We start from the raw sequence: 72,089 nt of genomic DNA on the forward strand, positions 1-72,089 counted from the left end.
AATATTAATCAGTACAAATTGTAATTTACCTTTTACGACAGAAGGTGCCTCTTAGCACAGGTATTTGATACTTAAAATAAAAAGAGGTGCCAACCATTGTAAAACATTGTACTTTTTGCAACCTTAATAAATAATTTTGAAATTTTGCGTTTTTTTTTAAATATTGAAGTATTAATAAATTTTGGACACCTTATTTTTTCTTTTGTCAATTACTTAAACAAAAAATGATGAAGATACGGCCAGTTACAGTTCCGTGTGACGTCACATCGTGCGTCTGTCTGTCGCAGAAACTCTGGCAGAGTGCCCAGTCGCACAAGGCGTTCTTATTAGTGGCGTTAGCATAAACGCTTTTTTAGCGCTATTTGGAAGGCTAAATTGACTCTTAATTGCCTTTATCTTTAATTAGGGATGCAGATTATAGTGGTGGCGCTTGGCAGTTAAGTAAGTTCGCTAGGTTCAGTGCTGAACTTATAGCTATAGCTGTAGTTAAACTATCGTATATCTAAAATCTAAAATACAGGGATAGGAAAACGTAAGCAGATCCTATCCGTTCTTCGGTATTGTATATCGGTATTGTAAAGGTTGCCTGGATGAGATCGCTCTTAAGCGATAAGGCCGCCTATTGCTTACCTTGTAATTTTCTCCCTGTGTACCTATTTGTTTTCTGCATCGCTTAGTACTTCTGGTGTATAATAAAGAATCTTTGTGTTGTATTGTCTTGTCATGAATGCAAGTAATTAAATTTATTGTCCTTGTTCACTTCTTGTCTATTGTTGTTTTCTTTTTGTCTTATTTGTTCTTATCCTTATTGTTTCCAGTTAAGTAACATCTGCGCCGATTCCGCAGACAGATAAATTCAAATTTGAAGGTTTACTAATGTTTCGGCGAATAACGTTTGGCAACCTGTTTCATTTCGCAACTTTTCATTTCCCAACTGTTTAATATTTCTGAAACTGTAAATAATTCAGATTTTTTATAAAACTAACCTAACCTAACCTAAAGGGTTCTACACGATGGCCCTGAAATCATTCATTTGAATTCGTTAAAAAAAGTTTTACTCGTTTTTATATTAATCCCTCATAGATATACAGTGGGTAAACAACATAAAACTATGAATTTTATTTTGTGGTACCGCCAACTGCTTCAACTTTGCCCTCTGGCTGGGGCCAGAGGGCAAAGTTGGGACAATGCCTTATTCGATTTAGTCGATAACTTAGCACTCTTATAGGTTTTAAACTTTAATCTACACGGGAATTATTATTACGGGGGAATAAAAGTTTAAAAACCTAGAAGGGTCCTGGTTATGGAATCTAAATCGAATCAGGCAATGTTGGGGCCAGAGGGCAAAGTTGAAGCAGTTTACGGTAGCACATCTAGAATTCGCGGGGCCTGGGAAAGGGGTAATGTCATTTTTCCGCAAACCACGTCAAATCAAACGACATTTTATTCATAAACGCTTTATTTCTGCTTATCAACAATTCATTAAAAAAACATTACCTATCATAATCGCAAAGCACAATATTAACTAATTCATTATTATGAAATATAATATAAAATCTCCTATAATATAGGGACTCTCCCGCACATTATTCACCGAGTTTTAATTTAACAAAGAGATCTTACAGACGTGTGGAAATCACGAAATGCTTTGATGGCAGTGAAAGTTATGAGGAATACCCGAAAAAGATTGCGATAAAACATTGTAGACATTTCATATTTCGAATTAGAAGTATTTTTGAAGGATTGGTTTTTTGAATCTTTTGATTTTATTTCAATTCCAAATTTTCTTTTACGTCATCCCGTAAAACCGAATATTGTTTTCTACAATTTTTTTACCGTACAACGGAAAAAAGACCATCACTGGACACTGGCAAAATCCGTCCGATGGACAGAGCCTATTTTTTATTTTGAAGGTTGGAATACTGCTTGATGGTGTGAGATCCATTTGACATTTGTCACGTAGTGGATTAGTTTATAACAAACTAGCTTTTATCCGCGCCTTCGTTTGCAACGAATTTGTTTTTCACTATCACGCTATGCAATTTTCTGGGATAAAAACTATCCTATGTCCTTCCAGGGTTTCACACTATCTTACCAAATTTTATCTAAATCGGTTTAGCGGTTGAAGCGTGAAGAGATAAGAGACAAACAGACAAACATACATTATAAAAACTTTTGCATTTATATATTTGTAAGTAGTAAGAGCTGTTTCCCACTTGTCTGATGTCGGGCCCGGATTTCAAGATGTTTCAGTGGCGGAACATTTTTAACCCCCAACGCAAAAAGAGGGGTTATAAGTTTGACCGCTGCGTGTGTCTGTCTGTGGCACCTGTCGCTTAAACGGATAGAACGATTTGAATGCGATTTTTTTATTTGAAATCAGGTTTTCTAGCCATGCTTCTTAGACATGTTTCATCAAAATTGGTTTAGCCGTTTTTGATATATAGAACTTTGAAGTGACAAAAGTCGGGGGGCTTCCAACTTTTTGTTGGTTAGGTTATATATGAAGCTATTAACACTTGCCCGACCCCGATTTTCTACATAAATGACTGACATCCGACACGAAACGGATCCGACACCCGACAAGTGGGAACGGGTTCAAAAGCCGAGTTTAGACATGCAAGAAAAATCTTGCAAGTTGCATTACATTGCGAGGCCGTAAGGCCAACGAGTTAGTTAGTAGTGGTCAATCGAGCACTGCAATGTAGTGCAACTTGCACGACTTTTCTTGTCTAAACTCGCCTTAAGGATTGAGCCAATTGTAAGCAGACTGTAACCTCAAACGTACCTCACGATACTATAGGTAGTCATTCACGATGACGCGTGCCGTGGTTCTTATTGCAATGTCATTAATGTCCAATTTTGTCAAAATCACGCGTCTTCGTGGATGGCACTAGGTATTACGCCATCATAGCGCTATTCCACCTGTCAGTCATTAATTATACTCGTGCATATAAGACATCTTAGTGTGCGTGGCTGGAGGTACCGACCGCGACTAAAGACGCATTCATAATACACACACATAAACGTTCGTCTACAACTCCATTCGTAATTTATGGAGAGCGCATCTTCAAGTCAACAGATCTATACCTTGATGCTTATTCGTAACTAATTCGCGCACGCGGCTTTCTGTCTTACAAAACAAGGGCTACTGTGCGACATAATAATATCAACACATTTCTTCGCTAAACTAAAACCCATTAGTGACATTTTGATTGTGGAATAGTCACCCTAAATGTCATTCAACTTCGATTCGGTGCAATATCAATACTTTTAATTCAATATCGATAACACTAGTGAGGTCATTCGTTCGTTTATTTCATCAATAATTAATATAAAGGTCCACAATAGCAAGCAATGCGAAGGACTTAAGACTTCCTTATCTACTTGCAGAAACTCTTATCTCAAATCGATATTAAACCTTAACTAAACCTTATAACATACTAGATAAAGTTCACTTAGTAAGATCAGCTATTTTGAGATAAGAGCTTCTTACGAAGTACTAACAACATTTTAGAAAGAATTGAAATACTCAAAGTATAGCTAAAGAATAAGCTCGCATTGCTTGGTACGTGCGAATGTACTAAAACTCCAAATTATCTGAACCTTTTTAGTACTATGTCGCAGTAAACAACGATAGCTTTGATCGGGGTGCGCTCAAAACTGACATGACTTTACCGGCCGGACAATGCCGACCTGATATTTGCCCAAATGGCTTCGAAACAACAGCACAGTAATTTCAATCCGTTATGAACAAATACCGCCCTAACATTCCTAACCTTATAAACACCGGCATGATAAATACAGACACGTTTTTACCGTCCAAGTAGTGATAGGTACAATTGCGACCAAAATTCGACTCGAGCGAGCTTAAATAAAATGTACTGTCGTTAAACGAAGAAAATATCTTATATATAATAAAAACAAAGAACTAGATTACTCTTGAGCACAAACAATAAGCACCCTGTTATAATATTACGTACGAGACGAGACTGTCCGAAGAATGACTCTTTCCAGGGATCCTGGTTTTTCGCCGGAAATCATTTGTGAAAAATATTTTCGGCGTAAAATTACAGAACCCTCTTTTTACTTATACAGGCAGAATATAACTAGCAATACTGTGTTATATTTGGGTTTGTGGCAACACTGTAATATGTCTTACGGCGTACAAAATAATCATACAATACTTATAGCGATGGCAACTATGAGATTAAACATTTTCAAGCTCCAAACTATGAAACAGCTAGATATATTCTGTAAATTGCCAATAGCTATATTCATTGAACTAGGTATTATTAGACAAGAGGATGTCTTACATTTTATTCGTACAAAAATATCGATACAAGTTCGATTTTAACCTGGTGATCGCCAAGCGTAGGCAGCCATTTTCTTTTTCGCTCACTAATACCAAAGAAACCTCGTTGGGTGAATGCAAAAGTGGCATAACAATTATTTTCTTAATAACTAGTATCTAAATCGAGTTTAGCTCGACATGTTTCAATCCGTAGTAAAATGTTGACTTATGCCACTTTTGCATTCACTCGCGAACTGATTGTCGCTCAAGCCATCTAGAGAGAGGGCCATAACGGCTCGCTGGTGGATTGAGTTTTCATTTTGAAATTTTCCAGCCAGTTAACACTAAGATCGTATTTTATGATTTAAATTAGAGTTTTGCTCCGCGGACATTGATTTTAGAGAAGCTCGATATTTGCGCACAGTTGCATTCGCCATGATCATCAGACGACTAAAGCTACTGCCAAAATATCGAGCTTCTCTAAAATCAAGATACGCGGAACAAAACCAGAATTTAAATCATAAAATTAGTAATAGTCTAAAACTACTAACTAGTCTAAAACAGTGTGAAGATTGTATTTAATTACACTGCAAACAGAACACGTTAAAAAACCTGATAATAAAGGCCGGGAATCGAACCCGAGTCCTCGTCCATTATATCCGTGTCACCTGCTTTTATTTTTCAATGTATTCTACAGTAGAATTAAGTAAACTAATTCTTAACGGGAAATCCGAAGCGAAAGATAAAAGTAAAATACAATTTTGAAGATTTCTGATTATTTTACTAGATGTTATGAGATTTTGATCAAGTAGCTTTGGTATTTTTGATCGAAGGTTTTCTTACTCAATATTTTTATGGACATTGCAATTTGAACTTATAATCTAAAGAACATTAGATAATATATAAAGTAAGTAACCGCACAATGCTTTAAGACTGGGGTTCTCAACTGCTGGTCCGTGCGTAAGTCTGCCTTTACGAACAAACGATAACAGAAACGCCTTCAGAATACGTAAGAGCGTTTAAAACCAGTGCAGATAAGACAAATTTGCTCATTTTTAACCCCCGACGCAAAAAGAGGGGTGTTATAAGTTTGACCGCGATGTGCGTCTGTCTGTCTGTGTGTCTATCTGTGGCATTGTAGCTCTTAAACAGGTGGACCGATTTGAATGCGGTATTTTTTTATTTTAAATCTGGTTTTCTAGTCTAAAGTCTGAGTTTTGAGACATAGGAAGGAAAACCAGCATCCTTCGCCTTGATGTTTGATAAGATCACCGCCATTCACGAGAACCACCCCAAGTGAATCTCCAGTCCGTTGGCAATCTTCAAAGAAAACGCACACTTTTTCAAGTTTGTGCGAAGTTTTGCTAGCTCACTAATGGCAATGACATCTCGAAAATTAATTGCTTTTTTCTTCATTTTTTTTTTGTAAACGTTACCAACTGACGTGCCCGCTAAATGCCTCGTCTAGTGCTATGTTTGCTTACAATTATACCCCGTTATCAAGCGGGCAGTTTGGTGGCTACCTAACATTAGTGATGCGCAATGTCAATAAAAAACTTTTTTAATTGAGTGATCAGATAAATTTTGGAGTTCCCACACATAGCTACAATGTTACTTGGATAGTTTGTATTGCACATAGGTAGAGCCACCAAACTGCCCGCTTGGTAACGGGGTATACTTACAAATAATTCATAGACACGTCGGCACCATTAGGAAGTAATCCTATGTTCCGAATTTTCACGATGGGATATCATCATACCATATATATATATACCAATATCCGACACAACGAAGCGTGCATAAATAACATGAGTTTATTTCTAGTGCCGATAGGATATGTCAGACATTTAGCACGCTCCGCTGTGGCAGATATTAAGCACGGTTTCCACCGCGAACGGAGCCGACTCATTAATGACTTAGTTTAGCCACAAAACACAGATAGTTCAGAAGTCAATCTCCTGTATGTACTTCACTTTTCAAACCTACGCTCGGCGGTCGCTCTAAGGTTGTCAACTATAGCTTATCTGCACCAAAAACCTAGCGTAGTAGTGGCACTCGTATCTAGTTGTTTGATTTATTGTTGAGAATGAAACGGGAGGAATGGAAATATAAATTAATAACTAAAATATTTTAATTTTAATGTCATTGTTATATTATAAATTTGTCAGAGAAAATATCTTGCGATGATTTCGTTATTGGCGAAATACACGATTATTTAATTTAAACAACCATCCACTGAACAGTTATAATAACTTTTTTTTGTTGCTCCATTATTGCACAAAAAAGTTCAGAGACGCGTGTCTCAAGCAGATGGCACTCGCGCTCGCACTGGTCCCAACCGGTCCGAGATATCGTGTCCGTGAGCAGTGTCTATGTGTGAGTTGCTCGAGCGCACTTGTATGGAGATTGATTTCTGAACTATCTGTGTTTTGTGGTTTGGCTTTCATCGACCAACTTCATAGAGATTCGGTGTAAATACTCTCATGCAGCCGATCGTTGAACGTTAAACTGAGTCCGTACGGAGTCCGCTCCACGCGCTGTGCAAATTGGACTTCAGTGCTACTGTACGGTCTAGGACTTTTAATTCATGAACCACCACAACCATTTCACAGTAAACGTCATAGTGACATCGCATTAATTAACATGGAAAATCGTAATGAGTTTTCCTTTGAAAAGGTTCCATGGTGGCTCATGAATAGTCCTTGACCGTACACCACAGTTCCGCCGACAAACTAAAGAAGCTTACATTGCGAAGGTGATGCTGCTTCAGGTGGACTTAGAACGGTCTGTACTGCGGATACTTGAAGGCAGCTAGAGATTGGTGTACACCACAGTTCCGTCGGCAAACTATAAAAGCTTACATCGCGAAGGCCGGTTAATGCTGTGGAGTTAGAAGGGTCTGTACTGGGCCGGATACTTGATGGGCAGCTGGAGAGTGGTGGCGCGCGCCAGGTAGCCCCAGCCCAGCTGGGTGTAGGCCTGCACGAGACGCTCGTCCAGCTCGCGCGAGGGGCGCTCCTCTTGCAGCCGCGTTAGCAGCTTGACGGCGCGGCCCCAGTGCTTCAGTGTAAAGCAGTGCCAGATGCCATAGTGGATCGCCTGTGCCAATATAAATATCTAAATATCTTTTTCACTTCTCATGCTCGTAAAGTTCGTGTTTATGCTGTATCTGGGGCGACATAAAATGACTTTTTATGCTCTAGTGCATAAAATAAAATCTTCGTCTAAGGCCAAGGTAATCAAGTGCCAACAGTTACAAACAAAAATGTTTCTACATATATTTTTTAATAATTTTTAATTTATATAAAACTAAAAAACAATTAAATCAATCAAAGTAAATCAGTAAAATAAAAAAAATTAAATTATATAATAATTCATAAAAAATAAAAGGTAGGTACATAGATAGTGAATAATTGTTTCCATTGTTGCTATTTCATTTCCTCGCAATCTAAGTGAAAAGCAGAGTGTAAAATTCGAGCATTAAATCATTTTCCCCTCGAAGTGTCTCCGTACCGGCTCAGATGGCTATATGAACGTCTTGGGTAAAATGGCTCGTTTTATGCTCTTGTTGTACAATCTACTATTTTGTGCGTTAAAATGCCGAAGATTATCCATAGCTTTGGAAGCAAAATAATTCACAATGTATAAAAGTATTTGTCATAGAAAAAGTCTGAGGGATTAGAAAATATTCCTTTAAATAACATCACCGACACCATTGTCAATACGACTGAACTGATAGGTATCGTATAGGAAGTGTAAAGAATGATGCAATATAAAACGTAGAAGCGCTGCCCTCGCGTCAGGTTTTTTACATCAAGACTTAGAAGAGTATATCGGGTACCTTAGCGTCAGTGAGGTCAGTGAACTTGAGCAGGTCTGTCATGTTGGCAGCGAGTTGTCCCAGCAGCTTGTCTTTGGCGGCGGGCGTGTGCGCCAGCGCCTTCAGGCGGCAGAGCGCGGCGCCGCGCCGGCACAGCGCGTCGATCAGGTAGCCGCGCTGTTTCTCGTGCTCCCTGCCGACACAGAAGCATCATCATGTCGGCCTGTGTATGTCCCACTCAGCGGTATTGCGGATATTCGCATCCGCATCCGCAAAAGCGTAGCTACTGCATTAAATTTAACATACTTGTAGGCACAGTTTAGCGACGTCAGCTCATATTGTAGTGCAAATGCACCGACATATGAGCTGACGTGGCTCAGGTGCGCTCCCGGGTGCGGGACGCGCCTTGTAGAGTCAGTCGTTGTGGGAACGTGTTTGTAACCTGTGCTCATTACATTATATAAAAGTGTTAAAGACTTTGGTATTCCATTCACGATGACTCATCCCACCAAAAATCCTACATCCGCATCCGCATAAAATCAATGCTAAGCTGATGCGGATGCGGGTGTCGATCAAGTCGGTACAGGAACGACTTAGCGGCGGCGCGTGTGTACCAATAGGAATTTCGTTACGTTTTTGTGATTCGTCGATCGAGCGCTTACACCTGTTTTGTAGTAATGCGATTAAAGAGTGAAAGATACAAATCGCAAATGTGCGTCATTGCGGGTGTTTCGCTTCGCGTGATTAAAAACAAGGGCACCGCCAACACAGTGTGTTTTTTTTTATGTAATAAATCTTACCGCCTTGTAATGGGTGTGTAATGATTGGTATAACAACTTTTTATATATTTTCACTGGATATAACAACATTTAATATAATTTCATTGTGATATAATCACTGAAGGGACATAATAAACTTTTGGTATAACAAAAATCAGTATAATTTCATGGCGTATAATGTTCAAATAGTATAATACATTTTTGGTATAACGTTTAATGGATATAATGTATTAGTGGTATAATGTTTTGTAAGATATAATGAACAAAGTTATATCTCAAGTATGTTATACGTTATGACTGTTAGATAATATATCTGTTGATAATTATATTACATGAGAATATATCAAATGTTGTTATATCAAAAGTCCATTATATCCTTTAATCGTTATATCCAGTGAAAATATATCAAAACTCTTTATATCGATCGTTACGCACCCCCTTGTAATATCTGTATTCGCATCCGCGGATGTCAAAAATTCAGCATCCGCAACATCCCTGATAATGACTCACTGTTTGATCTTGGTGGCATCTGTGCGCGAATCGTTCTTCATGCCGAGATACGCCAGCAGCTTGTCCTGGTCGATCTGTTTGATCACTTTGTCGGCGACGGCCACGAGCTGCTCGCACCACGCCGCCGTCACGTCCAACTCTTCGTCAGCGTTCGGTAGCCTGACAAAGTATATATTTTAAATATGAATAAGCTCTGTGAGATGTAAGCCTCTTTCATCATCATCGTCACGAGATTTGAGGACACTCTCATCCCTCTCTTTCATCACTTTTGTATTTTCCCCATAAGATCAATGTTGCTACGTCTTTTTATCTCTAAAGGTAATGAGGCTGCTCCTGGATGCGGCGCGATAGAAGGGATCAAGGGAAGAAAGAGACAGCAGTCTTGCTTCTCTTTCTGCTCTAAATACTTGTGTTAGGTTGCTGCATCGCGAGACAACTACGGAAGATAGCCTCTTTGGATAACTTAAAACTGAATAAATTTTGAAGTTTCCAAAAAGAGAATCTATAGAAAATAACCATATAAATTATCGAACCTGTCACAAAATTTTACGAGACAGTTGAGATATGCGACCTGTAACCGAGGACAGCCGGACATATTAATTGTCTCGTTTGTATTCTTAGGGTCAAGGACTTAATGTGTACAAGTTTATACATAGTCACCTATGGTACCTAAATATTTTTTTGCAGAATTAACATGGGCTCGTAATTGATTAAACCTTACTTTAGTTTTTAATTATTTTTAAAGTTTCGAAAAAAAAAAACTGCGACCGACGGACTAACAGACACGCGAGTGATCCTATCTAATAAGACTTGGTTTTTTCACTTTTGAAGCACAAACCCCTGAAAACGAGATTTCTTTTCAACTTATGCACTTACTTTTTGGGATCCGTGGGGGGATCAATACCGTGCAGGTAAGCAATATGCGCGCCCAAGTAACCAGGGAACTTCTCCAACAGCTCCTCATACAGCTGCTCTGATTTGTCGCCCTCTGAAATACAAGTTCATTAGGTCAGTAATATTAAGATGCTTGCCTAAGCCAAATCTCATGATACTAATATATTACACAGGGAGTCTCTGCCCCATGGGGCTATAAATTCAAGGTTCGATTATACTCACAAAATTAAGCTACTTTTGTTTTGTAACAAATATTGATCCACAAAATTTAATTGTTAAATCAGTGTATGGCATGGCGGTGTTATCGCTGTCTCTTGGTACGGGGGCCTTGAAATATTTTCTGACATTTATTTGACTTTTCTAAGATAAACATTCATCAATGTGCCATCAATTTAGTATTGTATTGCATACATTGAAAATTACATGAATTTACATAAAAAAAAATTAACAGTGGTCATATTTTTGAAAAGTATCAGAACAAAAGTAGCTCAGCTATGCGAGTAGAATCAAACCTCCAATTCAAGGCCCCGTGGTCAGAGACATCCCGTATAATATCATATTCTTCGAGCCGCGTCGGTGACTTTAGTTCTTCGGTTAATTTCTTTTTGTATTCAACTATGTGTTCTAGTACCTATCGATATAATTTTGAAAAATAGCAAACGCGTAATTTATTGAATCAGGCTTTGCGAAGGTCCATATCAATGATGTCGCGGGTGAACAAAGAAATTATTTTAGTTCAAATAACAGAAGCGTAGCAAAATGATTTTAAGCAGGTTAGACAACTTACCTAGTTTAGTCAGCCAGTTGGTCATAAACTCTTTGCTAGCTTCCATGTAGTCTTCGTGGGGTTTCGTCTTCTCTTTCTCTCTGTTGTTGTTGGCTCGCTTCGGCGGCTCGCAGACCACGTACTGGAGATCGTAGGAATCAACCTTACGGCCCAGCTCGTCTTTGGCGAAAGTCACTGTGCCAGTCAGCGTGTGCCCTATCGTGAGGTTAGAACGGCTTATTCTGCGAAAGAAACGCAATCATTGGCTTAGGCCAAGGCTTGTGAAAACCACTTTCCCGAATTGTGCAGCGAAAAGTATAATTCCTAAGGCTCAAACCACGCAGAAGAGACGTGGAAAGGGGGCGCGTCGCGGTCGCGACGCACCTTTAATCAGTTTTCATACTAAATGTATAGAAACGTCGTAATCTAAAGCAAACAGAAGAGACGAGAGTATTTCTCAAAAAGTTGTCCAGTCACGAAATTGACAAGAAATCAGTTTTGTCAAGAAATTATTAACACTAAGGGCGAGATCATAAAGCATAAACTGCATAAAACATCCAAAATTTCTTGACGTCAGGAACGTCATGAAATTTTGTGAGAAAAAAATCGCAATTTTGTAACTACATCGAAACTTTCTATTGGAAACTTTATATTGAATACCAAAGATTATCTGACTTTTTATCACCTTTACCACTCTGTTTTTGTATACATTTAAACACAATATTACTTGAGTGCGCGTGTTGCAGCAGCCGCTGAGTCGCGTTGCTCCGAAGACGAATTCGAAGATCGATTTAAGACGTGAGTTATCCGGGTCATTATATTTAATACAATATTACTTATTTTTTGTGTTGAAATAGCGTCAGGGAATATATATAATAATCAAGCCTTATAGGATTGTCAATTGACTATTACAATATCGAGACGGCGGCGAACGCCGTGTGACGTAACTACCGGTTGCGGTGTACGTGGACGGGGTCGTTGGCCAGAGCGTCATTCTACTTCGGGCTGTAGGGACGACAACACCTGGCTAATAATTCTGTCAGTTCGTCTGTCGATTAGCTCTGTACATACTATGATTGCTCTTGTAATTTAATTATTATCGGCTGGTGAAATAATGAAGCTCTCACTCTTGAGTACCTACATCATCAACGCATCCTGACGGCGAGGCGGAAGTACCCTCATTCCATCCATCATCATCATCTCCTCACCAGCGTTTCTCCGAAATATATAAATTTTAATAAGTGGACAACTGAAAATTGAAAATGGACAACTTTTTGTGACATAGTCACGAGGCGGAGACCCAGCGCGGACGTGCGTCTCTCCACCCCTTCCGTGTGTCTTTTCTGTGTGGCTTGCGCCTGAAACAGAGTCCTGTGCTTTTGTGTTGTCAAACGATCAATATTTGTACATAGACATTGCGTCGTCTAAAGTATCAGACCTCGCAACTCTTTTCAAGAAAATCTCGTAACTCCTTTTTATAATACAATTGCCACTTATTATATATTATTTTTTACATTATTCCTAATACTTAATTGTATTAATGTAAAAAACCAAAACAAGAAAAAAAACCTTCATACAAAATTTACCGTGGTGAAGTTCTTTGTGCTTCCTGTAAAATTTGATCTGATAGACTTACGAGGTTTGACACTTTAGTCGACGAATTTGACTTCCATGAGTCGTAGTAATGTTGACTTACTTGTCGGAAGGTACGGGAGCGAAGTAGACGGGCAGAATGCTGCCGCTCGCCACAGGCGCGGAGCTGAACTTCTTGCCACCCGTCAGAGCCTGATAATGCAAGTGTTGAATGATTACGGTCACGAAGTAGCAAAAACAATAATGAATGACACATACACTCATCTTTTTCCTTATTCTTACTGATATAAATGCGAAATTATGTCTGTCTGTTACCTTTTCACACTCAAACCAATTTAGATTAAAGGTATGGAGATAGTTTCAAACGTTGGGAAGAAGGATCCCGGACAATTACATTGTTCCCAGGGATAGCAATAAACGAATAGGGATGTTCACACCACCAATCAATGAGGGCTATCGTTTATTGTCTCACTAGATGGCGCACTGTTGCGTGAGGTTTTTAAGTATGGCTTTCAAAGTCTGTTATTACGGGCGTGAAAACAAAGTTTAGAATAAAATCATATTTAATACACGCTTTTAACCGTACCATAAAAATATCGAGCATGCCACAGTGTTGCATAGTCCCCGTTTTGTTCTTTTTTTTTTATTCCACTGGATGGCAAACGAGCAAGTGGGTCTCCTGATGGTAAGAGATCACCACCGCCCATAAACATCTACAACACCAGGGGTTTTGCAGATGCGTTGCCAACCTAGAGGGCTGAGATGGGATAGTGAGGTGCCAGTAATTTCACCGGCTGTCTTACTCTCCACGCCGAAACACAACAGTGCAAGCACTGCTGATTCACGGCAGGATTTTTTTTTTATTCGACTGGATGGCAAACGAGCAAGTGGGTCTCCTGATGGTAAGAGATCACCACCGCCCATAAACATCTGCAACACCAGGGGTATTAGCGAGCAAGATGGTGGTAGCAATCCGGGCGGACCTTGCACAAGGTCCTACCACCTGCTCTGTTCGCTGTTCGGAAAAAAGGGAGGACACAGGTTTCCGAAAGACAAAACTGTCTCAAGACACAGACATTCATTGCCCCGGAACGCATATTTGCCATAATTAATTCCAGATATTGCAAAATATTCACAAAATTATTCTAATTATAAATAAACCCGCGTAGCTCACCCAAAAACTATGAGATTTGACATTTCGGAGACCTCACGCTACACTAGCGCCTCTAGTGGCGAATTCATACGCGATAGCCCTCATTCTCCCATAGAGGGTGAATGGAAATAGCAACTTATGACGTCACTTGCACACTCAATCAACAAACTATTTATTTGTTTTAAAGCAACAAAAAATCTAATTTTGCAGTTAATCGAAAATTAATCTGGTTTTCAGGGCTAAAATAAAGCGTTTTTTACTGGAGTCGTGTCTTCGAATTATTTCTTAATGGTGTCAACATCCCTATTATACGCAGAGATAGTCGCGAGCTTGTTAGATTATAAAAACACACGTTCGTTTTATTTGGTTAAAACAGTGTGCTCGGGTTAGCATAGACTTTGATATTGAACTTGTAGAGAGTTCGGAATGCGTCAGTATTTTATCTAAAGTTTGTGATATTTGAGCCTGTATGACATAATGCCGGTACAGGATTTATATAAAGGTAAAATATTTAATTGCTAGTTCATTGATTGACCTTCGCTAAATAACCCCTGGATCAATCACTTATTGACCGTCTGACCTGAGCCCTGGTGCAGTAAGCGTCAAGCGTGATCGGCTGAGGCAGCCGCTGCTGTATAGTAACAGGTAATTCCTGCATCTTCTCGAGCAGCGCGCGATTCTCGTGACGCACGTTCAAACGGAGCACGTAGTCGCCTTTCTCCAGCTTCACTGAGTACTGGAACAATAGAGAAAGAAAGAAGATAGATATCATAGTCTTCATTCTTCAAAACAAAGACATGCTTTAGTAACTAAAGAGTAATAAAATTAACAAATCAATACTTAAAATTATTTAAGAAGACATTTATTCACCGTCACAAAGGCACACAAATACAACAGAATTATGGACAAACAACTTTTTCTTGTTTGTTTATTCTGTAACAGAATCTGTTGTCCAAGAGACACTAGTGACAAAGTTTCTTGAAAAAAACTGTTAGTGTGCTTAGGAAATATAGTTCATAAAATAATGGGCTTGTACCAGAGTTGTCCGGGGGACGTAACCATGGCAACGAGATACAATGAAAAAATTTATTGAATATTTCTCGGGACTTAACCACCAACTTTTTATTGTTAAAATTATGTCGACGTTCCGACCACCACGCACTGATGTGAAGTGTAGGATTTCAAAATCATGAACATCACATCGTTCATGACATGAATTCATGTCATGAACGCACTCACCCTTGAAAATGATCTTCCGAAAAGATCGAAACTGGTCGACCCGTTTAATTTCGTAACTTCATAAACCAGCCAGTTTACCTTAGAAGGGTAAGCGTCTCCAACGAACATGAGCTGCTTACAGCTGTTGTACAGCATCCACATCTGCGCTTCGAACTCGGACTCGTACAGCATGTCGCATAGTTGCGAAACGATTGGCGACACCTGACAAAAAACAACGTAAGCTAAGCGAGATAAAGTAAGGGCAATAGACAACAATATTACTAGTTCCAAATTAGAGGGAAAAAATAGAGGGGGAGAGAGGGAGAAGCGGGGTGAGATAGACACTGAGAGAGTCAGACCGAGAAAGAGAGATAGAGATTTTGTAATTCACTCATTCAATGAGGGCTATCGCGAATGAATTCGCCGCTAGAGGCGCCAGTGTAGCGTGAGGTCTCCGAAATGTCAAATCTCATAGTTTTTGGGTGAGCTACGCGGGTTTATTTATAATTAGAATTTTTTTGTGAATATTTTGCATTACCTGAAATTAATTATGGCAAATATGCGTTACGGGGCAATGAATGTCTGTGTTTTGAGACAGTTTTGTCTTTCGGAAACTTTTGTCCTCCCTTTTTTTCCGAACAAAACGGGACTAAGCAACACTGTGGTGGCTGGATATTTTTATGGTACGGTTTTAAGGTGTTTTAAATATGATTTTAATCTAAACTTTGTTTTAACGCCCGTAATAACAGACTCCGAAAGCCACACTTGAAAACCTCACGCAACAGTGCGCCATCTAGTGAGACAAAAAACGATAGCCCTCATTATTTCGTGCCAGCTCTTGTGAATCCATTTTTAAAGTCGAGGGCATAAATATCTATACAGCCATAGTTTCAAATATAGTATGTCCACATCAAATATGGTTAGTGACATAAAGGTGTATAGATATTTAGACGTCTTAGTAACATCCATATATTTATGACGTTGACTGTACCAACAGTCGCTATTCCGAGACTTTATCATTATTCTTAAAAGTGGCACTTCACTTGGTGTTGTGTATTCCCGTTGCGCTATTGACATCTCCATCGCTCATGCTAGAAATGAAATAGTACATCTCTTTCGTACACGCAAATATTTCGGTGAACATGCCAAGTGAAGTGAACATAAAGAAGTGGTGAAACCGATTACGAACGTTAAACAATAATGCCTCGGGTCAACTCCGGTTACAGTACCTGGCCATAAAGATTGCACATCGGTCTTTGGAAAGAGACTCGGCTAATTTCAGCTTCGTAGAGCGTTGTCACACACTACTTATGTGACTTTTGTCAGTCGTTGTACAGGTGCAATAGAGTACGGAGTTACGGACGCATTTAGATGAAAATATATAATAAAGTGTTGTTGAAACCACCCACAACTTTAAATTGTATGATGGCATCTTTAGAAAAAAGAGGGAACTATCCTTTTTCTAGTAGTTGCAACAGCTTTCTATAGATATCCAAAGTTTACTTACATGCCATTAATTTCACGTAAGCTAATGAAGTCCATGAAGGTGCAGTATTTATTTGATATAAAACGTCACTTAATAAATACCATGATTGATGGACGGTCGCCCGGAAATCGTCGTGAACAGCCAACATAGGCTACCCAACGAAGGAAAATCAGGGGAAAAAACTCGTGTATAAGCGAATTTTGGCATAGTTGTAGGGAATGATGTTTTAAACTACATACTGAAAGTACTGATGGGTGGGGGTGGAGCTAACTTGTAAAGGTCCCATTTTTTCCCCCATCACTACTATGTTGTTTAAAACACCATTCCCTACAACTATGCCAAAATTCGCTTACACACGAGTTTTTTCCCCTGAGAGGCAGTTTTTGGTCTTCGTTGGGTAGGCTTGTAGGAGCAGAACATACCTCTGTGGCCTTCGCGACGTGGAAGTTGTACGTGTTGATCAGCTGGTAAATCTGCCGGCTTGGCGGAACCACGTCGCGCGACGTCAGCGGTGACAGCTTCGATTCTGATGGCCTGCGAATTGAAGTTAAGATACACTTCGGTAAAGTCGTTGACCAAGAAATAGAAAAAACAATCTTTATGATCTTTTTTTAAGGAAACAGGTATCCTAAACCCTGGCGTCGCTTTATGTTTTTGAAATAATCATGTATGTAAGGAAGAACATATGTGATTGATCTATCGAAAGCTACTCGAATAGAGAACAAGCAAGCATCTTTTTTTATATTTATAAAAATATATTTTATTGTTGAACAAAGCGAATTATGAATGAATTTTTGATTACCTTAAAAAAACAACGAAAATATGGACGTTTTAAACTGTCCATTAGACAAAGAGATCCGTCATGGAATGACGTTTTAAGCTATGACTACCATAGAAAGTCCATACTAAACGTCATCTTCCTAGAAAGTGATGGAATGCGAGGTTCATTCGCTCATATCTTGCTTATTTTTCAACAAACAATGTTGTAATTTACGTCATTCGCTGCTCAGTTCAAGTTATTCCGATCAGCCTGTCTCATCGACACACCATCTGTTGTTTCCCGCTCCCATAACGTACCTCACAACAGGCTCGCTGTACTTGAGAGTGGCGCTGGGCTGGGCGTCCTGCAGCCTCAGCGCAGTGAGAGTGGTCCCGCGCGGGCCGTCCGACGCGAGCAGGCGCAGCCGCGGCCCGCAGCTGGGCTTGAGGCCGTGCAGCTCTATGCTGTACTCGGTCTCTAGGGAGCCTATGTTGGCCCAGTATTTAGCTATCACTACTTCTAGGGTCACGCCGCCCTGGAAAAATGGAAAAGTTGATAAACAGTGTCTGCCGTTTGCGAGTCGACGGTCCAGTGTCATTTTCTGCCATGCGTTTCACCATAGATGTGCGAGGATGTGTCGCGAGGATATGTTTTCCACGAACCAATAGAAACCGAAGAATTGCGAAACTGAAGTGGCAGAGGGCGGGGCACATTGCTCGCAGGACTGATGGCCGATGGGGTCAGAAGGTTCTCGAATGGCGTCCGCGGACCGGGAGACGAGCTGTCGGTAGGCCTCCAACGAGATGGAGCGACGACTAGGTTAAGATCGCGGGACCGCGGTGGATGCGGAAAGCACACGACCGGTCTGAGTGGTGAGCCTTGGGGAAGGAATATGTCCAGCAGTGGACGTCTTTCGGATGACATGATGATGATGAATAGGAACGCATCATTTACCTATCCTCGCACAGCACATCTCTAGTGGAATCAGGTGAGCGGGGCGAGGCGAGGTAATGAAGCGTTTCTATTGGTTCATGAAAAACACTTTCCTCGCACATCTCTGGTGGACACGGAGCCTAAGAACGGACCTGGTGACAATTTCACTCATTACTTGTAAATTTTAGAATTGCCAGCTGTGCAAATGCGTGAAATAAAAAACAAGACTCGCACTGCAGTTCTTCTACAAGAAAGTCAGATCTCATGTAAAACAGAGTCATTTATTTTTGTTGTTACCTACGTACGTAAGAATTAAAGGTCATGTTGTAAAATTCACAATTTTGACGAATGCCATTTTCATGAGTTCGTGACACATTTAAGAGACATCAAAAAATACACTTGTATATTTAACCTTTTTTGCTAAATTTGTGTGATTTATTTAACACGTCGTAAATTAAGGGTCTGGAAACTTTACATTTTCTGGACACTTCCTGATGGCCGAATATTCTGATACAGTTTTTATAGTTATCTGATAGAAATACAGGATCTCTTAACAAAATAATCGAAAACGACATCAAAATCTACAGCCAATTCATAAAAAAAGTGACCAGAAAAATGAGACGGCCAAAACGCTCAAACAATCGCCCTGTCACGAATAAATAGTAGATTATTGTTCGTGGCCTGGAATAGGCAATTGCTGGCTGAGTATAAAGCCAGCAACGGTGCTATTCTGCCAGACTAGATAATTTTTCTCAAAAATGGTGAATAATTCTGAGAATAGAATAAACTTTTTCTCAAAATTATTGTAAAATTTAATTTTATACCATATTTTCTTATGCTTTCCCGGTTTTTCGTTTTAAAAATAAACTGCAGGTGTATTTTTCCAGAAAACACCACAATCTATCAGAAACAATAGAAAAAGTCCGGAGTTCCAAAAAAATATCTGAATACCGCGGCCATTAGACTGACTGTATACGACTTGTGCCAACATTATGGCCTTTTTAAGTTTTAAAAAAATGGACTGATTGCAGGTCGCGCTAATTATTATTGTCGAGCTACGCGCCGCAATCTTTTTTAACTTTTTAATTTTCGCGGGATCGATAAAAACTAATGCACTCCCTTCTGATATTGTAAAGATAATGTCAACTTTTACGGACTTTTGAGAAAATATATTTCCTTTCATATTTTCTAAAGTTAACAGTAATAAATAAAATAAATAAATAAGATATCTATGGGAACTTGAACCAATTGACCTAGTCCCAAACTAAAAAAGCTTGTCTATTCAAAACTGGCAATAAGGATAAACAACTTATATCAACAACAAGGCGTATGCACTCACCACGACAGCGAACGGGTGCACGGCAGGCCCTTCTGCCGTGACGGAGATCATTTTCTGCGTCTCATGACATCGGCAGCTCTCATGGGGCAGTATCTGCATCGTGTGTATGAGGAAACGGCCGGTCTGCTCCTTGTCTTTAGTTGATAGTTTCAGCACGCCCCATGTGGCTTCCGTTGGCGCTGTCAAGGTATTTGGAGGGTTAACGGATATAGGCTGGGCCGGATTAACCATTAAGCTGCGTCCACATTTGTATCATTTTGTCGTATCGTACTTCCGTCGCGTTGCACCGCCGCGTATCAAGATCGCTAGTGTGGACGCAAAAACAGCGCGAACATGCGGCGCGCCGTACCTGATCGCCCGGGATCGATGTTGATACGCGTATATTATATACCCCGCACACTCGCGATCGGATAAGCGTATTAAGATCGGTAAGTATGGACGAGTTTTGATACTGTATCACGATACGAAGTTATTTGATACGCGATACGCCGTGATCGCTCTCAAGGCGATTTTTCCCCGATCACCAAAGGGGATACGGATAGGGTCAACACTTAATGATACGGCGTTATGATACGATGGTAGTGATACAGTGGACACAGGATACGCGAGCTCGATACGATACGCGTGATCGTGATCGGCAAAACGATACAAATGTTGTTAAAAATAAATACATCTCGTAGAGTTTCTAGCCGGATTCTTCTAAACAGAGGTTTTTCCTCACCGGTAGATTTTCTTTGACACTGATAAGTGCTTGTCATAGCCTAAATTGAATAAAGATATTTTGACTTTGACTTTTATCTGGCACTTCAAGAAACCACCAGGCTGCCACGACTAAAAATTGATATTTCAAACTTACGTATAATAAAATGCCTCTTGATGGTGTGTGGCGCGAACACTGCAGTCTCTGATAGCAGCAGCCCCTTGGAGTCAGGTTGCGCTGTTTCAGCTTGTAGCACCGTGATAGGTATCCTGAACACGGGACCCTTCTCCACGCAGTTGGTGTCGTATGCGTCGATGCTGGAACATGGATGGTGAAAGGTAAATAACCGGCCGAGACGGGGAGTCGAACTCGTGCACATTTAAAACCCAGTATAGTAACCACCAACCCAACTTGGTATAGTGACTGGTACCGACATGATAGTGATTGATACCGTGTACCGACCTCGTAGCGACTGGTACCGACCTCGTAGGATTGTACCGACGGGTGCAGTGACTGGTACCGACCTCGTATGATGGTACGACGTGTACAGTGACTGGTACAGACCTCGTAGTGATTGGTACCGACTTGGTACAGTGACTGGTACCGATCTCGTAGTGATTGGTACCGGACGTGGTACAGTGTCTGGTACCGACCTCGTAGTGATTGGTTCCGAATTGGTACAGTGACTGGTACAGACCTCGTAGTGATTGGTACCGACTTGGTACAGTGACTGGTACCGACCTCGTAGTGATTGGTACCGACGTGGTACAGTGACTGGTACCGACCTCGTAGTGATTGGTACCGACGTGGTACAGTGACTGGTACTGGGTGGTGGGTGGTGTGTGGTACCGACCTGGTGTAGTGCGGCTGCGGCGGCAGCGCGGCGGTGTGCAGGCGCACGGAGACGGGGCGCGGCGTGTTGGCGAGCGACAGGAAGCTCGGCGCCGACACCCACTCGGCGTTGCAGGCGAGAGCGAGGCGCATCCCGAACGAGATCTGGCGCGGGATCAGCGACTTGTCTGCAACGTGCGCCCTATATAGCTTATGGTGTATCTGTTTGTTACATAGCTGCTGGTACATTTGCACTACCGGACTCAAATTTACAGCCAAAGGGCCTCTGATATGATGCAGTCTCTGTTTGTTTGGACAAAACAAACAGAGATGGCATGATGATTGATGAGTGGTGCCAGAGGCTTTAGTTTGCCATCGCAAGTTGCCTAAGCAGAGTAAGGTTGCCTGGAAGAGATCGCTCTTAAGTGATAAGGCCGCCTATTGCTTACCTTGTAATTTTCTCTGTGTATCTGTTTTCTGTATCGCTTACTATTTCTGGTGTACAATAAAGAGTAATTGTATTGTATTGTAAGTTTCTACTATTATTTGTTTTTAAATACAAGTACTTTTTTCCTGGCTGTACTTGCATTGTCTACGTATACCAACCACGTACCACTATATACTTATAACTACTGTATTTTTTTTCAGTTAGGTATATAAATAAGTCTGTTCTCTATGACACTACATTTTGCAAATTTTTCATTATGCTTTACTCCAAATGCAATAGTTGATAAATAAATCATAGTATCAAAAATATGACTAGGTTTAGTTCTACTACCGTCAAATGAGGCTTTCTGTAACAGTCTAGTTGGCGCTACTATCGTTACGTCCGTTTGTCAACTTTGACAATTGCGTCACGCCGTCACGTTTTTGACACCCAATTTCAAGCAAGACTAAAGGTGGGGCCACATGAAATCGCTCGAAGCTCGTCTCCAGTGTCAAATCTGGTCAGGTGACATATAGCGATAAAGCTGAAAATGTTGAGCTTCATCGCTGGAAAAAAAAAACCTCTTCAATTTCGGCAAAAACACTATTTTTTTTTTCATTCACTCCAATTTATTTTATTTGTACCACTGCCACGACTGCAACTAAATGAGATTAAGAAATCAGCTTCCAAGGCCAAGATAATTCCTCCAAGAAGCCAAGAAACGCTACTTATTTTTCACTTTGAAATAGTCGCTTTATCGCTGCAATCGAGCGACGAGCGACTGCATAACCTTTAGGCTTGTTTTACTTAAAGAATGTAAAGCCATGAAATCGCTCGAAGCTCGTCTCCAGGGCAGGTGACGGCGATAAAGCTGAAACGTGAGCCTTTTTATCGCTGCAATCGAGCGACGAAATCAGCCAAGATCAATTGTAGTCGCTGCTGCTCGACGCGGGACTTAACGTTTTGGGGGACCCAATTTTATCGGCCCGTTTTAGGCCCGTTTGTCAACTTTGACACTTGCGTCACGCCGTCGTCACGTTTTTGACAACCAATTGGAAGCAAGACTGACGTCAAACGGAGCTCTCGTACTAACGCCATCTAGCGATATTTCGCCTGTCAAGATCGAAACCCTCATTCTGCTACCGATTATACGCAGAAATGTTGCGAGTTTTTTTTCAATATGTATAGAAAGCTACTATTTACGAATTACGAGTACGTATAGTCAAACTAAGTGTTTAAGATAAAGGAAACATACCATCGAAAACTTTTTGTAAAGCAAAAACAGCGCTTTCCGTACAACTATAAGGTTTCTTTTGCGAACCTATGGATTGAAAATTAAAAATAAACACATGCACAAAAAAACAAACCAATACTTATATTCTGATATTATAATTAAAGACTAAGGGGCTGTTTCACCGTCCACTGATTAGCGTTAACCGACGGTTAAATGTGATGCCGTCTCCGTCTATTAGAACAAAACAAATATATTTTTCAGGTGGTAGGACCTTGTGCAAGGTCCGCCCGGATTGCTACCACCATCTTACTCGCTAATCCTGCCGTGAAGCAGCAGTGCTTGCACTGTTGTGTTTCGGCGTGGAGAGTAAGACAGCCGGTGAAATTACTGGCACTTGAGGTATCCCATCTTAGGCCTCTAGGTTGGCAACGCATCTGCAATACCCCTGGTGTTGCAGATGTTTATGGGCGATGGTGATTTCTTACCATCAGGAGACCCACTTGCTCGTTTGCTATCCAGTCGAATAAAAAAATAAAAAAAATAAAAAACACACCTAACCGCCAATTAACACTTATCAATGGATGATGAAACAGCCCCTATTTTTTTTATAATATTAGTGTATTAAATAAATTGATTAAGTGACTATCTTGCCGACAAACCTAAACTTTTGTAATGTCCATAGTAAAAAAATATTTTTATTATAGTCAACAGCCGTTATGAAGTAAATCCTGACACATTGCAAAACTATGAAGTTTCTGAATATAAACGAAAAATCATAGACAAAGTGCAATGCTTTCTTGTCGCGTGCGACAGAGTAAACTCCAATTCAATAGAATCTGACAATCCTGTAGACACTTCCAGCCTACTAATATAAACACCGGGCTGCCTAAGGCTTTGTGATGCGACTATTATTCTTTTTTGATTCCTTTTAGATGATAATTGCAACAACAGGGACATATATAATCAAGTGTGCCCACGATAGGGTGTCTTAAATATGTAGAAAATTGACAGATTCTATTGAATTGTACTTTAGTAAGTACAGCATTTTTTGCATTGACATTAACAATAATCAGGAACTTGATATTTGTGCAATGTGTCAGGTTTGACTTGTTAGCAGCCGGGCACTATAGTGTTACTGTACTCGTAAAACTTGAAATACTCTCACCTATTAATACTTACTCTCCATGTCGAGATGGTTCTGCAGGAACTGGGGCTGTATGGTGATGCCGATGTCTTTGGGCGTGTCGTTTAGTTTGGGCCGCAGCAGTATTCCCTTGCCGTTGCCAGGCCCGCACTGCACGCTGAATGTGACGTCGCGCTCCGGCTCCTCAGAGTATGTCGTTAGGTGGTCGAATGTCTGGGTAAAAGTAAGCAGCTACTTAATATACTTTTTTTTTTAAAGTAATGAGGGCTATCGCGTATGAATTCGCCACTAGAGGCGCTAGTGTAGCGTGAGGTCTCCGAAATGTCAAATCTCATAGTTTTGGGTGAGCTACGCGGGTTTATTTATAATTATAATAATTTTGTGAATATTTTGCAATATCTGAAATTAATTATGGCAAATATGCGTTCCGGGACAATGAATGTCTGTGTTTTGAGACAGTTTTGTCTTTCGGAAACCTTTGTCCTCCCTTTTTCCGAACAAAACGGGGACTATGCAACACTGTGGCATGCTCGATAATTTTATGGTACGGTTTTAAGGTGTATTAAATATGATTTTAATCTAAACTTTGTTTTCACGCCCGTAATAACAGACTTTGAAAGCCATACTCATTGGGTCAATCAAATTTTTCATGTTTTTTATTCTGCCTCGTTGTCCAAGAGACAACAGTGACAGTTTTAAAAAGACTTTTATAATATATGCTACCTGCTTGTATCTGCGACAAAAATGTAAGCTCAATACATTTTTACTACAGAAAACATGGAAAAGAAACTCATGGTTTTAAACAGTTGTACAGGGGACGTAACCATGGCAACGAGGTACAAGAAAAACTTGATTGGCTCATTAACATCGAAACTTCGTACCTAATCAATCATACATACAAAATTGTAGGTAAAACCAATTAATATTGTCAATAGTCAATAACCGTAGTTCGAGCACTACATTCGTTATATTAATTCGTACCAGCCCTTGTGAATGGACTTATAATAAAGGTACCTTTTCAATGTTTATCAAGCCGCAGCCCTGCGCCCAAGGTTCGACGGTGCTGAGGTAGGTCGCCGAGTTTTCAATAGCCCGCTTTATGGAGTACGGCGAATAGGGCAACTGTTTCGCTTTCAGACCAGATATAAGGGCCGCTGTAAATAAACGGGTTGATATGAGGAAAGAAGCAGTGCAACTTTTGTATCACACCATCACACCAATAAAAAAACGTTTTGTATAGTTTTTTGCCGACTGTACTTTTCTGTTAAATATGTTTGGAGATTGAATGACTCACCCACTATGCCGGCAACGTGAGGGGCGGCCATTGACGTTCCGTTCATAAGCTGTGAGTTTTTCAATGTAAATCTGTAAAGAATAGTTTTTTTACTTTGTCATAAACACAAATGTTACCTGTTATTTTAACAGATATTTGCCTACTCCGTGTCTTATATTATCGCCCTATAGCTGGATACGCGAGCTTTACATTGAAGGAAAATATCGTAAGGAAACCTGTGAAATAATTCTATAGTGAGTGTGAAGTTTCCAACTCGTACAGAACCCGTGTGGGAATCACAGCTCATGTCATCTTATTCTGAGAGGTCTCTATCAGTGCGTATCTAGTCGCATTTTCGCAAATTATAATGCTTGTCAGAATTTTTGTTAGTCATAATTTTGTACCCGCTGAAACTGTAATTTTTCTGAAATTTTTAATGGTCATCCTACAGAAAACTGTTGGTTCGGTTAGTTTTATAACAATTCTGACCAATTAATGTATTCCGAGCATGTATATAGAGCAGTTATAAGCACCTAGTCAAAATCCACGTATTATACTTTATTGAAAATAAGAACTTTTATCGAGAACAGTAGATAGTTAGTAGGGAGGTAAAAAAACCAGGGGGGGGCAGCTGCCCCTCTTTGCTCCCCCCTGGGTACGCCCATGATTCCGAGATTAAAGAGTTATGACAAATAATTCATTACGATTTTCAACAATTATGCAAGCCAATAATGGACCTCTTTAACCACAGGCTAGCATCGGATGCGGGTCGCTTCCAACCGGAACAACTGGAGGTCTATGGGAGACACAGATATAGATAACACTAGATAACGCAAATACCTCAATCTGTATGAAAACCAACCGTATCACTTTTTTAAATCTACTGTGACGTCTCAAGAGCGGATTAGCGATGTGAATTCCCCGATGTCCGCGCAAAATCGATTCAAATGCGCCGCCCGCCCGCGCGGTGGGGCTCGAGTCAGTCACTAGTCATGATTAGACAGTTAGCGGTCAGTCTTTGTATGGGGCCAACCCCGACGTTTGGTCGGGGTACGGACACGCGAAGTAGATGCATTTGCGTAATCTAGTGTAATCTATATCTATGATGGGAGAGGTCATGTCCAACATTGGTCGTCCCCCGACTGATATGATGATGGATGATAAACAAAAGCTTATACCCTAATCATAAGAAAATGTGCACACAACAGCGAGACAGTCGAAACACTCCAATAAGGCTGCGTTTCCACGAAAGATGTGCGAAGAACCTATACCAATGGAAACGCTTCATTTACCTACCCTCGCTTCCTCGCACAGCACATCTCTGGTGGAAACACCCGAGCGGAGCGAGGCGAGGTAAATGAATACTAATCCTGTCTCTTTCACGCAACGCTCAATTACGACATTACTAAAGGGAAAGCTTTATAAAAAGCGCTAAATGATAAGGGTAACCCTTATTAAGGGATCGCAAGGCATATAGGATAGCGGTAAGCAATTGCAAAGGGCTAGGTTATTTTTTGCTAAGTTTTTCGGTAAGGGGTAGTCAAATGAATGGGCTAGCAGTTAAAACTGGAAATTCTTTCAATGGGCTAGCCAGGTTAAAGGGATGCCCATTGAAAGGCTTTTCCCGCGGAAAGCGGTGTCCGGTCCCTGGTGTAAACGGGCTAGCGACTCTTCTGTCTGCGTACCGACCTGGCGACCGAGGCGACGGCGCCGCCGGGCGCGCACGTGGTGACGCCGGGCGCGCCGTCGGCCGCGGGCCCGCGCGAGCTCCAACTGAAGGCGCCGCCCGCCACCTTGGCGCGCATGGAATACGCCGCCGATGTCATGTCCGGGGACACGTAGGCTCCCACACCTGGCAACATGGAACGTTACAGGGGACTGAAGAGATGGGTTGCTCGCACAGATATAGATTACACTAGATAACGCAAACACCTCAATCTGTATTTAAACCAACCGTTTCACTTTTTTATATCTACTGTGACGTCTCAAGAGCGGATTAGCGATGTGAACTCCCCGATGTCCGCGCAAAATCGATTCAAATGCGCCGCCCGGCCTTGCCGTGGAGCTCGAGTCAGTAACTAGTCATGATAAGTCAGTTAGCGGTCAGTCTTTGTATGGGGCCAACCCCGACGTTTGGTCGGGGTTCGGACACGCGAAGTAGATGCATTTGCGTAATCTAGTGTAATCTATATCTGTGGTTGCTCGGAAAAATAATAAACAACTTATTCCCCCCTAGACTTCCTTTTGTCTTTGACTATAATGACAACCGCATGGTCAAGTGGTTAGAGAACCTGACTACGAAGCTTGAGGTCCTGGGTTTGATTCCCAGCTGGGGCAGATATTTGTATGCATAATACAAATGTTTGTTCTTGGGTCTTGGAAGTTTAATATGGTATTTAAGTATGTATTTATCTATATATAAGTATGTTTATCCGTTGCCTAGTATCCATAGTACAAGCTTTGCTTAGTTTGGGACTAGGTCAATTGGTGTTAAGTGTCCCATGATATTTTTTTATTTAATTCATAATGTTCCCATATATCAAATTGCTCACCCTCAACCATTGGCTGGCGGCGCCTTTTGGGAGCGCTGTGAGCATCTTCGTCTTTTTAGTTTAGGGTTACAAAACAAAAACAAAAAACTTTTAGGTCCTTTTTACCACTCTTAATCTTCTTCTATGTACCATCAGCCAAATAAGTGGTCTATAAATTTTTAAACAAGTTCCTATCAAACGAATATGTCGCTAAAGTCGAACTTTCAAGTTGACAGACACGTCTATTGGCATTATTGTTTTATGACATGCAAACGATTATCAACTTTAGGGTGGTAGACCACATATTTGGCTGATGGTACATATACTAGTAAAACTTCATATTCAAGTTGTTATTCTTAAGTTATTGTAATTCTACTTGTCATTTCAAGTGTCTCAAAAACGGCGGAACCGCAACGCAACTCCCTTTCACCTAATCTACCATATCTTTCACCTAATCACCTATCTTCTTGCGGACCGCGACTGTTTTGTAAAATCACTTATTGTGATAGATATCTACCTACAATAGGTACAAAATTATCTTATCTTACAAGGTGCGGCGGCCCGCCTTTATCCATTTTTTGACTATGTGGCCCATGTCTGCCGAACGGTTGCAGACTCCTGCTCCTGATATAAGGTATTTACCGATAAGCACGGGTTGCGCGATGTCGGGCGGCGCGCCGACGGTGCAGAGCGCGGGTCCGTGGTTCCCGGCCGACACCACCCACGACACGCCGTAGCGGTTCACCACCGAGCAGATTATGTCGCCCACGCGGCTGCAATCAACGGGAATATGATCCAACAAATCCCTGGTATGATATCTAATTGAGCCGAAATTTTTGGCATAGGTCGTTTGAATTTGGTGGTCCGGCCAGGAGCGTCTTTGTAGGATTCTCTTCAACAGTCAATGAATTTCATTGACTTAAAACATGGAACAGATAGGTACATAATTTGGATGGCAGTGTATATACAGTAAACCAATATACAGAGAGCGCGCGAGTTGAATGCAGTCGGGGCCCGAGGTGAAGAGCGGGATTTGTTACTTTTACGGGTTTCGAAAAGAGTCTCTCGACGAAACATAGATGTCGCTAGTGCTGCTGCTTAAGTAGCATTGAAGAAATAAGCAACCTGAGATATGTATGCATAGGAAAACTTCGTGTCTAGATTCCTGTCCAGCAGTGGTGGAGGGGTTATAGCACGCAGCACGGATTAATGAGGACCTGGGTTCGATTTCCAGTGCTGGTCTCTTTTTCTGGTTTTTCTGTGCATCCATGTCTGTTTGTATTTTCAATATCATTAATTCTAATAAGGTCGCAACACTATCGCATTTCTGAGCTCTGCATTCAACCCGCGCGCTATCTGCAGTACAGTTAGCAAAAAAATCTTGTATTAAAAATTATACTTAACCAACTCGACTCACCCAGTATTACACCAGTGCGCATGCTCCCCGTAGCTCATATTGATAACATCCACTTTCATCCGTTTGCTGAGCTCCATAACCTTGATGCAGGCGCGTATGAGCGCGGTGCCCGTCTCCATGGAGACCAGGCGGCTGTCCCCAATAGTGAGGGACACTATCTTGGCGCCGGGGGCCACGCCGTTCTTGTCCGGAGCATCGGGGAAGTAGCCGCTCGCTATGGCCGCTACATGAGTTCCGTGAGTTGCTGGGAAGTTTATCGTCATTGATTTATCAAAAAACTGGCTTTTAGCGACAAGCAAAGTGACAAAGTTAAGTACTGAGTAGGTTAACATAAATATGTCTTCAAAAATTAATACGGTATATTAGCATCGAGTTAGTCAGTACTAAATAGTCAGAATTTTGAGTGTCGTCGGTTATATAATTAAAGTCACTTTTATTGTCAACTTAGGTTCTGGAAAATTATGTACGACGGCGAGCAAAGCAAGGTGTTAGCTCAGAACGCGCGAGCCGAGCGAGCGAAGTGACCGCGCGGCAGCAGCGGCCGATTAACTGCCATAACTAAGACCAATTAATAAGGGAGAGATTTATGTTGCTATGCTGAAACATAGAATGCAATTTATAATTTATTGATATGGACCTTCATTGATAGGGCCATATTATAAATAGTCATACATAGGTGGGGGTGGTAATTTTTATAGTAATAATGGTGTGAAGTCTAAAAACTTTCAAAATCGGTGTGCCGTAACTTGTAGCCCTAAAATACCAACTGAACCAATTGATTACTCACAACACATTCCAACAACTTCCAGCGTGCGTCCTTCGTCATGCACATTGATGCTGACAGTCATCTCGTCTATAGGGGTTAGGTGGGAGTGCTCGTGTGTCACACTGTACTCCCCGAGACAGGGCCCCGAGGCCAGGTCCCCAGTCTCCGATGTGTCGATGCATGCTCTGTGGATAGCGTGAAATTGCATGCATGCATAATAATAAATGGAGAAGGAAAATGAAAGTTTTATATACAAACTAACAACTATTAAATAAAAATCTTTCTTAGGGATCCATATTTTATTAAAAGGAAACCTTTAGGATACAGTGATTAAAAAACATATTTTCAACGAATTGCGGTAACCAAAAAACCTGGTATTCAATTTGAGGTTCTTTTATTTTTTATTCGACTGGATGGCAAAGAAACAATTGGGTCTCCTGATGGTAAGAGATCACCACCGCCGATAAACATCTGCAACACCAGGGGTATTGCTGGTGCGTTGCCAACCTAGAGGCCAAAGATGGAATACCTCAAGTGCCAGTAATTTCACCAGTTATCTTACTCTCCATGCCGAAACACAACAATGCAAGCACTGCTGCTGCTGCTTCATGGCAGGATTAGCAAGCAAGATGGTGGTAGCAATCCGGGCGGACCTTGCACAAGGTCCTACCACCTGCAAAAGTTGTCCTAGATACTTGGGTAATTTGGTAATAGCTCTTATAGCACAACCAATAAGAAGAGTATGAAAATTTACAACCATATCTTATTACCTCCACACAGTTCCATCATGGAACAGCACACAGTCATAGGTAGGTCCAAGGTCATTGTACTTCTTCTCGGCTGATTGCAGCACCTCTACCCTGGACTCCAGTTCCTCCTTGAGCAGTTTGTCCTCCAGACTGAGGGTGGGGTTCTTTGATACTGTTGGAAAAATTGTTCATGAGAAAAGGTTTCATGTGGGCTCCTACAAGTTGAATTGAGCACCAGGCCAGACATCTAACGCAGACATGCTTTGTCACAATTGAAACAGTTTGGTGATTGGTGACCATTTAGTGTTACATTTTGAAGCCATTTTCTGGCCTATTGATACAAAAAACAACACGGGAAATGTGCAATGTCATGTTGCATCACAATTCTGTGTCAATATTAATTTGCAAGAACTTAACTTTTTTTTTCAATACTCAAACATCGCATGATAAATGGACTCAAATGTAATAATGCGACAACAGTGCTTTACAGAGGTGCTTATCATTGCTTATCATTATATGGAATAATAATTATCTTTCATATTAATGGATAAAGTTAGTAAGATGGCCAAGAATGGTTAAACCTTAACCCTTTATAAGGCAGAGACGATTTAGCGACCACATGAATTGATTTGGAAATTCTACCTTATTCTTTTAGTAATAAGTTACAATAGTCCTCAGACTCAGAATTCTGTAAAATAATTTTTCCATCCTATCTTCAGATTGTTAAACGTTTTAAAGACTGGCATCACTTTATTCTGAGGAAAAAATACCTATAAAATAAACAGCCTTATTTGATCAGTTTTCAAGGCATGAGGATAAAGGAAAAAACTATTTTAAATTGTTTAAAGTGCAAGTAATGCTCGTTATTTGCATAAAATACCTACCGACATCACTCTCAAAGTCTTGTAATTGTTTGTTAGCTTCAGCATAAGCTGGCTTGTGGCCAATGTCCCATAAATGCTCTTTCCTGTGCTCCTGAATTCGCTCCTTCAGTTTTGAAGGATACAAACTAAAGGGATAGAGTATACCCACTCTCCACTCCCCAGTTGGGTTCTTCCAAGTCTCTGGAATCTAAAGCAGAATAACAATTTAATTGTATGTTATCAAGTTTAAGAACTTGTTTCTAACTGGTTAGCTCATGAACAAGTAAGTAATTAATACGTATTTATAGCAGTTTGTTGCGTCATGAGTGAATACTTGCCTTCAGTTTACGGCCTGTGAGGCCGGTAATGCAACCGTCAACAACTTTCCTAATAACCGTACTAGTGTCCACATCACCGCAACCGCTGCAGTCGAACCTCTCTATAACCTTTGTCTCACCCGTACTAGTCACCTAAAAACCAAAACAACCCTTAAAATTAATAAAAACCGATTTAAAATAGCAACGAAACAAACATGACAAGACAACTTTCTTACCTCGAGGCCGGATGCTGCCGGGTCGACTCCGGAGTCAAAAATCGCAATAACGGTATCTCGGCCATCGTAGGCAGGATTTTTATTTAGAAAAGAGACAACCCCTGTCTCTTTTTTCGGCAATAATCCCCAAACAGGGAATTCACAGTCGATCGGTACGTCTGCCATTTTTGATGACCCGATATCTAGTGTTGCCATGTAAATTAAAAAGCCAAATTAGAAGTAAAGTATGATGCTCACTGTAATAAAATATTTTTTTGGTCTTTTGCAAGCGTGCTATAAAGTTTAGGAGAGCTTTGTAATGGTTGTAATATAACTGGCTGGAAAATTTAAAAACTCATTTCATTGCAATGACTTTTCAACGTCAATATTGTCATACAGTAAGCAAACTATAATACAAAACATTGAATTATTGCTGTACAAGATTTAACTGTAATAATTATGTGGTTTAATATTCTTCCGGCTTACACCATTATAACGGCCTGCATGGGCCTCCCGGGGTTGGGCCTTTGGTGGGCTCATTATTTAGTTTTGGGAAACGTAAGCTGAACAAAATTATTTTCAATCGTCAACTTTTGTCCTTTGAGTAGTTTCCTTTTTAGTCTTTAACATAAACTACTACAACGAACCAAGATGCAATTTGTAGCAAAATTCGATTGATAAAGTTATACATGATATAAAAATACAAGATTGTACTTACTTTTTTCTTGAACACAGTCTTTAACTTCTAATATATTAACGGGTAACACACAGTCTACTGTCACTTTGCGAACGAAAAATACATTAGTACATCTACAATAATTCGTTCGAGTATTTGTTAAAATGTGGTACGAAATTCTACCAAGTTTCTGCATCATTACAGCAGCTCTAGGCTTGCCTGGATGGGGGCTCTATCATTGTCACAATTTAATCTTAGGCAACGTAAGTTCACAACATAAACAACCTATTAGGTAACACTCCGACTCCACATTTTGCACAGATAAACGATAAAAGCTATGAAACCTCTTTAGTTTATATTGTAATTAATTAAAAATCATAATCGGAAGTTTATGAATCAATTCGCACGTTTATAATTTAAGTTTGTCACAGATTTCCCTATTACCAGAAGTTAGGACTGTGTATAACTAGATTATGGGTAAAGACTGACTAGACTAAAGCAGGGCAGGAGGGGGAGGGAAAAGTATAACAGCAGTAGCACAGTGTATTATTATTAGTTAGGTTAACTCATTTGAAAATGGAAGAGCAGTTTATTTCTTCTAAAATTAAGGAGACAGGAATTTGGAGCATATTGCCATATTTTTAAAATATAGTTGACCAAATAAGTGCTTTACATAATAAGGCTTATTATCACATTGACTTGTAAGTGAAGGGTATTTTTAGGCCAACTATTTAATTTTATCTCATTTATCTTTTTCATTTCAGCATTACAGACGCTCCATGATTGATAGGTGGGACCGCCACAACTACCAGCGTGACATGAGGCTTACTGGAAACCCTTACAAAGTTAATGTAAGTTACTTATCAAGGTAAGGAGTTAAGTATTGTAAGGTTGAGGTACTCTGTCCGAATAAAAGGTAACTTTAGTTGATATGAAAACCACATAATGGAAGGGTCTATACTTTGTTTCATTTAACAATAAAAATTTGATGTTTATGTTTTAATAAAACAAAATGTTACTGAACATTATGTTTTCTACTTTTTTTTTAAATCATGTATGTACAAGCCACATGGAAAACTCTTCTATGAGCCCTATGTCCCTAGTGAGGGATAACAGGATCACATCATCATCATCATCGTCATGTATGTACAAATGAATAAACAGCGGGTGACACTATTTACTGGCATGGATAATACCGACATGGAAATACCAACCCATTAATTTGTCTACACGCCCATACAAACTGAGAAGGGTTTGTATGGGCGTGTACACAAAATATAATGTTGGTATTCCATATCAGTATTGTACGTCCGGTAAATAGTGTCACCATAAGCAGCTGCTCCCGATGGAGTAGATACAGCCCTTTATGTGTGTGTGGTGAGTTTTTATGCTGGACATCCTGACCAAAAATGTTTTGTCTCTTTTTTAACCTTTTAACCGCCAATACGTTTTGAATGAATGAATGAATGAATGAATGCCCGTATCACCACCTAAACCGAAACTAAATGACATTTTGTCTTAATTATGAGACTGCGGCGAAATGAGCTGGATAATTTTTGTCTTATAATTATAATTCAGACAATGGCAGTTAAAGGGTTAACTGACAGTAATTTCTCATATGGTTAGTTCTGTGTTTGATTATTTTGGATTCATTTGTTAGTAAAAATACTCTGTAGAGTCAGCCTTGTAAATCAATTGATCGGAATAAAACAGAGGTCTAGATAATTATTCTGTAGTGACAAAATTATGACATGCCAATTATTTTTCAGTTTTAAGCATAGTCTGCATGGACAATTAGCTGTTTTGCAACAAACCTGTAATTTATGATAACTATTATTTTTGTTTTTATTGCAGGGACTGGAATCAATCCCAGACACGGACAAGTAAATTATTGCACTGAATTCACAGTACAACTGTAGTGTAAAATATTTAATTGAATTATGCTAAATAAATTCAGTCTTTAAGTAGATATTTTCTTAATTTAATCAACTAGACCCCTGTATATGCCCATGATGATCCATGGGTGTTACAAATAACATTAATTTAAACATGCATTAAATACTGGGAAGCAGCTGATAACATCTGATATAGACTAAAGGTTCAAAATACGGAGACGGTACGGAATCGCAGTGACGTGCCGTTAGCGTCACGATTTTGCTGCATGACCTCCACAGACCACTAGACTTATTTTCTTCCTTTTAGTTTTTAAGGCAGTCGGGGTTTTTGATTTTTAAATTTTTATCGCATGCTCTCCCCTCCCCATCCGTGCTTAAAATACGGAATCGCAGTGACGTGCCGTAAATGTCAGCAGCAAGGCTACTACGAAACTCGAAACTCGAAGTTCGTGTCATGCGGTCCCTCTGACACTTATACTATTTAATACAAGAGCGAGAGGGACCGCACGACACGAACTTCGAGTTTACCGAACAAAAGTCGTGATGTTTATGGCGAGTCACTGCGATTCCGCAGCGCACAGACTACTAAGAGATACTAACGTATCCGCAACGTTTGCGTATTTTAAGCAGCGGTGTGGAAAGCATGCAAAAAAACCGGTGCGCATACGAGATTGGTCGCACCTTTATTCTTCAACATACTTATCACATTGTTTTCTTTGTAAGTATTTAATGTTTTGCCCATAGGGGCTAATGTGACAAATTTGTACGATGCCCGTTTCAAAATAAAAATAACATAAGGTAAGGAGTGCAGAGGTAAGAAGCGCAAACTCTGTGTTGGTAGGTAAGTATGCAAAAGAGTCCGTCGAAGTGTAATAGTCGTGAAATACAACAGCGCTACACAGTACAGTTATTATTACTGCGTAGAACGAAACGCGTTATTTGTCAGTTGACCGACATTGACAGTGAAGTGACAAATAAAGTCAGTAAATTTTAGCGCGAATCGGACAAAATACTTGAAAATACTACTAAAATAAACAAAAACAAACGTAACGTACATTACACAAAAGTCAAAAATAATGGGTTGTGAGTAATAAATATTTATGAATAATTTTAATGATCGCACACTACTATTACTATGACCGACAATTGCTTCGTCGACATCACCATTGAATTCCTGACCGTCGCTTTCCACAACATCTTATACTATGCTTCAGTGTACCCCGAAAGCGTTTTTGAAACAAGAAGAAAGTACAGCGTTGTTGTATATCGTTGTACGCATCCCGAGATCAACCAGTACATCGATCTTTGTCTCAAAAGCATAGCGGAATGTTTGAAAAACGAACAGCTGAGTCGGACCGAGTTTTTGGTTACAGATAACAAGTATGAACCTCTCATCAAGTTTGTTTTTAATTTCGACAAACGGCCACAGTTTGATGAGACTTTGGACGCCTATTTAATACAGGCTGAGCAAAACTTGCGGGCATTCTGCTTAAGCTTAGCCAGTAATAGAAGTAAGTTTGTTGTCCCTGATGACTGTAGTTTCAAAATCCATATTCATACAAATGAATCAAATGCCATTGCAATGGCAAATAATCCTGATTTAGAAGACTTTCCGCTTGTTGAAGTGAAAGAAGGGTTTGAGGACACAAATCATATTATTCCACTACGAAGGTTTGATGTCAGGTGTTTTAATATTGATACTTATATTGAATTAAAATAGAATGTTTGCTTTATAAAAATATTATAAAATATGTGTTTAATATTGTAATAATTATTTTTTTATATGAATAAAATAACCATACACCAAGCAGTGATTTATAATAAACTTAATATTTCTGCATATTTTTTTTTATAATTAATTTAATTTATTACCAAGGCATTCAAGCCACTTAATATTAAATATTTTAAAAGTTAGCAATACTAACTTGATGCTGAAAGTGACCTATCGTTTTTTGTTTTATAAAAATCTTAGCTTGAGTGTTTTTCCTTCCGTTTCTACTTAAACACCATCCATGTTTTCCAGTTTAACTTTCAAGCACCTCCACCTTGAATATACCTCATCCCAATCAACATAAGCCCCAATCAGCTTCCTTCTGTTAATGGAAGTGTCTTCATATGCATTTCGTCCATGCAGCAACCTTATGTTGTCAAAGGTTAAAATATCCCCAGCCTTCGTTTTGAATTTGGCAGAGAACTTGTGATTCAAATTTAAAAATAATGCCCATGCTTCATACCAAGGCTCTACTTGCTCTATGGGTCCTGGGAAATAGTTCCCCTTTGCGGTACAGAGAAATTTACTCTGATAATTTCTCCATGTCTATCTAAAACTAGTACCGGAGATCTGTACAGTTTGTAGAACTCATTTCCGTGTTCCGTACCAATGTCGCTCCATTCTATTTCTATGTTGGTTAATAATTTAAACTCCTTTGGATGGTTCTCTTTCATGTATAATGCAACGTAATGACTGTCACTAAGCAGATTCTCTCCTCCCTTACTCTGAGTTTGCTCCAAACAATGCAGCATATTCACCCCAGGACAGTATTCATAGTATGGCAAGTCCGTATGCATTTGCAGGTTGGTGGAGAGATATGCCACATTACTTGTGTTCGCAACGTTTTGTACTATGAATTTAACACCATAATGTGTTCTCCTTGTGAATCCTATAGTGTCTATTATCTTGTTGATGGTTTCAGTGGTGTTTGGTGTATTTCGAATCAATGCAACTCCATAAACAGATAGATTGTGCAACCAGTTGTAAAGAGCTTTATCAGAGTTGAGGATTTCTTTATAGTCATGTTTAGTACAGATTTCTTGAAAGTCTTTACCATCCCATGTGCTTTTCATAGGCTTAAAAATTGCATCGTTATATAACTTCTTGTTTTCAGCTGTAAAATTTCTAAATTTTAACCAGTTCAGATCGAATTCTGAGGTATGACCGTCGTCCCATGTGAGCTTCACTGATTTTTCGTTTGCATTTACATCTTTTACCTTCACTTTTAAATTGAAGTTGCTCCAATCCACTGTTCTGCTTTTGGCTGACCGGTGGAAGCAAGATTTGCACTGACAATTATCTCTTAACCAAACATAAGGATACTGCAGAGTTTGACCACTGACTACCAGTTTAAGTGTGTCTTTGAACAACACATTGTGTGTGTGTATTTTAACACTTTGACTTTTTATTACTTTTAATAATACCGGTTGGAGGTTTTTCAAAGCGAACATTTTGCGCTTGTACTCAATGTTAGAGTGATAACAGGAGATAAGTTGGCAGTAATGTTTGAGTACTTTGAGTTATCTTAATTAAACTGTATACATTCATAACGAAGGTTGGCTTGTAATTGGTGTAAGTTGACCTTTGATTATTATTGTTAGATGTTTATATTCAACACAGCTGACAAAAAATATTTTTATTTTCGTGTTACAACAAGGTCATCGTTACAACGATCTTCATTTTCTAAAGTGATTATGACGAGTCACATTCCCTTATTATAACTGTATGGATTAAATAAAATAAAATAGTGTTTAGAATTTTACAGTCATTTATTTACATGTCAACAAGAAAATATAACGATAAAAATGTACTTCTTTACAACAACCATTTAAAAACAGAGTCGTGCTGTTCTACAGAATAAATAAATGAAATCACGATTGAGGTACTTATTTGCATTAGGTATGATTACATAACATAGTTTTTGAACAACAGCAAGTATTTACGGTACAGTCCACCAATTTCATTCCTAGGAACCTAGAACCGTGTTGAAATATCATTTTAAGTCATTCGATAAACTTTGTTATCAACAGCTAAAATTATTTACTAAGGTAACGTTTCATGGTTGCCCTGGAATCAAATTAGTTAACTGTACCTATGGATAATCAAGGAATTGCTTATGTTTAAAACTTTTACGATCTCCATTCAATTCCTAACAAACTTAAGCCTTCTTATTGCTAAAATTACGTCTTAAGTTTCGGCCACATTGTAGCGGCTGTGGTCACAAGTAGATTAGATACATATAATATGGCCGAAACGCTATACTCTTATAAAAGGCTCATGTTTTTTGCATTCAAAGTGCCTTTGGCTCGCTGGCCCGATCCTTTCAAAGAACTAATTATATTAAACTATTTCGATCGACTATTACGTTTTATAACTACAGGCGTCATAGGCAGCGATTAAACAAAGCTTTATTATAATTTTTTCTTCAACTTTTTTATCGCTTTTTTTATTGGATTCTTGAAATTTACTCCATTCGTCAGCTATTCAGTAAATAACAAGCACATAATCTTACAAAAATAATAACTATCACCTCGTAAGCTATGCTTTTCAAAGTTTTCACTTAATTCTAGTATGTATAAGTATTTGATCTAATATAAACTCGCGATTTTTCATACTGACAAACACAATATCGCTAGATGGCGCCTCCGACGAGAGATTCGTTTGACGTCAAAGTCTCGCTTGGGCCTGCAGGGCTACTATGAAACTAGAAACTCGCAGTTCGTATCGTACCGTCCCTCTCGCTCTCGTATTAAATAGTATAAGTGTCAGAGGGACCGCACGACACGAACTTGGAGTTTCCAGTTTCGTAGTAGCCCTGCTGGCTCGTTACGTATCAATCAATGAGCAACTACTCAGAGAAAGCAAAAGAAAATAAGATCAAACGCGGGTAGTAGAAAAAATCGCGCGGTTAACGAACATACTACAATCCTGCAATGCAATTCTACAAAATAGCCCGACATGTCGAGCTTAACTCGATTTAAGACGTGAGTTGTCCGTTACAATATCATTTAATACATAGGGGCTGTTTCACCACCCATTGATTAATTTTATTTGACGGATAAATGTGATGCCGTCTCCGTCTGTTTGAAGAAAACAAACAGAGACGGCATCACGTGTATCCGTCAAATAAATTTAATCAATGGATGGTGAAACAGGGGGATAGTCTAATTGGCGCTAGTATCGTAAGCTCTGTTAGACAACTTTAAAGTTTACGTCACTTTTGTGCTTGGTTAAATAAGTAAATGAGCCAATCGTAAGAACTGTAAAATGAAAGAAAAGGACCTCTCGATACGATACTAACGCCATCTAGCGATATTTCGAATAACAAGAAACTAATTTTAACAATATACAGTTTGTGATTAAGTCCCAGATGTGGTATTAAATATTTGACCTAAGTAACATTTATTTTAATCTTATGGTACGCATTGCTGAGTATTCCGCGTATGTTCCATATGTCGTCAAACTTTTCTGGTTGCGTATTAAAGTTGCTGTCCGTTGCTTTCACCCAGAGCTCCATCTAGCGAGGGAAAATTCAAAATGAAATATTGCCGGTGTATACAGGCATCAGTGACTTGGAAAAAATCACTTCTGCAAGTAGGCAGCGAAGGGCACTTTATCATGTATTGTTTTTAAACTACCAGCGCTTTCGGCAAGACCACAATTTCCAAGAAGAATGCGCCACAAGAAACTTTGCAGTTTTTTTTAAATTATTAAAATATATAATAACATTTTTGTTATTATTCATTATTATAAAATACACATGAAAATTACAGTATAAAATTAAAAAAAAAAATATACACAAAAAATTACATGGATCTATGGGGTCCCTTAGTTACAAAACTAAAACTAATAGAAGGTTCTTGTTCGTTTGTATATTGTTTAGAGTTCACTCACCTCCCCCTTCTTTGCGGGCAGCTTGGCGGTCCACAATGCCCACGAGTAGTGGTACGGCGGCGCGTCATCGCTCGTCACGCACTCTGCCTCCGTCCAGGACTGGCCGCGGTCGGTGCTAATGTCCACTCGGAGGATCTTGGCCCCGCCGCCGGAGTATGCGTAACCTGGCCAAACAAACAAACCACTTGTTTAGGACATATATTGCTGCTGGCTGGCGCGGGTGCACGTAGCGGGCAGTTAATTTTCAATAGGCGTGCACCCCGCTCCGTACAAACCGGATCAGCTAGCGTCTTGCTATTGCTTGGTTGTGTCTTTCCACTATGTTACGCTACGGAGTATTCGTGGGATGAGATATGCTGTAAAATTGGTATCAGTCGGTTCACTCGAATGAATGTTCTTTCAAGTGAATGCTTCATTTTTCTTACATTCCATGTTCACACGGCTTAGCTGGAATGACGTACAAACTTCGTACAAAAGAACATTCATCCGTAGTTTCTTTCAATATGGCGTCGAATGAAGTCGTGCGTCTTGGAATAAAGGGGTTCTAACTTTGTATTCAACAAGCTTGTAGTTCCAAAGGCATATTGGTAATTTTTTAAATTCTCCAAAAACAGCAACGCAACAGCAAATTTGTTCGTTCCACCACTTGAACACCATTTTGCCGCAACGTTTGACTTGACGTTCGGTACTTGACGGCTTCGAGACAAAATGTTCTAATCCGAGCGAACGTCCTCTCTTTCTTCAGATTGTTCATTTTTCGTCCATCCGAATGGGAATGAATGATGCCGAATGAACCCCAACGATGTTTTTGTAACGATGACTTTGTGTTTAGACGTGTCATTTCGAGTGAAAGATGCTGAATGAAAGACAGAAATGAACGAAAAATGAGCCGTCTGATACCCTCTTAATGAGGATTTCTTGACAGGCAAAATAACGCTAGATGGCGTGAAGCGGCTATTACACTTGAGTCGTTCACCTAACGCGGTGGCCGAAATTGTTTCTAACGACTTACGCCAGGGTTTCTCAAACTTATGGCCACACGTACCCCTGTTAAAGTTTCAAGACGACAGCGAACCCCTACCTCCCCCCCCAAAGAAAGTAATAAAACTGGCTGTTGGAGAAACTAAGTTTATTTTTATTTCAAACATTATCATAATATAGTGTATATTATTTATTTCAATAAAGGGTAACAAATATAGGTAAGAATCGTCTTGCCAACGAAAATACAAACTGAAACAAATAACGAACAAATAAGTAACAAATTTGGAGTTAAAAAATACAAAAAGACTGCAAAAACCAATCTTAATCATCTTGCCTGTCTTGCAGCCACCATCACGTAAACTTTGTCGTGAACCTACCGTCGAATAGCGAACCCCTAAGGGTTCGCGTACCCCACTTTGAGAAACCCTGACTTAGGCCAACGAACGTCATCTTATACTACCGTGTTTTTACACTTTTGCGGTCGCCGCATGCAGCATGCAGCATTACGTTTCGCGAGATTGGCGTTATAGTCTTGCTTCCGATTGGCTCATCTGGCTATTTAATCAATCACAGTACGAATGTCAACGTTGTCAAACAGACCCCACGATACGCCAATTGTGACAGGCTTGATTCAGGCGTTTGATTCAATAGAACGTAGAACCCATGACTTATTTGTGATGCTCCAATAGTCGAATCGGACTCAAACTACAGTCTAGAAAATTGCCGAAATATGACTTGTCGTTCTAAGTATTCTTCATCTTAACCGGACGGAAACGCAAACGACGGAAGTGACCGGTATGCGTAGACAGGCGCGGAAGCAAAGTCAACTGTCTCTCCAGTTTTTGACGGGTGTTTTGATAACACTTAGCCCAGTAACATTCCTCCTTTTACTTTCTTACCTCTAACTTCAACACACCCGTTCTTCATCTTAACCGTCTCTTCGTCGGCGGGATCGCAAATGGCTGAAGTGACCGGCAAGCTGTAGACGGGCGGCGCTGTGGCAAAGTCTGCCGTCTCCCAGGTCTTGGACGGGTTGAAGGAGCGGTAGTCTTTCTGGTGCCAGTGGGAGGAGCTCTCGTCTTTTGATATCGTTATAGATTCTGTAAAGAAGAATATTTTATACAATACGGTACAATAAGGTTTTTGGTGTGTGTGTGTGTGTGTGTGTTTGGTCACTAACCGAGCCATTTAACACTCCTGACGGCGGGCGCGCCTGGCACTACAACCCGCAGCGGGTACCCGTGGTCGCGCGGCAGCCGCGCCCCGTTCATGTGTGTGGCCAGCAGGATGCGCGAACTAGGGTCCACTGCCATGTGGAGGGGGATCGACGTGCTGAAGTTGTGACCCGTCGCGTCTATGTCTGAGCCTGTGAACTGAAATTAGGGATATAATAACCCTCGATCCCAACTCGAACCCATGATCTTTCTCGAACGAGGGATGTGACAGGCTAATTGCGGTAGTTCGTAAGGTCCGTGTGGCAACTTTGACATTTGCATCATGTTTGGGATCCTACTAATTTATAAATGCGACTAATTATGAATAAAACACTAAAACGGCTGGACGGTTCTTTTTGATCACAATCACGCCGGATACTGATAATGAGCGAAGATGTGGAGCACGCTTGCCAAATAAATGCCCATTCACCCTAGATTGAAGACGGTCAGATTGTAGCGATCAGGGAACGCAGACGCAGGCAAGACATTCCATTTCCTTCTTCCTTAGATGTCCGGATAATAAACGGGATTTGGATGAAATTTGGTAGGTACGGTCAAGGACTTTAATTCATGAGCCACATTGGAACCTTTACAAAGGAAAAGTAATTACGATTTTCATTATTAATGAATGCGATGACACTGGCACGTTTATTGTTAAATGGTTCCATGGTGGTTCATGAATTAAAGTCCTTGACCATGCCTAATGTTGATATTTCCACGGGACCGGGATAAATAAATCTCTGAACCGAAATCAAAAATCGAAAGTGTTACCAGGTTGTGTTTATTTGTTAGATTATTTTCCCATAATCATTTTTTCTTTGCAGCAAAATTTATTTTCGCGTTTTTTACAAGCTTATTTTTTTCATGAAGCTTATTTTCACATTCGCGTTCTTTTTGTGTCGCATTTTTCCCCAGTCGCGTATTTCCCCAATCCCAATCGGTACAGAAACAGTCTCGACAGAGCTCCGCTCACGCGGAGCTCCTATCCTGGGTGGTTTTGGTCCTTCGGGCCGATGCAAAACTAACATAACCTAAACCTACCTATGAGCCGTTAAGCCTGGTTGTGTGGTTTAGTAGTGGGGTACATAAGACTCGGTGGGAAACAGGAGCTCTGTGATACCAGGGCTCCATCGAAACTGTTTCTGTGCCGATTGAGATTGGGGAAAAAAAATGCGACACAGAAAAAACGCGAATGTGAAAATAAGCTTCATTAAAAAAGCAGACTTGGAAATATTGCCTTCGTGTAAAAACGCGAAAATAAATTTTGCTGCAAAGAAAAAATGACTATGGGAAAATAATCTAACAAGTCGTTGTGTTTGATTGTTGTTTGGAGCTGAGTGGCTATTTCAAACAAGTTACAATGATATGTTTCCCCTGCGTATCCTCCATGTCGAGGCCGGCGTGTTTGAGCACGTCCCGCAGCAGCACGCCGCCCCACACCGCGTTGCTGATGGCGCCGCCCTGCCAGCTCAGACCCTTCACCGGCTTCACCTGCTTTATGAACAATACCATCTTAGCTCCGGAAAATTACAACTTCGCATCTTGCCGTCTCGCTGACGCTAATATTATTCATACGAGAGCGAGGAGGACGAAGCGAATTTCGATTTTCGAATTTCGTAGTAGCCAGGCGCCCCGAGCGCGTCATATCTTTGGCGCCCATTTTAGATACGACAAGTAATGACAGGTCGTGTATGTTAGACGTATGTACAGCCAAGTGCAAAAATAAGTAACATTGTGCGTACGTAGCCATAGAATACTCACACTCACTCGTATGTGCGGCGCAGTGCGGCGCACCTGGCAGCCGCACCCCCCCCCGTTTTTTAATTTTTTGTTCGATTGCAAAAGAAACAAAACAACGTACCAGTGAAACAGGGGGTAAAAAATACTTTTTTCACCTAGGATTTTACCCAATTCTTGAATATTAATGTTAACTTAAAATTAACTTTGATTCCGTATTTTAGAAAATGTTTTGTAACTTTTAGGCTTTTAGGCTCACTCATATCGAAATAAACTGCATAACTCACGTCTTAAATCGAGTTTAGCTCATGTTTCAGGCTGATTCATAGCCCTTCCTCTGGGAGCACACGCAACGGCAGCTCTGCTCGCGCGACTACCCGACGAAAATAAAACTAGCACACACCTACCCACTTTTTCATCGTAATTTGTAGAGAAGCAATAAAAAAGAAACCTTATTCATCTCGCTCCGTCTGTTGCCCGCGCACATCAACGCCGCTCTGACAGTGGCCGGCGGGAACTGTTCCAGCTGGTCCAGGGTGAGAGTGACCACTTTGTTGGTGGCGCCCACGATGGTGATCTGAAGACTGTGGGACTGCTCGTCCATCTCCGGGACAGGCATGTGTTGGCGGACGTAGAATAACTCGCTGTGGCCAACATTTATAATAATCATCATCAAATATTAAATATATTGACCCGGATAACTCGCGTCTTAAATCGAGCACGTGCGCGTGTTGCAGCAGCCGCTGAGTCGCGTTGCTCCGAAGACGAAGGGCTACGGATTAGCCCGAAACATGTCGAGCTAAACTCGATTTAAGACGTGAGTTATCCGGGTCAATATATTTAATATGAGTGAGTTTCACGGTAGTTTCATGTTCATAATCATCATCAATATGGTACAGATGTATTGAATGATGTTTTGTCACCGTATTTTGTCGGAAAAGTTTGTATTTATCTTGCTTTCTCAACTAGCTTACTGAAGTTTACTGGAGTTAATTGAGATAGCAAGATAAATACGAACTTATCCGATAAAATACGATGGAAAAACATTATTTACTAGAGCGGTATAACAGAACAGTGGCTAGAATAAGGTGTAACAGAGTGGTAGCTTCATACAAATAGTAAATAGTGTTCTGCGCAAAAAACCACTAAATTTCATAATACTTTATTCACTAATACACCTAATTTTCAAATTACCATGGGCTCATAATACCTAAAATGTCAAATTCTCTTGTATTAAAATGAACGAAATTCATTATGACTTTGACTTAAAATGTCATATTCTCTAAATACCTCCAGATTAATGCACAATTCATTCAAATACTGAATGACAGAAATGACAAAATATTAAAACAACTCAAACCGAAAACACCCAAAAGGCAAAATGCCTTTTTTTTTTTTCACGGGTGGAGTTTGAGAAATTCGATGTTGATTATTGACTTTTAGTATAGTTCTTGTTTAACGTACAAATTTAGGTATTTTAACTTTTGGTTGTTTTAAGCATACTTATATTGTTTTGCTATGAAAGTGATTTTGAAGTTTAGATATTATGAGATTAAGCTATTTTGAAGATCAGCCATATTAAGATTCCGGTGTTATAAGAAAACAAAATTAGACATTCTGCAATTTAGGTATTTTGAGACCAAGAAGTCTTGAGATCTGGGAATTTTGATAAAAAGGTAAAATGCAATTTACAAGTTATAAGCCCAAAGCAATTTTATAATGACATTCTAGACAGATGGACAGGTAGACAGACGGACAACAAAGTGATCCTGTAAGGCTGCGTCTCCAGCGAAGAATGCCTCTCATATAACACTGCCATACTGAATTTCGAAATTCAAAATTGCGATTCACACTAAAATGCGACGCATGTTCCTGCGAAAGTACACCACATCGATCCACATTAGTAGGTTAGGTTAGAACTGCGGCCACAACAGCGCGCGAACCGAGCGAGCGAAGTGAGCGCGCCGCGGCAGCGGCCGGCGAAGCGCCAGAAACCCAACCTACTTATGTAGGTAGATCCTTTGTAGTTTGGTAGCTAAGTGCAAAGCTTTAAGGGCGTGATAGCCGAGGCATTTTTGAACATGTCTTAGCCGAAATTTGATATTTTTTTAAATTGAAAATTTAGAAATTTTAGGAAAATACCCAGGATTTGATAGTCACTCAAAAGAGTCACACAAACAAAACAGTCAAAAAAAACCTACAGGGTGCTTCCCTTGAACTCAGAATCTTGAAATTTGGTATGAAGGTAGCTATTATAACACAACTAACTACAAAAGTCAGAAAATCTTGATTTTTTAATGTCTGTCTGTAAATATCAATGACCAATATAATCTGTTAATCTGACCCCACACTGCGTACATTTTGCTTAAGAGTAGGGCTCTGCATACACTGGATGTATTAAATCACTCGGAAAAAGCGAGAAATATCTTCAAGACACGATTCCCGTTTACATTTACATACCTAAAAATGCGCACGGAACCCTCGGTGCGCGAGTCCGACTCGCACTTGCCCGGTTTTTTTTTTTTGTCTTTTGCACGTCTACTTGCCCGGGTCGCTTTCCAAGCGTCTGACGAGAATTATTCCCTACACGTTCAATAAAAAAAAAACTAAAACGGGAGCATACTTCGGAGTATCGAAGTGCTCCACCTGAAGTTTCATGGGTATCTCCGCGTTGAACGGCTTCGCGGTCTTGACCAGCAGCCGGCGGTCTCGGAGCGGCTCTTTGACCCACATCTCGTCGTCTGTATGGTCCACCACGTCTTCATCCTGGAGGTTACCTGAGTAATGGGAGTTAGGGTCAGTTGCACCAGGTTACTATAGCTGTACTAAGCCGTCCTTGGCAAAATGCGGTATCTAAAATTACGATAAACCTAACTATCAATACCTGACGCGCTAACGCGTTTCGAAATTAACCAGGGTTCATCCAAAGAAACACAACCGTTCACCATGGTACTAATACTCGAATAAACTCTGGTTGAGTTCGAAACGCATCTGCATAGTATGGTGGTGGTGATTGTTGGGTGTGTGTGTTACTACAGTGTGGAGGCGGAGGAGTTAGGTAGGTAGTTAGATAGGTAGCTCAACTGTTTAAGGTTGTAGCGACTCCTAGCGCCATCTAGTGAACAACAATAGAAACTCCGACCATGTTCTACATCGCGCTATCGAAGTTTCTCAACGCGGTCGCATATATACAAGTTCCGACGCTCTTCCTTCGGACTTCGGTCCCCAGGCATAACACCTGCCTGGAGAGAGATCTCTCTATTGGAGCCTCCCCCCACAAGGTCATAGCTCATTAGATCCACCCGGCACCCGATCAGCACCGCCTCGCCGCGAGCGGTTAGTATTATTTATATGGATTTGTATGGGCATGCGCTCATTACATCAACTCCGTAGCGTCACCAGATCACCTCGCTCGCGCGCGTGGTGTCCACGCGCAAACGGCGAGTAGACCACTCGGTGATAGCTCGCTGCTCGTACAGTCACCAGCGTTAATATCTGCCACAGCGGAGCGTGCAAAAACATCTGACACGCTCTTCCGGCCCTAGAAATAGAGTCGTATCAGATATTTATGCACGCTTGTTGTGTCAGATATTGGTGCTGGTGACTGTACGCTTGCCTCGCGTGAACAGTGCGCGTGTGCTCATTTCAAAATAGTCTACTCGGAAATTCGTGAACCTCGCTACGTCCCGACACCACCTGTCGACAACGAGTGGATGCCGAAAGTCGAGGCGGTGCTGGTCGGGTGCCGGGTGGCTCTAATGAGCTGCAACCTTTATAGTTCATTGACACGGACCTCCACAAAGTAACGCCTGATTTAATAAATTATTTATTTCAAATCAGATCAGTTCGAGAACACGGACTCTATAAAAGACTTAATTAAACAATTGAAAATCAGACTGCCTTAAAAAAACTTTAAATAAAAACGAAAAAGGAAAAAGAGTAGTCTTCACAGGAGTCGCTGGCATGTATGTAACTCTACTCATCTGATGTTAAATTTAACTCACCTATCCTATAAGACTCAAGTAAGGCATAGATCTCTTTCGTCTTGTGCATTCCGTAGACGTTCCAGAACGGTTCGATGCTGAGGCCGGCTGCGTTCAGGATCTGTTCCCCCCCGGGGTGGGACGCGAGGAACGATGTCACGTCATACACGCCGTGCTTGTACGTCACCCAGAAACTTTCACTGGAACACGATACAATGGGGTCAAACTACATAGCCTAAACAACAGACGTAAAGTGGATTGTATGTGTCTGTTTTAACTCGACTGCCCGAGGTAAGGTTACATTTTTAGGCTACAAATACATAATTTTTAGCTTAAAAATCCATAAATTATGTGACATCAATTTCGACCATTTTTAGCCCCCTCCTCCCCTTGTCACACCAAAGCTAATGCTATAAATAAGTTTTTAGTAAAAATTTCATTTTTAATACAAGCTTTTTTTTGCTGTCTGTATTGCCACCCAAACTACATTTGCATACCAAATTTCAAATCAATACCATTAACCGTTGAAGAGTTCCGTCCTGTGGAGACGATCCTGGCCGGACTACCAGATTATTGCATTGTCACGCAATTTACCTACATAGTAGGTACCAAATTTCAAGTCAATCCAACTACTGGTAGTTGGCCGAATTTAACTTGCAAGATTTGATTACAGACAAACAGACAGAGAGTTCATGTGCGGAATTACATTTGAAATTTACCACGAGATTTGCGGTCAAGGAAACCATCGTGAGGAAGCCTGCACAAACCTGCATATTCCTTAAAAACGAATTAATGTTTATGACTAGTTTTTAAAGAAAATAAAAGTCTATAACGAATAATTATTAAAGTAGAAACATTCACTTATATATTAAGAAGTGTTCTATCAGACAACATTATTAATTTTCATTCAATTTTTATGGAATAATCGAAAAAAACTAACAAAAAAAAAACGTTGCCAGCTCAGCAGGAATAAACGCTCTTAAGTCTGGTTGCCTCATCTGCACTTAACATCAGGTGAGATAGGGGTCAATCCCGGTCAGTTTCATGTAAAAAAAAAACCTTTTGAGCGCCACGGACGGCAAAACGCGACAGCTGAAAATCGTCCCATAGGCGCCATGTCGGCATTACGTTTCCGAGCGATTTTTCGTTTTTTTTTGTCGTCTGTGGCCGACCGTGGCGTTCAAACGGTTTGTCAAATTCAAATTCAAATTCAAATGATTTATTCAGTAAATAGGCCGCAATGGGCACTTTTACACGTCATTTTTTTAAATTACCAGCGCTTACGGAAAGACCATCATTGCCAAGAAGAATGCGCTGCAAAAAACTTGGCAGAAAGTCATTTTTTCATAATAATATAATTACAAATAAAATACTTAAAAACTATATTATACAATTAAAGAAAAAAAATACAAAAAACAATAATAATAAAAATACAGGGATGTATTAGTGGGTCCCTTAGTTACAATACTAAACACTAACTATATCTAAACTAAGTATATCTACGTTCAGTGGAAGTGTAGAATGCTTCCACCGTCATAAATTTTAAAATAATAATAACAATAATTTAGTTCTGAAATATACATTTCAGGACAAGTAACCATTAAGCTTTTGGATTTCGAAGGCAAGTTCACGTCTGCCGCCCCCAAAGTTAGCTCACACGCACTCATGTCATGCTCTGAAAGCAAAAAGGTTAATAAATACCCACGTATTATCATGTTTGCTGACTTCTTCGGCACTGAAGGTCGGAAGGTTCGGTTTCTTAGCTCCAGCCTCGACCTCTGTGTCATCTTTGGCATTGTGCTCCTTTTGCCTGGTGTTAACATCATCTGCAAGAAACAAAACTTAAAGTTGACCTTTCTCCTATGTTTGTTATGGCTTCCTCTTACAACGAAGAGGCTTGCATCGCACACTACTTTCAAGTGTAGGTACAAATGCGGGAAAATATTAATAGCATCTTAAGCGAAGGAACATGCTTGTTTTATCGAAACAAATATATTTATCTTATCACAAAATGTATCACGCAATATTGTTATTCTAGTGTGACGTAAATGACTGTAGTGTTTGCTGTTATCAAAACTGTACATACACATACAGCATTGTAAAGGTCAGGGTATGTTGGTATATTGGCCCTTAATACTAAGTCATAGATTGTCATTTTTAAACACGCTATTAAGGTCTGTATCCACTACACCGCATGATGATGATGATGATTTGATCCTGTTATCCCTCACTAGGGACGTAGGGCTTGTAGAAGAGTTTTCCATTTGGCTCGATCTTGCGCGGCTTCTTCCAGCTCTTCCCAGCCGAGACCAATGAGGGCTATCGCGTATGAATTCGCCACTAGAGGCGCTAGTGTAGCGTTAGGTCGCCGAAATGTCAAATCTCATAATTTTTGGGTGAGCTACGCGGGTTTATTTATAATTAGAATAAATTTGTGAATATTTTGCAATATCTGATATTCATTATGGCAAATATGCGTTTCGGGGAAATGAATGTCTGTGTTTTGAGACCGTTTTGTCTTTCTAAAACCTTTGTCCTCCCTTTTTTTCTAACAAAACGGGGACTACGCAACACTGTGGTTGCTCGATATTTTTATGGTACGGTTTTAAGGTGTATTAAATATGATTTTAATCTAAACTTTGTTTTCACGCCTGTAATAACAGAAATGAACTAAAAGAATTTCCTTGCTCACCCGCGACCTTACGATAGCTAAGCTTATGCAAAATATGCGTGTTCATGCAGTTGTTGTTAGTTGTTGTCTAACAACTGGTAGCATGGTGTATGGTTGTGTCACTCTGAAGATGAGCTCTGGTTGAGTTCGAAACGCGTCAGTGTAGTGTGGTGGTGGTGATAGATGGGTTTGTGTGATTTGTGTGTGTTCTTACAGTGTGGAGGTGGAGGAACTGCATGAACACGCATATTTTGCATAAGCTTAGCTATCGTAAGGTCGCGGGTGAGCAAGGAAATTCTTTTAGTTCATTGATATGGACCTCCGCAAAGTAACGCCTGATTCAATAAATTATATAATAACAGAATTTGAAAGCCATACTTAAAAACTTTACGCAACAGTGCGCCATCTAGTGAGACAAAAAACGATAGCCCTCATTGAGCCAGCCTCCTTCTCAACTGGCCTCCACGTGGTCCGGGGACGCCCTGACCGTCTTTTGCCAGTAGATTACACCATGGCCGTAATTATTACATTCCGTTATAATAGGAACGTATCTGGAGGGCTACTACGAAATTCGAAAATCTTAACTTGCCCATGCCCATAAGAAGCTTATTGGCACCGTTTTTAGGGTTCCGGAGCCAAAATGGCAAAAACGGAATCCTTATAGTTCCGCCATGTCTCTGTCTGTCTGTCCGTCCGCGGCTTTGCTCAGAGACTATGAATGCTAGAAAGCTGTAATTTTGCACGAATATATATGTAAACTATGCCGACAAAATGGTACAATAAAAAATTCAAAATCATTTTTTTAGAGTAGAGTAGACATAAAGTGGGGATGATTCTTTTTTCTCGTCCAATCCTGTAGTGTGGGGTATCGTTGGATAGGTCTTTTAAAACCATTAGGGGTTTGCTAAAACGATTTTTCGATTCAGTGATTTGTATACAAAATATTCAACTTTAAAGTGCAAAGTTTCATTAAAATAGAACAGAACTTTTTCCAAAACAAAAATGTATAGTTATAATTATCTTAACTATGAAAACCAACAGAACTTGAATTAATAATTTAAATGACATGGGTCAATTGGTACCGACGAGCTGTCGGTAGGCCTCCAACAAGATGGAGCGACGATTGGTTAAGATCGCGGGATCGCGGTGGATGCGAAAAGCACAAGACCAGTCTGAGTGGAGAGCCTTGGGGAGGCCTATGTCCAGCAGTGGATGTCTTTCGGCTGACATGATGATGATGATGATGATGGGTCAATTAGTTAGATTCCGAGTAAAAAGATATTAACCGATTGTTTCACCATCTATTGATTAAATTTACTTGACGGATAAATGTGAATGTCATGGGACACTTGACACCAATTGACCTAGTCCCAAACTAAGCAAAGCTTGTATTATGGATACTAATCAACAGATAAAAATACTTAAAAAGATAAAAATACTAGCTTAAATACATATTAAACAACCAAGAACCAACAGCAAACATTCATATTAGTCATACATATATCTGCAACGGCCGGGTATCGAACCCTGGACCTCAAGCTTCGTAGTCAGGTTCTTGAACCTCTTGGCTATCCGGTTGTCGAACTTGTAGTAAAACACAGCTAATTGGATGAAAGACTGGTTTAATGTTTTTAGAAACGGGTACATATTGCCAAACACCAACTACCCTCTATTACTATATACAACATCTCTCTTCTTATGGTAAACAAAACAATAAGGTTGCACAAACGTAAACTAATGGCGTTGATAATTATTTCAACTTAAACATGAATGTGATTGCAAACAATTAGATTTCATTAACACTATTACTTATATAATTTTATTAAAATAGCCTTACTTTATTATTTACCTAAATTATCATACTTTTCAAACAGATTTTAGTAAGTTATACATAGGTTCCCTCCACCATTAAGTAGTACGCAAGTTACCTATTAGTAAATGCTAAAGACCTATCTATTTACTTACAATTATTACTTATTATACTTAGAGTAGGTATAGAATTTATTATCCTCGTATAAGTTTATCTATACACTTCATTAAAACTTATGTAACTTATGTTTTAACTGTTTTTAACCGTTTTGTTAATTTATATACCGTATTATAAAGCTAATGACACAGGACAAAGTTTGCGTGCAATAATTAGAAGCTAAAACACTATTAAATGCAAGTATACAGCGTGTATTTTTGATACTACCTCAAACTGTATATAGGAACATTAATTTTACAACGTTATCTGAGATACCTATCTCTGGCTATATTATAGGTATTATTTAAGGCCTAAGCTGTTCTGCTAACATACGGGCTTTGCTCCTGGTTAGAGGAGGCTTTACTTCGTCATTGGTTAGAGTACGCACCCCTGTCTTATCGTCTGCTGCGTGCTCGCAGTCCGACTGCGGCTGCGGGGCGGCGGGCGCGGTGGCGTCACGGGGCCCGGGCGCGGCCGCCTCGTGCTTGACGAGGCGGCTGATAACGTGACGGCGGTTCCTGCGGTATTTGCGGCCTGCTGAGTCTTGCAGTATGTAAGACCGCGGCGCAGACGCCTTGCCCACTACTCGCATAAATCTGCGCTCGTTACCATCCGCTATCACTACTTCACTGTGCAGAGGTAGTGTAGGGAGGATTTGCGCCGATTTATCATACGTCAACTTACTACTCTGTTGTTGCCTCTCGATTGCCGCGTGATTCAGTTCATTATTTACCTTTTCTGAAAGCAGCGGTGCGTAAACAGGTAGTCTCGTGTTCAACCTCCTGCCAAATAATATTTGTGCTGGAGAATCGATGCCGTCCCGAGGCGTTGCTCTAAAATTTAAAAGGCTTAAATAATGGTCTTCTCCTGCGTCCACACATTTCTTTAATAAACCTTTTATAGTACGTATAGCTCTTTCGCTTTTGCCATTAGACTGGGAATAAACGGGCGATGACGTCACATGTGCGATGTCCCACTCACGCACGAAATCGAAGAACTCCCGGGAGCTGTAAGCGGGTCCATTGTCTGTGATCAATTCCTTCGGTATTCCATGGCGAGCAAATTGTTCCTTCATCGCCGTAACAACTGCCTTGCTGTTTATGTTATTTAATTCGTTTATTTCTACGTAATTTGAGAAATAATCGACCAGCAGCAGATAATATTTTTTCCTATACTCAAAGATGTCAGATCCTAGTTTGCACCACGGCAGAGCCGGTACCTTATGCGGTAGCAGCGGCTCGCGGCGCGGTGCCGGCGCATGAAGCGCGCACGCGGCGCACGCGCGCACGGCGTCCTCCACCGCGCGCGACAGCCCTGGCCAGAACATGACTTCGCGCGCGCGCCGCTTGCAGCGCTCGATGCCGAGGTGCCCCTCGTGTACGCGCCGCACCATCTCATCGCGCAGTGCGCGAGGAATAAATACAAGATTTCCCTTCAGTATCAACCCATCGACATACTGTAACGTATCCCTGTAAGGCCAAAACACCCGACAGTGAGCGACTACTTCGTGCCTATTTTTTGGCCATCCGTTCTCTATGTAATCGATTAAAATTTTACATTGTTCATCGTTTAAGATATTTTGCTTTACCGAATCTAGTTTTTTATCACTAAACTGCAAATGTTCGATCAAAAAACAAGTTTGTGCTTCCACTTCCTTGGTCACTCGGTCGGACATTCTCTCCGCTAAGGCTGCACGGGACAGCGTGTCTGCTATGTACATGAATTTTCCCGGTATATACTGAACCTTTATGTCATATCCTTGAACGCGTAACATCATACGCTGTAGACGCGCTGGGACGTTAGATAATGACTTTTTAAAAATCGACTCTAATGGTTTGTGGTCCGTTTGTACTGTTATGTTACACCTACCGAACATATATTGATGAAAACGCTCGCACGCGTACACTATCGCCAGCATTTCTTTTTCGATTTGTGCGTAGCGACGTTGCGCATCCGTCAGAGTTGCGGAGGCGAACTCAACCGGCCGCCCGCCCTGCAGCAGCACGGCGCCCAGCGCCTCCGAGCTCGCGTCCACCGACACCACCACCGGTAGCTCGCTCGAGTATAACGCTAACACCGGCGCCGACGCTATTTTATTCTTAAGTGCTTTCACCGCTTTGGAGTGTTCACGGTCCCATAACCACTCTGAGCCTTTCCTCAAAAGCCCTCTTAGCACAGCTACTGATTCGGAATAATTAGGAATAAATTTGGAGAGGTAATTAACCATCCCAAGAAACCTCTCCAGTGACTTACGGTCAGTTGGGTCGGGCATACCTATTATCGCTTTGACCTTCGCCTCATCCGGCCGCATGCCCTCTGCGTTGAACACGTGCCCCAAGTACACAATCTCTCGCACACCGAACTTACATTTAGCCCTGTTGAATCGGATACCTATTTCTTTAGCACGTTGTAACAAACGCTCCAAACGCGCGTCGTGCTCCTCTTTAGTGGCTCCCCAAACGATAATATCGTCTATGAATGAATCCGTCCCTTCCAGGTCTTCTAAGTATTGTCGTATTTTGGCATGGAACACCTCCGGTGCGCAATTAATCCCATAAGGCAACCTTAAAAACTGAAACCTACCGAAAGGTGTGCCGAACGTGCACAGATCCGCGCTGGCCTCGTCCAGCGGCAGCATCCAGAACCCGCAGCGCGCGTCCAGCACGCTGAACCAGCCCGCGCCGCGCAGCCGCGCCGCCAGCTCGCTCACGGTCGGCAGCGCGAAGTGCGCGCGCCTCACCGCCGTGTTCAGCACGGAAGGATCTAAACACACCCTTATTTCCCCACTTTTCTTAGCTGCTATGACGATTGGATTTACCCAGTCGGTTGGATGAGTTACTTTGCGTATGACCCCAAGTTTTTCCATACGAATTAATTCCTCGTGTAATTTATCCCGCATGCCCATGGGGATCCTACGCGCCGGGCATATCACCGGTTGTACGGACTCATCTACTATAATTCTATGACGCCCCGGCAGTCTTCCCAACCCGCTAAATAAGTACCTATAATCATCGATATTGAGCTCATCTACTCTTTGAACGACACCTAATTTGACACATGCGTTTAAGCCGAGAATATTTTGGCATTCCATATTAGCTACTACAAAATTTATTATGTAATACTTATTTTTAAATTTTAATTCTAAGGTACATTGTCCAATAATTGGTACAGCATTTCCGGTATATGAGTAAACTCTTTTATTATATGCAACAAGATCTTCGAAATTTAAACCCAATCTGGCATAGTCAAATTTCGAGAGTATATTTAACATCGAGCCGGTATCTAATTTGAAACTGAGTCTTTTACCCTTAAAGTCCAAATATTCAATCCACTGTGTGTTACCTGAAGGTAAAGTCAGCCTCTGTTCCTCAATTACGTCCACATAAAACGCGTCGCCTTCGGAGTCGTCCGTATTTTCTGCAACACTCACATTGTCCACAATTTTACTAAACGGTTTGCTACTACACACTCGTGCAAAGTGGCCGCGACGGTCACACACAAAACACATCGATCTCAACGCCGGGCAACGCTCCTCGTCGCGGCAGAACGTGCTGCCGCAGCGCGCACACGCCGCTCGTTGACGCGCGGTCGCCGCGCGCGGCCGCTGCGCTCCCGACGGGCCCGCGGCCGCCGGCGCCGCGCCGCGCTCCGGGCCTGGCCGGGCGCGCGCGCCCGCGCCGCGCCGTCGGCCCGGCCGCGAGGCCCGCGGCCCCCGGCCACTGCATTCACTTGAAAACACGTCTCTTCAATTTTTTTGTTTTCTTCTTTCGACATCTCGTCCGCTTCACATATCTGTACAGCTTTTCCCAAAGTTAGCTCCTCCGTTCTCAATAGGCGATCACGTACGACGTTATTCGTGATACCACAAACGACCCGGTCCCTTATCAAACCGTCCACCAGTTTTTCGAATTCGCACTCTTGACTCAACACTCTCAACGCGGTCACATATTGACTAATTGTTTCACCAGCATTTTGATTTCGCGTGAAAAATTTAAACCTTGCCATTGTAATATTCGATTTTGTTCCGAAATGTGCATCGAACTTTTTCTTTAAGCAAGTTAGATCATCAGATTTCTCATCCTTTTCAAAGGTAAACGTCGAGTATATCTCATACCCTTCTGGTCCTATGAGGTTCACTAGTAAGCTTGCCTGCACGTCCGCTTTCTCCGTATTAACTCCAGACGCCTTCAAAAACACCTCAAAATGTTTCCACCATTTTTGCCACGCAGCTGCTCTCGTAGCCGGGCTCCCATCGATACGTAACTCCGCAGGAGGACGTGCGTGCTCCATATTTTATTAAAACCTTGTGTATTTATCACCACTACACAAATTAACACCAATCTAATAATACTGGTACTGGTATAGATAAATTATTTAATTAACCGCTGCCACCATGTAGTAAAACACAGCTAATTGGATGAAAGACTGGTTTAATGTTTTTAGAAACGGGTACATATTGCCAAACACCAACTACCCTCTATTACTATATACAACAAGAACTGTCAGACTAATCAGCCTTTTCTAAGACACTAGCTTATTAAAATAAATGAACCTGCAACAGCTGATCCTACAAGCACCGATCCAAACAGAGCTGCCGCTAACTTCTTTCTGCATCGTCTTTCTTGCCAATGACCGTGATATCTCCCACATTGAATTAAAATAGGAGTGTAATTTACAATTTTCTTCTGTTGCACTATCCTGAAATAACAAAAGGGAAAAATAAGACCAGTGAGTAATTTTGTTCCAGTACCTACATCATAAAAGGTAGGTTATTTGTTGAGGAAAGTACACAGGAAAAAAAAGGGAAAATCCATACTGATAATCACTAGCCAGTCATTTAATGTAGATTTTTTTCTAGAAATAATGAATGTGTGTGTGTGTGTGTGTGTGTGTGTGTTTATGTGTGATTTTGTCAAGGTATATCATGTTTTTCTTGGCTTCTGTTAACTACAACAGAAGTCTTGTTAGAAACTACCTGAAAATTGAATAGTTTCTTAAATAAAAACTAATAAGTCTATTACTATGTTAAGGCAGTCGGGTTTTTGGTTTTTATAATCCTATTTTTTAACTTTCTTTTGCCTTTAAGTGTGAATTTTAGTTGGACTTTATAAGAAATATTATTAATTATGAGCATATAATGAATTATCTTAATTCTCAACCTATTTTTTAAACAGTGAGGTCACAAGTGTTTTGGAGAAATTAACTTCATTTGACCTGTTAAATGTTCCCTTAAAGTTAACATAAATCAAAAACAACATGTAGATTATTTTAATTAGTTTAAAGTTGAAAATGTATCGGCATTTAATTAAAATAGCGGCAAAATCTAAAACCCAAATAAGAAAAACAGTTGCAACTATGAATGAAAAAAGCAAAATGTTCTAGCCTTATAGACCTGGCTACAATAAACGTAAAGCAACGTTAAATAAGCAGTTGCTTTTAACTTTGCCGTAGTCAATTAATAAAATAACACAAATTGTAAATAGGTGCCAATGTTATCATTATTATTATGTAGACCAAACATTGTCCCAGAGGCTTATATTTCGAGGAAATTTAAATACAATAAAATGCATAACACCTGTATTAAGGTAAAAATATTATGAATCAGGTAACTTTAAGTTATTATCTAGCTTATTCTTTACGATAACTTACCGGAACGCCAATGTTTTCAATGCCATGACGACTGGATATGGGATTACATCATACGTATTATAACAATTGCAGTTGATAGGATCTTTATCACTTAGAGTATCATTTATCACCGTGTTGATATATGTCTTTCATTAAAAAACTATTTTGTTCCGTATCATTGGCTTTTTGCACACCTCCCGACCTTCAAAATTCACTGATTGATAACAGTAGTCGGTAATAGTACAGTACAAAATTTGACAAATGACAGCTCAGCAGCTGTGATTGACAGTGACAGTCAAGAGGTGTTTTTTGTTGTTTCAAAGAAAGCGAGTTTGAGTTAGTAAAATAAACGTTTACACGCAGATAATATTTACGTTAGCGAAAGAAATACTGTATATCGTTTCAAGCGTGTACGAGGGAGATACAAATAGAACGCGACACGCAATGACACAGTGAAGTGAAGTTTAGAAATATATATAACAAACTACTGTTTACCTGCGGCTTCGCACACGTAAATCATTAGATCCAGCAGCTGAATTGAAATTATAGGATTTTCCCGAAAATTAAATCGTGATTTTCTTTGACGTTACATGAAAAACAATCATGTTAAAGGGCCTAGCAGGCTAAGCTAACAAGAGTGGCCCCCGCAAGGGATTTGGTTGCAATTTGAGGTGCAGTAGTGGCAGGACCTAAGAACACTGTATGCGTAATATCAGCCTTCAATCTTCCTTTGTTTCAGACTTATTCACGAAAATGTCAAAAAATCAAGGTTATTTTTAAACTGTTATTTTAGCTAAACCAAGCCAGCGAGAGTAACCAAATAAATAATGAAAATAATTTTGCTCCCGAGTGGCTCATACAACTTTTCACACCGAGCATTAAGAAACTTGAAAAAAAAAACAAATTCTAAATATTATTAAAGAACAACCAGCATAGAAACTGGCGTGGCTTTACAATTATCAACTTCAAAAAATGGCATTTGCAATAAAATACTTAGAAAAGCCTTGAACAGAGAAAAGTGCAACTTTGCACTTTGCTCCCTCTCGTCAGGGAGGAAAAGTTACTTTTCTGAAGGAGAGGTGTGAAAACATCTTTTTAGCGTTTCTATGTTATTTGCATTTACATAAAAATTTGCAAACAATAAATCTTCAAGTTACCTTATAAAATAGCTTCACGTAGGTAGGTACCTACACCATCTGCCACTGGTACATTTTCTTTCTTGCCCGACTAATGAGTTTTTAAAGACCGTAGGTTACTTGCCTACTAGTTCTTGCTAATGACTATATTGTATGTAATTTATAGGTTGAGATTGTTTTTATTTTACTTCGTACTCACTATTCCCGTCCATGAAGTATTTGTTTGAATTCGTGATCGATAGTCAATTCAAAATATTAGTTATTAAAATAAGTTACACACTCATGTAAAAGGAGGTATTATTAGCTACGATGTGCTCGACATATTTCGAACCAATTCGTGGTTCTTTGTCAAGAGAGTTCGGTGGTTTTATACTTCAATGTGCTCCAAGAGCTGTGTACCTCTAAAATATGGGTACCTAACTTATGATGGATCAGCTAAAGCAGTGTTAAAAGAACAAGAAGAAAGATAGGTATAGTGGTTAGCCCCACTCTACACGCATACCGCCAACACGTGAACCCCACCCCATCACCCCACAGTCAACGCAGTCAGGAGTACTTATTGGATTTCTACATCCAAAATTTAAATTTGTTTGTTGGGATGTGTCCCGGGTGGAGTCTTATTGTCATTTAAGAGGGTAGAAAGTTTTTTTTTGTCTGAACAAATGCCTCCCCCTTAGAATGCCACAATTAACAACAACTCGCCACTTGCATAGGTACACCAGTTGCCTGCAATTCTAAATATGCCATCAGTAAACGCTTCGTCTTCCGTTTCATGATAACCACTCGAGGACTTTTCTCCCCTAACGGTTATCTGTTCTTCGAACGATATTGCCCGTCCAATGCCATTTCGACTCTCATATTCTTCGAGCTACGTCGATGACTTTATAGTTTCCCGGTGATTCCGTATTCTGGATTGTACTTATCGCCCAAAGAAACTCCGAGCATAGCATTCTAGATCTCTCTCCATAGATCGTAACTTATATACGTATACTTACCTATCCAACAGTAAATTTCGTACAAAGAAAACAAGAACATTTTAAAGCTCCTATAAGTAATTCATTAAAATTACGTCAGATAGAAGGTTGTGAGGTATTTGATGGGCATTATTCACGGCCACTCGTCGGCGATCGCCTCAACTTTTTCAATAAGCTCAAGACCGGGATCCCTGGACAATAGGGTTGTCAAAACTCTGGACCGAGCTCTCAGTGTGATTTATTTGAGACCAAAGTAACGAGACGAGGTGGACTAGACGAGAGAAAGATAGAGAATGCAGTACGTGTAGTTGTGTGTGTGTATTAGTTTTAAGTAGCTACAACTAATTTTAAGTAACTTGGCGGATAAAACGGGAGACCTTTGCTCAGAAGTGGGACACTTAAATAGACTAAGGGGCTGTTTCACCACCCATTGATTAATTTTATTTGACTGATAAATGTGATGCCGTCTCCGTCTATTCTAACAATACAAACAGAGACGGCATATCATTTATCTGTCAGATATATTTAATCAATGGATCGTTAAACAGGGGGTAAAAATAACAATCAAAAATTGGTTTTAATTGTCATGTTGCATGTAAACAAATAAAATAATAAATAGTTTATTCACAGAGTTAATAATAAGAGAACAGAAACGTCGCATAATCTAAAAACACGACACACGAGGCGCCTAAATGCCTATAAGGCATATACGTATTTTTTATGCCTGAAAGGGCAACATACTGACGAACAGAGTTTAAGATACAAGTATGATTTTAACAAAATTCCCCCCTTTCTCCCCTCCCTTATCCCTTCAGGGATAAGCCCGCCTTTGTAATTTGCAATTTTCCTTTTTGTACAATGAAGTGTTCTAGTATTACCACAGAATAAATAAACAGTCGTAGCGTCTCCAGTCCCGCGCGGCAGCCCTAGTCCCGGGATTACCCGGGATCGCCGCTAATGGACCGGCGGGAGTTGTTTACGCGTCCCGCGGGATTGGAAGAAGTGCGTCTCCGTCGCTCCGGGATACATGGATTACAACGGGAACGGGAAGCTTCTAGAACTTGAATTTTAAAACCACAAATTAAAATGTTTTTTTTTTTTAATACAGTAATAAGCTTGAGTTTGAGCACAATCACGCCTGATGTTAAGCGAAGATGTGGATTATCTAAAACAATTACTTTGCTCACCCGCGACCTTATGATAGCTACGCTTATGCAAGATATGCGTGTTCATACAGTTCCTCCACCTCCACACTGTACTGTAAGAACACACACAAATCACACAAACCCATCATCAACATGACATGACATGTCTAACATCTGGTGGCATGGTGTACGGTAGTGTTGCTCTGGTGATAGATGGATTTGTGTGATTTGTGTATGTTCTTACAGTGTGAAGGTGGAGGAAGTGCATGAGACACACATTTCTTGCATAAACGTAGCTTTCATAAGTTTGTGGGTTAACAAAGTAATTATTTCAGTTCATTAATATGGACCTCCGTAAAGTAACGCATGATTCAATCGCATATTTCGAAGATGTGGCCTAAGATGGAACAAGCTTGCCTAAAATGCCCATTCTCCCCAATTTTCTATGTACTTGATTCTACGACTTGATTTGATTTAGCTCTATACAAACACGTCGTCTGCGTAAACGCACATACGTCCCTATAATCACCCAATGCACTTTTACCAAACCCTTATAGTTAATGAGTGTACAAAGTGTTTGATATAGTGGAGCACACGGCGAGGCAATGTGGCGTGCAAACGGCAAAGACGTCCCGAGGTCGGCTGAGATATTGCTTTTGTTGGTATAGCGCCTATTCCGTGAAAACTTTACTTGCAGTGTTTGGTATTTTGTTTTTTACCCTCGATGGAAAAGACAGGTGTTTTAAGTTTGACATTGTAGCTCTCAAACGGAGGAGGGGGGCAGGGAGGGGCAGCCCCCCGCCTAGAGATTTTAAAAATGTTGCCAAATGTAAAGCAAGCAAACCAAACTTATTACTTGAAATAATTACAAGTGAAAAGCTTCATGTGCTATCGACTTTACCGACAATTCATACTTTTCTCATTGTACACCAGAAATAGTAATCGAACAGGCTTAAGAGCGATCTCGTTCCAGGCAACCTTTTTTTACAGAAAGAAGGAAGGACTAATTTACAGCGGGTGGTGCATCAACAGTAGATCAGAAAATTAAAACGCAACAAAAATGCATCAACACATATTTATCGTACATTAATAGTCGTATAACGTCTAAAATAAATATAGGCAGAGGGATTAAAACAGAAAACAAATAAATTATCATAAAATTAATTGAAGTTAAGATGACACAGAATGTATTGTGAAGCTTAAAAGCTTAGCTTACATCTGCATCAACATGTTTCAAATAACAAGTGTTTTTAGGTAGCGCCTTTTGGCTTAGGAGGGCAAAATTAGTATAATATAGCAGTTTTCTTTTCTTCACTTCATTCTACAGCTACGCACGATAAATCCTATCGAAAGACAACATATCACGTCGCTTAGATAATTCCCCGTGATTGCCATGATGGATCGTCCAATACCTCAGCTGGGGCAGCTCCATAATGGGTTCAATCCTCCAGATTGTATTAAGGAACCAATCTCATTTACGTGTAAATTTTACTTATTCTGCCTAAATCGAACGAAACCTATAGCTTTATGGAGAACTGACGTACTGAGACTGAAGGCAAAGAATTCATTATCGCGCGCTATTCGGAGAAGATGCAATTTTTTTTATTCAACTGGATGGCAAACGAGCAAGTGGGTCTTCCTGATGAAGAGATCACCACCGCCCATAGACCTGCAACACCAGGGGGATTGCAGATGCGGTGCCAACCTAGAGGCCTAAGATGGAATACCTCAAGTGCCAGTCATTTCACCGGCTGTTTACTCTCCACGCCGAAACACAACAGTGTAAGCACTGCTGTTTCACGGCAGGATTAGCGAGCAAGATGGTGGTAGCAATCCGGGCGGACCTTGCACAAGTTCTACCACCTGCAATTTTCCGGAATAAAAACTGTCCTATGTTCTAAGGTCCATAATTGTATAATTACATAAATATTTCCATACCTGAATGCAGGTTGAATATGCAAGTACTAATTTTAAATTAAGGTCTTATCTTGTTACCATATTCTAGCAAATAAAGAGATTTGAATTTTGAATTTGAAGGTCTCAAACTGTCTGCATAGCAAATTCCATCTGCATTGTTTCAGTAATTTAAGCGTGATGTTTTAGCAGACAGATAAGCAGAGTTACTTTTGCATTTGTAATATAAGTAAGGACTTTACTTCCGTCCTTCGATTAGATCCAGCAGATGAATTGAAAATTTGAGATTTTACCCCGATTTCGAGGGAAAAATCGGGGTAAAATAAAAAGTAGCTTAAATGCTATTCTTAGTGTGAAAGAGTAACAAACATACACCGTAAACTGCTTCAACTTTGCCCTCTGGCCCCAACATTGCCTGATTCGATTTAGAGTCCATAACCGTAATAATAATTCCCGGGTAGATTAAAGTTTAAAACCTATAAGAGTGCTAAGTTATCGACTCTAAATCGAATAAGGCAATGTTGGGGCCAGAGGGCAAAGTTGAAGCAGTTTACGGCATGTATTCTCTAGTATTCTTAAGCCCAGGTCAGACCTACTAGAAAAATCGTGCAAAGTAACATTACATTACTGCCACTGACGTAGGTACTAAGACTGCATGTTTCTTACATCAAAACGGCGTACAAAATTAGTTCACAGCGCGTTTTTGTGAACAGTTCACTATATAGTTTGTCCGTGACAGGGGTTGTGTCAAAGTAATATTGATGACTAGCCGTTACCCGCGACTCCGTCCGCGTAGAATTCGGTTTTCACTATCCCGCGGGACATATGGCATTTTCCGGGATAAAAACTATCCTATGTCCTTCCCCGGGACGCAAACTATCTGTGTACCGAATTTCATCTAAATCGGTTCAGCGGTTTAGACGTGATGAAGTAACAAACAAATAAACATACAAACAAACAAACAGACTTACAATCTTTCGCATTTATATAATGTAGTAGGATAGTAGGAATAGTAGGGTAGTAGGATAGTAGGATTAGTAGGTTAGTAGGATAGTAGGATTAGTAGAATTAGTAGGATTGATTTAGTTTTCCAAAGCATTTTTTAGAATTAGTGTTTTCTCTGTAAGTGAATTTTTTATTCTTTTGAGAAAATAAAAATCTTAAACCATAGTAGGATTGATGCGCCGCACGTTTTGTTCTAAACAGCGAGTCTAATGCCGTAGGGCCCATGATGTCGATGATTGCTGCGGTCGATTGATCATTTCAAAGCGTTCCTTTTACAACTTCGTATAGATAAAGTGCATATAATGCAGGGTTTTTTAAAAAATTTGCAGTCACGGACCACTTTCACTATTTAAACAATTCCACGGACCGCTGTCAAAAATATTTTCGGAAATTTCCTAATAAATATGTTGACAGACTGACCTACTGCGGACCCCTGATACACATGCTAGGGACCCCGCTTTAAGAAACCCTGATATAATGCCTTTTCATAGTATTTTATAGAAAAAGTTCGAATTTATCTTGCTTTTCACCTAGCTTACGGAAGTCTACTGAATCTAATTGAGATAGCAAGATACTTAAATATGAACTTATCCGACAAAATACAATGCATTGTAATACATCTTGCACCATTTTTCTTGCAAGTCTAAACTCTGCTTTAGGTGACCTTAAACCCATAGATTTCGGCAACTATAGAATGGCATCAAGCGACATCATATTGCATATTGCATACAATCCTCATGCCACTAACAACATTTAATATAGGGCACATTGCGGTCTGAGCTAGGTCGGGCCTCGAGGAATGTTCGTATATTGGCCAATCGCGACCAAGGAGCCAATATTACAATATGGCTTCCGACAAGTTGCCTTTGAAAACGAAATTACAAACCGAATAACATATTATATTAAAAATATTTTTTGGTTTTCGGTTCCGAAAGGTGACATGTGCCTTTTAAATATAGCTGCGTTGTCCACCTGCCTTTCTATTTGTCTATCATAGGGCTCCACTTATCACTTATTAAATTATAGGTACGTATTTAATATATGTATTCCATTGACTGACGCCACAACAACAAAATTAATAGAAAATAACATAATAATTTTCTGATTTTCGGGGTTTTCTGAGGCCACAAAAGGGCTCCACTACAAAACAACACCATTTTAGGAAAGACCATAATTGCAAAGCCATTTCCCCCTCTCTGCTCATGATATATTTGTCTATATTCAGTTGCCCAGACTACGGTTTTTTTTAACTGTGCTACAGTTAACCGGACCATTCTTTTTTCTGTGAACCGTGGTACAGTGGACCGCTAGAACCGAGACTGAATTTATTTCTTTATGTGTACCTATTTGCTAACTGATTTGCTATCAGTGAGCTGAGTAAGATGCAAAGATTTTATCCAATAATCGTTAAGTACTTCAAAACAACCATTTAGTCCTATCTCGAAGCCTGATTTGGTAGCCTAGTCTCGAAACGGGAAAAATATTCCCGATTTGAATCATGCTACGAAACGGGAATCTTCTTCTTTAAATTTATCTTAAATTTCCCTTTAATCCCATTTCGAAGCGAATCTTGACGCTTAATGAATTAGGCCAAAAAAAATCACACGCCTGTATCTACTACATATAAGACCTTTTAGGTACACCATTATGTTCTTGTGAATAAATGAAATGAATCCAGATTTGGTAGTTATCTTAAAAGCTATCAAATCTGGCTACGAGATGCGACAATTGTTCTAATTTGGTGGCTAGCTACAAGATAGGAGCTTGATAGGAAAGCGCAATACGGTATTTGACAACTGTTAAATTTACTATGTCCTGTATATTATTATAAAAATATAAATATACAGACAATGTTTAGCGAAGAGAAAATTTAAATTGCTTGAAAATTGGATTAATAGCGTTTTTTTAAAAAATATATATGTCTGTCTCTTTCTAAAACGCTTTTCTCTATGCAGCAAGTATGGCGCTACTTGCATATAACGTCACATGCTAGTAAATCTTTCTCTGTCTAATCTTGAATTTCAAACCATTATAACTCAGTTACATTTAAAGATAGCTTAAAAGTTGTTTTTCTGACCGATGCATTGTCAAGCTTTTAATTTATAAAACAAATAAAAAAATAGTCAAGTACGTATTCCCATCTCGTAGTTAGCCACCAAATTTGCATACGAGATAAAATAAAATAACTCATTTTGAGGCAGGCTATCGTTACTTTGCCGCATCAATCGCTTTCTCATTCTCAGGTAGGAAAGTGGAATCGATGCTACGCCCGGAATGTAAGGAATGAAAGCTTTTGGCGACGCCGGTCAAATAGACAGTTGTGTTGTCGGAACTACCCTCGAAACACTATTATAAAATATCTTGGCACGGTTGGTTGATGAGAAAGAGAACCAAAATTGAAAGTTTATTTTACAAGCCTTTGGTTTCATATCTTTTTAGAAGACCGCGTTAGGTAGGTACAGTAGTGGACGGACGGTCCACTAGCTTAATATTTCCCTATTTTAAATTAAACTCACTTCTTTAAGATATTTTTGTATTTATTTCAAGTTCAAGTTCCTACGTTGGCAGCTAGAATACAAGTCATCTGTTTAACACCCTTGCGTCCGTTTCCTATTATTATTCAAAAATAGAACTATGCTGCCAGCATCGAATCAACGGACACAGAGGTTAGTACAATATCCCTCCCTCCTATTGAGGTTAGGACTAACCTACCTAGGCTGGAATAGTTAACAAAGGTCTACCATAGCTCTGCTAGAGCTGACCTGCAGGTTAAATAAGACCAGCCTTAATAAACATTGGGAACATGCCCTTAAATGGCCAACTCACAAGCCCGCAGCTCGAATGAACAAAACCTGCCGAAAGGATCATTCATGGCAGTAGCTAAACTAAGTGCTTGTTTATGTTTGGCTAAGGCAAGAAAAAAAATATGTGTTTATGACACTTTACAATAATACTGTGTTTAAGACACATATTGCCAAAGACAACCGCATATAAAGTTAGCCTTACACAGCAGTATAGACACAGCATCGTTTATGATGTGTGTCGCACCACCATGCAATGCGAACTTCACATCAGATGAAAAGCTAGCTCCACACCGCAGTATAGACACAGCATCGCTTATGATGTGTATCGCACCACAGTGCTTCACTGGCTTTAGAGCCTAAGTTTTCTTACAAATTTTATTTCTAACTATAAATTAATATCACTGATGAGTTGAAGCATCGTCCCCATCATAGGACCTCGAAATGGCTGATGGTGGTGGTGAAGTGTCATATCACCCCTCCAACACGGTGCGCAGTCCGCATTAGCGCCAGACCCATTCATGCACCATTCAACACGGAGTGCAGTCTGCATTTGCGCCAGCCAAGCTCTTCAACCCACGATGTCATGCCACATCAGAGACATGTTGTCATCAGTATCTAGTCAGAAAATATTTTTCAATACAACATGCTATTATAAATTCATTAAACAATTATGCATTCATCATTAATTACTCTTTTACATTAAACATTCTCATAACATAAATATATTATCCTTTAACCAACGGCGAAAGTACTTTAATTATATTCTCAATACCATCAAAGTCCATTCTCCACTGATAAAAATCAATATATTAGTTATTATTCAGAATGTGAGATTCTATTAACTAAAAATAAAAATTCAGCATCCTCGTTCCAAGCTAAACTTAAGAAAAATAATATGTTAGACTATAAACAATTAAATTGGAGCGCCATTCTGGTACTATGCAGCATCTAGATTAAATAAATTATACAACTTTGTCTATTTTTTATTCTTTCTTCTAAACTTCGTAATTCCATGAAGCATGGAATCAATCTGCAACTTATATCTTGCTCCAAAACGAACTTTCGCCCTTGGTTTCCTAACCAAAGCGTCTCCGATGAGCATGTAACATAAAAAACATATCAATTGCATATAAAATTATTCACACAAGTTCGAGTCTATAATCAATCACAACATAACCCTAAACATTTAAATAAATACAAATCACAACAAACACAATATAAAATTCGCTAATCATTACCTACTAATTGAAAATATACAATTTAATTGAAAATCTAACTATCAAATCTTTGTTTACAATACAAATGACAATTGTCTAAAGTGTCAATTTTTTTCTTTTTGACATATGACACAGAACTTTTCGCACAGACTTTTAAAAAGTTAACTGATCGACCACAAAGTTCGCTAGACTCTGGACAGTCGTATGCTTTCTGTCTCACTCTTACATGAACGTTATTAAATTTGGTTTGTTCTTTAAGGGTTCCTTGCTGGGGAAGAATTTTATTATTGGAATTGTTTAAAAATTTACGCAACCTTTTCTTACCTTTCTTATAAAATCTATCAGGCCCATACACGTCCTGCCGTTGCCATATTTTTTTACTTCCACAACCTTCCGAAGGCGCCTCTCGCTCCTTTGCCGACCCTGTCAGCCCAGTCTGCAAATTTCCAACCTCTCGTCCCCTCTCAGGCTTCGAGTCCAAATCCTTCTTTTCGTCAACCATTCGTTCCAATTGTCCATCGGCTTCAACCGACCTGGACTCCGACGACACACCTTTGCTCGAACCTGCAGCAGACAAATTTAAGGCACGGAACCCTAACAACGTTTCATTTGATCGGACTTTGCATTCTGCGGTCAAGTTCACTTTCTCACGCTCAACCTCTTCCGTTGAAACTTCATTTGTACAAAATAAGATTGTGTCATGTGCGTCAATCAATTTATGAATAAAATTGACACGAAATATATTTTTCAAAGTCAAAGCATGACTGTTATAATCAATTGTTGCATTATTTGCAGATAAAAAGTCTTGACCCAAAATACAAAAACTTGAACTGTCCTCAATGATAAACAACTTGATTCTACAGTAGTAATTATCTATTAAAAGATATGAATTTGCAACTCCTATAGGGCGGATCCTGGAGCCCCCTGCTGTACGCAAAGGCTCACCAAGCGCACACTCGTATCTCAAATTAATCTTCTCTGCAAGTGGTACAGAAATCAATGACACAAAAGCCCCAGTGTCGATCAGCGCTTTGCATGGCTGCCCGTTGAGCTCTATAGGCACAAATGAGTTTAGATTATTACCCTTCTCATTAGAAAAAATTGTATTAATTTGAGGAACGTCTTCATTTTCCTCCCCTCGCTGAAATTCACAATCTGGCTCTTGAAATACTACATTCACGTTAGGCGTTACCACTGGCGTTGCACGTGCTGTGAACGGCGTTCTCGGCCTTGAATGTGGCGTACTTGTAACATTAGGTGAATAATACGTAATTCTCGGCATAGTGGGACATTTTGAAGAATATCCTCGGCTCAGGAATGATTACAGGTTCACCCTGTCCATATATTGGCAGATTTATTTCTTCATACACATTTTCTCTAGATAGATCTGTTATCTGTCGCAGCACTTTTTTTAAATCATCTTTTGTATTATAAATTCTCGATGCCAATAACATTTTATATTCACCTTGGACCGAGCACAAGTACTGCTTGACGAATCTTGCTTCGTCTGTTATATTGGCCTTCTCCGCCAATAAATCTAAATTATAAAAATATTGTATCAAATTCTCGGACTGGTTTTGTTTTCGTAGATAAAATAATTGAGTATAATCCACTGCCCCCTCAAATTCATTTTTTATCTTGCTCACTAAATCTTCATAATTAGTGAAAGTGGAGAATTTCGCTTTATACCAGGATGCTGCGGATCCTGTTAGATATGCCGCGATGGCAAATTTCTTTTGATCTGCCGACCAGCCGCGTATTGCTGCTACAGCTTCAAATTGCATAATAAAATCTGACACGTCGCCAGCGCCATCGAACGTAGCTTTGTCCGCCATGATGAGACCCACTATATATAATAATAAATGCAAACTTTACCTCTTCTTTGCCTTGTCAATCCTTACTTACTCAAGGCTTCTTATTATATTTTCTCGCTTTGCGCGCAAGAGGACGGATCTCACTCTTCTTTGTGAAGACCCAAACCTCCACCAATTTGTAGTGGACGGACGGTCCACTAGCTTAATATTTCCCTATTTTAAATTAAACTCACTCTTTAGATATTTTTGTATGTATTTCAAGTTCAAGTTCCTACGTTGGCAGCTAGAATACAAGTCTTCTGTTTAACACCCTTGCGTCCGTTTCCTATTATTATTCAAAAATGGAACTATGCTGCCAGCATCGAATCAACGGACACAAGAGGTTAGTACAGTACCTACCTCAAAGGGAGAAAACTAAAGGCCCTACACAAGCTCGTTACTAACATGCTAATAAGCATGCTTATTAGCATGCTAGTATACCTGCCAGTATGCAGTAATCATGCTTATAGCAGGGTTGTAACGGAGGCCTTCTTAGCGGAGGCGGAGGCGGATGCGGAGGCGACGAGTTTCACCTCCGCGGATGCGGAGGTTAACGGAGGTAGATGCGGAGGTGAGTGTTGTTGTGGAAAATATAGTAGTTTATGCTTTATTAAAAATTCAACTCAAAAATCTCTAAAATTTCTAAAAAAACTGCAAATCTCACTTGTTTTCGGCGTCATCGTGCATGTGACTTAAATAAACAATTAAGTACTTTGTACAAAATCACTTTAAAAAATCGCGGTTCAATTAAACATGTACATTAAACATGTCCAAGCAACGAGACAGGTTGATTCCTGTCGTGTGTTATTTTACATACGCCCGCCCCCACCCGACCGAAAATTAAATGAGAAATAAACCTCCGTTATAATTTCGGTGCCCCTTAGCACAGGTACCTATTTCATTAACTTAAAAAGGGGACACCAGCACATTGTAAAATTAGTACTAAGTGAACAAATAAATCATTTTTCATTTTCATTTTTTCATATAATTCCGCAAAAAAAATTGCGGAGGCGAAGATACGATTTCTTGCGGAACTTCCGCATTAACGGAGGCGGAGGCGAAGTTCCGTTACAACCCTACTTAATAGTAGCACGTGTCCTATACACATGCTAGTAGATAGCATTTGCTCAATAGTAGCTTGTATATAACTTGCATGTGTAACAGTAGCTTAAACCCTAATACCACTTTGTTATCCGTTCAAATGATAAATTGTGTATTTCGTCCATTATTCATTTTGAACTTTATGTATTTTGAAACGTTAATAAATTCCTAGGTACGAATACTTATACTCGTATCATATAGTATTTAATCCCCGTTTAACGAACCGCTCGCACGAAGTAATAACATAGTTGTTGCTAACAATCGGAAACTTCCAAATTCTTGCCAAAACCTAACTCATACTTTCGGTAACAAAGCAAAAATCACACGATTAATAATTAACGGATTTTAGGTTTGCTTATTGGAGAAGTTTACGAAGTACTCGTGAAGAATACCTAATGTTAAAGTGATATTGACCTTTGGGGCTTATTACAAGCTTATATTTGTTTCTGTCTGTCTGTCTGTAATGAAATCTTGCAAGTTAAATTTGACCAACTTCCAGTATAGTTAGATTG

General features: G+C 40.0%; 5 protein-coding genes across 7 annotated transcripts; 2 read left to right on the forward strand and 3 right to left on the reverse strand.

The window, feature by feature from the left end:
• Positions 1-5,053: 5,053 nt before the first annotated feature.
• TppII (Tripeptidyl-peptidase II) lies at positions 5,054-32,887 on the reverse strand. The gene is made up of 25 exons (XM_074101566.1): positions 32,731-32,887; positions 32,034-32,215; positions 31,819-31,950; positions 31,502-31,688; positions 30,639-30,789; positions 29,890-30,053; positions 29,103-29,346; positions 28,328-28,458; positions 26,844-27,006; positions 25,176-25,246; positions 24,896-25,035; positions 23,917-24,094; positions 21,099-21,264; positions 20,402-20,562; positions 19,546-19,724; positions 17,591-17,808; positions 16,936-17,047; positions 15,127-15,249; positions 14,390-14,545; positions 12,760-12,848; positions 11,085-11,305; positions 10,280-10,391; positions 9,404-9,562; positions 8,136-8,307; positions 5,054-7,393 (listed from the first exon to the last, which is right to left on the reverse strand). Exons 1-25 carry the CDS (start codon positions 32,885-32,887, stop codon positions 7,184-7,186), a joined length of 3,978 nt encoding a protein of 1,325 aa, XP_073957667.1. The 3' UTR covers positions 5,054-7,183.
• Positions 32,441-34,655, forward strand: ND-MWFE (NADH dehydrogenase (ubiquinone) MWFE subunit). 2 transcript variants are annotated; one of them, XM_074101572.1, is made up of 3 exons: positions 32,441-32,570; positions 33,453-33,539; positions 34,543-34,655. In XM_074101572.1, exons 1-3 carry the CDS (start codon positions 32,472-32,474, stop codon positions 34,573-34,575), a joined length of 219 nt encoding a protein of 72 aa, XP_073957673.1. In that variant the 5' UTR covers positions 32,441-32,471; the 3' UTR covers positions 34,576-34,655. The 2 variants fall into 2 exon arrangements, with proteins under 2 accessions (XP_073957673.1, XP_073957672.1); XM_074101571.1 differs by lacking the exon at positions 32,441-32,570 and adding an exon at positions 32,853-32,951.
• A 746-nt stretch (positions 34,656-35,401) lies between these two features.
• LOC141437593 (mitotic spindle assembly checkpoint protein MAD2B-like) lies at positions 35,402-36,423 on the forward strand. Its single transcript, XM_074101029.1, has one exon. The coding sequence runs from the start codon at positions 35,719-35,721 to the stop codon at positions 36,301-36,303; it is 585 nt and encodes a 194-aa protein (XP_073957130.1). The 5' UTR covers positions 35,402-35,718; the 3' UTR covers positions 36,304-36,423.
• Positions 36,424-36,523: 100 nt separating this feature from the next.
• On the reverse strand, positions 36,524-37,885 carry LOC141437592 (gamma-butyrobetaine dioxygenase-like). Its single transcript, XM_074101028.1, is given in 2 exon segments — positions 36,524-36,854; positions 36,857-37,885. Coding segments are annotated over 2 exon segments (1,221 nt in total). The 5' UTR covers positions 37,806-37,885; the 3' UTR covers positions 36,524-36,582.
• A 1,448-nt stretch (positions 37,886-39,333) lies between these two features.
• shop (sulfite oxidase) lies at positions 39,334-58,683 on the reverse strand. Of its 2 annotated transcripts, none has more exons than XM_074101026.1 (11): positions 58,450-58,683; positions 57,353-57,498; positions 49,869-49,989; positions 48,185-48,363; positions 46,804-46,957; positions 44,632-44,824; positions 43,803-43,934; positions 42,410-42,602; positions 42,129-42,329; positions 40,249-40,412; positions 39,334-39,871 (listed from the first exon to the last, which is right to left on the reverse strand). In XM_074101026.1, the coding sequence occupies exons 1-11, from the start codon at positions 58,473-58,475 to the stop codon at positions 39,746-39,748; spliced, it is 1,635 nt and encodes a 544-aa protein (XP_073957127.1). In that variant the 5' UTR covers positions 58,476-58,683; the 3' UTR covers positions 39,334-39,745. The 2 variants fall into 2 exon arrangements, with proteins under 2 accessions (XP_073957127.1, XP_073957126.1); XM_074101025.1 differs by having other exon boundaries at positions 39,335-39,871; positions 43,803-43,937.
• Between the last annotated feature and the right edge of the window lie 13,406 nt (positions 58,684-72,089).

Source organism: Choristoneura fumiferana, chromosome 18 (genome assembly GCF_025370935.1).
Source record: "Choristoneura fumiferana chromosome 18, NRCan_CFum_1, whole genome shotgun sequence".
Classification (NCBI taxonomy): domain Eukaryota; kingdom Metazoa; phylum Arthropoda; class Insecta; order Lepidoptera; family Tortricidae; genus Choristoneura; species Choristoneura fumiferana.

What these genes read in the sequence shown, in the direction of transcription:
- ND-MWFE (XM_074101572.1), top strand. Translation starts at nt 32,472, where the DNA reads ATGTGGTTTAATATTCTTCCGGCTTACACCATTATAACGGCCTGCATG. An exon ending in ATTATTTAGTTTTGGGAAAC is followed by an intron (nt 32,571 to 33,452) that starts GTAAGCTGAACA and finishes TTTTCATTTCAG; the next exon opens with CATTACAGACGCTCCATGAT. An exon ending in GAAACCCTTACAAAGTTAAT is followed by an intron (nt 33,540 to 34,542) that starts GTAAGTTACTTA and finishes TTTTTATTGCAG; the next exon opens with GGACTGGAATCAATCCCAGA.
- TppII (XM_074101566.1), bottom strand. Translation starts at nt 32,887, where the DNA reads ATGATGCAGAAACTTGGTAGAATTTCGTACCACATTTTAACAAATACT. An exon ending in GAACCATCTCGACATGGAGA is followed by an intron (nt 21,265 to 23,916) that starts GTAAGTATTAAT and finishes CGCACGTTGCAG; the next exon opens with ACAAGTCGCTGATCCCGCGC. An exon ending in CAACTGGCTGACTAAACTAG is followed by an intron (nt 10,392 to 11,084) that starts GTAAGTTGTCTA and finishes CTTGTATTTCAG; the next exon opens with AGGGCGACAAATCAGAGCAG.
- LOC141437593 (XM_074101029.1), top strand. Translation starts at nt 35,719, where the DNA reads ATGACCGACAATTGCTTCGTCGACATCACCATTGAATTCCTGACCGTC.
- shop (XM_074101025.1), bottom strand. Translation starts at nt 58,475, where the DNA reads ATGGCATTGAAAACATTGGCGTTCCG. An exon ending in GAGCACTTCGATACTCCGAA is followed by an intron (nt 44,825 to 46,803) that starts GTATGCTCCCGT and finishes TGTTGGCCACAG; the next exon opens with CGAGTTATTCTACGTCCGCC. An exon ending in CAGGAGTGTTAAATGGCTCG is followed by an intron (nt 42,330 to 42,409) that starts GTTAGTGACCAA and finishes TCTTCTTTACAG; the next exon opens with AATCTATAACGATATCAAAA.